Here is a 72,089-nt window from a genome sequence, read left to right as displayed (position 1 = left end):
AGCCCATGCACCATGCTCCAGTCCAGGCTTTTCCTTTTGAAATAAGCTTTACCCCAAGTAGACTGTGAGTGAGAAATGGGCTCGTCAACATAGGCTGCCACCACTGCATCTAAAAGAGTGTGTCTGATAAACAGTGTTGCTTATGACCCATGAACAGAGAGGGACCTTCTGAAATTCAGCAAAGGCAGGCGCAGGTCCTGCTCCTGGGGAGGAACAACCCCCTGAGCTCTTGGACAGCAGCTCTGTGCAGAAGGACCTGGGGGTCCTGGTGGAAAGCAAGCTGTCCATGACCAGCAGTGGCCAAGAAGGTCAACGGGATCCTGGGGTGCATTTGGAACAGCATTGCCAGCAGGTTGAGGGAAATGATCCTGCCTCTCTACTCAGCCCTGGTGAGGCACATCTGGAGTGTCCAGCTCTGGGCTCCTCAGGACAAGAGAGACATGCAGTGGAGGACAACAAAGATGATTAAAGGACTGGGGCATCTCACCAATAGCTTTGTGAGAGTATAATTTTAGTGGTTTCCATTTCTGTTCATGATTTACACATCCATCTGTTTTACCAGATAAACCCTCACACAAGAGACATATGAAAAATTCTAAGGTCTTGATTATTTAGCCAGATTATTCCAGTAATTGTGATATACTGTGGAACATCACAGCATTCAAAAGTCATGTCACAAGGAGTTCCTTTGCACCCTTACATGAAAGAGCATTGTACCATAAAATATTATAAAACATGTAAGAAGCTTCAGATGTCCTGACACCTACTTGACCCAAACTCTGTGTCCTTATTTATGACTGCCTGATTTCTTTTTGAGTCAGTAAGATTTTTCAGTGATTTCTGTAAGATTTGGAAGGAGAGAGAAATATAAAGATATACATTGGACTGAAATCATAGATCTTCTGCAGGCTGTGAACCCTTTTTGAAAATAGGAGAACCTCCATATTTGTGTTTTAGTGTCCTTGAAAGGGTGCAGATTTTTTAGCTAGTTGCAGAGCTGGCTTCAGTCCAAAAAGAAGAAAGAATCCTGTGGCAAACGAGTGGTGAATTAACACTCTTTACCACCCGCTTTTGCAGGATAAACACAAAATATCTTTCCCAGGGGATCTTCTGAGATTAAGATTTCCACCCTCTGGCTCTGACTTTCTTTCTCCAGTTTGGAGATTGTAGGGAAGGTCACCCCCTTCCTATACACCTTATGCCTCATCCATATGGAAAACCTAGTTCCCTCTATTATCTCTACAGTCTTTCAAAAACATAACTCCCAGCATCCCCTATGTTTTTGCTGCATAGTTTTTTGTTTGGAGGGAAGGAGGATGATGAAAGGAAGAGCAGGGATATTTCACATACAGCCCAGTTATTTATGCAGAGCCCTATCCACAGTGGGGTATCTGTTGGCACCTTTTATCATGTCAGCAGAACCATTGGTAGTCTAAGAGAGAGGAAGAAAAAACAAGAGCAGTAAAACTAGGAAATGTCATTCATAAAATTTCCTTTTCATGTGGATGCTGCCTTATAGGATATTTCAATCCCCTCAAAATCAATCTGAGAACTATTCAAAATAATAAAAGAATATGGCTCAATTTCTGGCTATAAGATAAATGACATGAAAGAAAAGTTCTGAGTCTAAGTGGAAGAAACAGAGACAGTATTGGTACCCTGGATATATTTGAACAGAAACAAAAAGGAGTGAGGTATATAGTTATCTCTCATGGATTGATTTTTACAGGAATTGAAGGGATCAAGTAATAAAATATTTACCTGAAGCAGTTTTTCTTAGCAGACAAAAGAGAGATAATTGAAATAAAAGTTCTTGAAATAAAGTTCTCTTCCAGTATTTTTCACTATCATTCCTCAAGAAACAGAAGGAATGGGTGGATAACTACATACCAAAATTCACATGAACCACAAATTGTGGAATAAATACTATGCAGATCTAGCGTGCAAAGATGAAATTGCTGATGATGATCCACTTTATAATGGATATAGTTAAACATAATAAGATCAAAAATTTATACATCAGAAAATTAGCCGAACTAGTTTAGCTATATCATTTACTGGTCAATTAAATTTGGAAAAATCACAATGCATTTACTGAGTAGAGGATAAAAGAAGCTAGTATTTTTCCTCATTGTTAATGTCACCTGCATGAATGACATCTGATTTCACAAATCATGTAAGAAGCAAATGGATATCAAAAGCAAAAAGTGTAACTATATAACCAAACCCAGAGGCTGTTCCAAAATTTACCAGGTAGAAATGCCTAATGGGTCTTTAAACCTTGCCCAAGTGATTGCAGGAGGGCTTGCCCTCCCCAAGAGGGCTGAGTGGTTCCATCACTAAGATTTGCAGCAAGACACTGGAGGAGTGACTCACTGCAGAGTGAGCCCCCATTCCTCCCTTTGAGTCCTCCTCCCCATTTGAGTCTCCTTTCTCCTCCTTCTGTCCTGCCTACAGCCCAGAGTCACCTTTAGTGTTCTACACAAGGCAGGTGGCCCCAGCTGCTCCACCAGCTCTGTCACCTGAGACAGGAGAACAGCACCCCCAGCTGAGCAGAGAGCCTCTTCTGGGAGAGCCCTGAAGCCAAACCTGAAGGAAAAGCACAGCAAGTGTAAGGATGCAGCATAATTAAAAATGGCAGGATTCGGTGTACCATGTTTGTTTGACAAAATTGAACAAACAGAACATCAATGGGCATAAATTAATAAAAGATATGTCATGGGTTTTCATCCATAAATACATGTGGCTCAAGTCCCTTTATATATCATCCCCAGATTCCTCAAAGAGCCTTTTGCATCCTAAATATATACAATAACAGCTGAAAGGAGTTTAAAGACAGGTTAAGAGTTACTCCAAGGAGAAGGATGCAAAAGGAAATAATGAGGTAAACAGGCTCAACTTAAAGTTTAAAAGTAGGTATTTTTGAATGTTCTTCTTTATAGAACTATCTGGCAGCATGGATATCATGAGGTTACTGTGGAGAAAAGAAATGAACCATCAAATCTCTCCAGATTGCCAGAAGCAAACAACACTTAGCACTATTGTCAGTACAGTTTCTCCCTTGCGGCTTGAACAATGCTTGAAAATTATGATTAGATACAATTGAAACAGTCAGTGTACACAATGAAAGGCATGAGAGAAGGCATTGCTAGGAAAAAGCTAATTAATGAATTTTCTAACAGTGAGGTAGCCTACAATAGGTAGCCTTCAAAGTGCATTTAAGAGGAATATGACCTTTTTCTCTAACATGGACAAAAAATTTTGACATATATTTTGAGATGTATTAGTGACAGCTGTGAGTGCAGGATATATTGAATCCTTTAATTGGTGAGGAGAGAAAAACAATTCATAAATGACTTTGACTGAAGGGACTTCCTTGAATCTTGAGTCCAAAAAGAGGCTGGTTGTAAACTTCAGCCCGTGTTTGACATTAACCAAGGTGACTTTGGTTCATCCACGTGCAAGCCAATTTAGCAGCTACTGTTCCTTACTAACGTCCTCTAAATCTCCAAAGCAAAGACAGAAGACACGGCTTTTTTCATGTATTTTTCAATGCATGCTAGAGATATGTGCTATGAAAGGATAAAAAAGGAACTAGAATGTCTTCTCTTTTTCCTTACCATATTAACCAAGAAATTATCTGGGAAAATAATGAATAAGCTAATTAAAAAGTATACCACACACATATTTAGTTAATGGTTTCCAAGGTATGTTTGGCTAAAACTATAGAATTCCCAGTGTATAATACACTCCTATTCCCTATATAGCGCTTACTTTTCTGCTAGTTACATGGAAAATAGTTCCTGTTGACATAAATTCTAACTATTGTCAGTTGAAATAAGAAATTAAGATAGAAAATATTTCTATTTCTTGCCATCTTTTTTTTTTAATTATGCATACAAAATTTTAAAACTGTATTGTTTCCTGAAACATGAACAATCACTAAGCGATTAGTGAGATTTAATACTTTTATTTTTCATAGGCAAGTTAAGAACATCTTAATTTTATCCCAGCCATTGTGGTTGTCTTTTCCAAAAGGGGTATTTGAGAATATTATCTGATAAGAGAGCCTGTATTTGAATGGCTAAGTATAAGATTTCACTATAAATGGAAACTGTGGAAATAAAACTATAAGCGAAGACCCTGTGAGGAATCCTTTCTTGGCTTCTCATCACTTCTTCCAGTTACTGTGTGATGATTTCTGTTCCAAATTCAAACAGAGAGAAGTTAAGTCAAACAAGACTGCATTATATTTTTCTTGCCCCTAAAATCACAGTATATTTTCAACAAATGAGTTATTTTAGACTCATATGAACTACCAACACTTTCAGAACAATGTAGTGTGCATTTCAGTGTAGCAGGCAGCATATGTTCTGTCTCACAGAATGGCAGCTACCTCTGCAGACTGCCAAGTCCCATAAATTTAATGGTGCAGCCTACAGAAAGCAGGATCCTAATGGTTATATATATATATATAGACAGAAATTCATGGTGCTAGAAAGGCCCATTCAATCATCTAGTTGGACTTCCTATATATTGAGGGGCTCTTAAATTTCACAGTGTAGCCCAGTCTGCAGGAATAAATACATAGCTAGTCATCTTTATCATCCATGGCAGTTTGGAATGAGCTTCATAAGCCAGAGCAGCAGAGCCTGCAGTGTGCACAGGCAGGACTGCCACAGCTCCTAGGACAGAAGGACAGGGTCAACCAGAATGGATGCTTCCCTCTAAACCTGAGCCTTCAAGCCACTTTCTGTCACACCTTTGCTGCTCTCACATAAAAGTCTGCATGTGGTGGGCCTGCAGCCATGAGAATGTACAGACAGACTAGCTTCCTCTGCAGCCCAGCAACATGCAGCACTTGAAGGCAGAAGTCTTGGGGTGAAAATAGAGTCAGGTGCTATAGAAAGAGAAAGTAAGACGGCAGGTCTATGTTTCTGATGGTGTTATTTTTGGGGATTCTGAGGGCCCTCATTAAGCCTAAGGTTACCACTGGTGTCTGCACAGGCTGAAATTCGTGTGTGCCAATCACAGCAAACAGTAAGGCAAGCAGTGTCAACACGGAAGACTTCAGAGAAAACACCTGACTTGAAGGTCAACAGCTCCACAGTGTAAATTCTAGTGTGGGCACAGAAAACCTGCCAGGTTTAGAGTATAACCAAGAAACCTACAGTCTTTTGAAGCTGACTTGGGGATGGACCACAGATAAGTATTGAAAGAATTTGTGGTCATGGTTTTATGTGTGTGCCTGAGGGGATAAGGATGCCTTTCCCAAAGATCACAACATGCAGCAATTCATTAGGAATGCACAGACTCAAAGACATTGAGCTGCTTTACCTTTTCTACTAATCTATATTGCAGAAATGGGACTTAGCAGGATGAGACATGGACACCTGATTTAAAATGCAGTAGAAACTCACTTTGAAATACTATACTTTGATGTGTGACACCTCTAACATAGGAACAGACTAAGATTTGCTGAACTCAGCCTCCCATGCTGTTTTTGATTGTAGGCATAACTGGCCTGTTCTGATTTATACAACTCTCCCTACCAAGAAAAGTACCTGTATACTTGACTCAGAGACAAGCTATCAATGCATAGGTGTCCCTATATTAAATACATTTGCTATATGCTGTTTTCTGCCTCTACAATGCCTTTTTCTTCATATTTTGCATTCATTTCCCTCTTTCATTAAGCATGCTTTCCAGGTAGTTGGTTAAGTTAATGTATTTGCACTTGGCTCGTGCATTAATCTCTACAAACTACATGACATTTTGCATACTGCACACCTTGTCATAAATTATTGCTTGTAGTATGCATAACCCTGTATTTCCAGCCACCATAAATAAAGGTAAACCAATGCCTCAGCCACTGCTGCCTCACAAAATAGCGTTGACAGAAGGAAGGCATTCACAAATAGAGGAATAATGAAGATTTCTTTTCAATCTAATGGGCATTAGGGAAAATATTTTAAAGTTCAGCAAGTAGTTGGGATTTTAATATATAAGTTTACCAACCCAACTCCTATAGCTGGCCACGAATTCTAAGAAGGATAAGAAAATGTCACTGTGCTATGAGATAAGGAGTCACTTAATCTTCCCTGTCTTATTCCTTCCTTTGTTCAGTTTTCTTTTATTAACGCAAGAACAACAGGTTTCTGTAGGTTTGGAAGTATTCTTATTTATCTCTCTTTGCTGAAGTTCAGTTCTGTAGTTGAAAAACTAACTAGCTGGGGGTTCACACAGTGTCTGTCACTCCTTGCAAACCGCAGCAGCGAAATGAAACAAAACAAGGAGCTTTTAATACATGCAGTGAGGAAAGTTAGACAGACTTTCCCTACCCTTCAAACTGGAGGCACAGCACACCACTCCCTGGATACAGATTACCCCAGCCTCACTGATCCTCCCTCTGGAGTTGTGGGATCTCAGAGTTTGTCCTCATCAGGAGGATAAATTTTCTAGAATCACATCATGTTCCTGTGGAAAAATTAAATTACTCAACAAAAGGTATTTTCTGGCTAATTTCAAACCCCTCCATCATCAAGCAAACAAGAAAATTGAATTAATCCTGACATTTTTTTATTCAGGCATACAGTAGTAAAAGGCAAGAGTTGCAAGCAAAGCCATAAAGTCTTCCAGACAACAACAAAAGCCTTTTTTTCTCATCATAGCTGCAATAAGATCTGAAATATTCTTAACATTCAAATGGTTCCTCTCCTGTCTGATTTCCTGTGTGCTACACTTGCACCACTGTCTGAAGGTTGCTGTTTCTGTTTCCCATTTTTCTGAATTCCCACAAAAAGGTAGAATGATGTAGCTCTTGTAAAAAAGTGCAGCTCTGAGCCCAGAGATGCTCAGGTGGAAGTTTTAAGTGTTTGCTGGGAGTGGTGCTCGAAGCTTTCACCGTGGAATCAAGTTGTAGTAACAGTAACAAAAACCTGTTCAACACATTAGGTAGTAAAAGAAGGTCATGGGAGATCTGCAGTTTTGGATGTAAGTTTGCTGATGTTCACATCCACTGTATATTGTTAAGCCTTTTGTTGTTTGTTTTTTTTTTAATACGAGGAACACATCTGCAAGGCAGGTGTAGTAGTGTAGAGTGACACTGCTAAGTTTAATACTCCAGCAGTGAAAGTCTAGTCCAAAAAATAAAGAGGAGTCAGTCCTTCCTAGGGGCAGAAGACTTCTTGCCAAGTTGGAGAATGCTGCTTACCTGCTGTGACCTCCTTGATGTCTGCTCTGTATTTTCCTGCATTCTTTGTGATACATTGATCTGCCATGCTGCCAAGGTGTGGGATAAATTTGGGATGCCCTTGCTTCTCACCAGTATTGAAGCATGGTTTTTTTTTACACTTGCTTTCCTGAAGGAATGCCTGTCCCCAGCAAAGACCTACTTCCTCCCTTTCTGGGTTCAGCTTTGGAATACAATCAAAACTTTGTTTGATTCTGTGGATTCTCCCACATAAAGTTCTTTTTATCTCAGAAGTCAATTATATCAGTTAATCATAAAGAATCTGGCAATATTATGTGATGTATGTGGGGGGCAATATATAAATGTCAAATCTTGTTGCTGCAGGCTAGAAGGGAAATGCTGTTAATGAAATATGTTTTAGGAACTGAAAAGGCCAGAGCATTTCTAGGCTGGAGTTTATCAGCAACTGAAGTGCTCCTATCCCTGAAATTCAGGTAACACACAGGCTTAAATCAGAGTTATGCCATTTGCAATTATTTTCAAACAAATTCATGTGCCTTCAGAGATAACATTTAAAGAAAACAAATACTTAGACAATAAACAACTCTCTGTTTTTCAAATGTTTGGAATGGCAAAAATCTTCTATTGCAAAGACACCAATAAGGCATTAATAAATTAAATTAAGAAATTAAGAGGTTTTATAAATTAAGAGGTTTTATATTACCATGAAAAAAAATACATTATTTCTTTGTTATTGTTCAAGGCGTTATTTGTTAAGGAACAACATTTTAAAGGGAGAGGATAGAAGGCTTGACTTCAAGCTGGGATGAATTTCTGTTATGTTGATAATGTCAAAGTCCCCATTCTTGACAGAAGTCTGGTGAACACCCAGGAGAGCTGGTTACTGGCAAATCCCTCCCCATTTGAATTTCCTTCCCCTCTATACTTCTGAATTTCATCTAATTCATGATGATTCTATTTTCAAGGGAAAGCATTGGCCTCTGAGAGGCCCTTTTTTACATATTAAACACTTCCCAGCATTGCCACCAGTAAATTTCACTATCAGACACATTCTTTTGTATTAGATATTAATTAAAGAAAAAAAAATGGGATCATCATGTAGTAGGCAAGGAATCTGGCAGAGAGATCAAAAACACTGGGTTTACAGCCAACAAAGTAAAACCTAATTTTTTTTCAGTAGCAACAACAATGTTGAACATGAGGGCAAAAGCATGATTGCTCCTGGAACTGAGAATCTCAAAATAACAGCTTCTGGGGAAGAAAGAAACCCCCAGTGGTCACAGTAAAGTGAACCAGAAACACTTAATCCCAGAACAGCAAGAAACAAAACAGATTGAGTCACAAGCTGAGCAGTAAGGATTTTTAATAAATTTTCAATTTGGAAAATATCATATGACTGCAAACAGAAAGATAATACCTTTATGGAAGGGGTAAAAAATTACCACATGCTACGGCTGCTTCACTACTCTGACCTCAATAGCACACTACAACAGATTTTTGAAGTAAGAGGGGGAGAAATGAGGTCTGCATTTTCTTTAATAGGAACTTGTTTTCAAGATAATAGGTTAATATGACTGGACAAAACATCTGTCATAGAACAGCATGGAAAATGTGGAAATATACTTTAAATATCTTGCAGCTCTCCTATACTGCTGAAGATGCCCAGACCACCCAAAACAAGTAGCTTCCACTGAGAAGTAATAAAACATGAAAAGGAAGTTCCCCAAAGACAATGAGATCTCAGATGGGGTTTGCTACAAAACACATTGCTCAGTGATTGCAGGGTAGTAGAGAAGAATAAAGTGAGATAATCAGGATATCAGAGCCATTGTCTCCACTAACCATTTTCTAGCCCGTGTCACTCCCTATGAGGACAAACTGGGTTTAGTTTCTGGGCAGGCTGGACAATTGTATTTCCATGGTCCTGTCTAAACTCTGTGTTTTTGCTTCTAGAGGAGCTTATATCACATCTGAAACCCACACAATTAATCCCTTCTATGGTGCACTTCATGGAGGCAGGACTTATTTCAACATGTAAATGTGATGTTCACACTTTTTCCATGTGCTGCTCCTGCAGAAGAGAAAACAAATGATGTACTATGGAGTTGGTTGCTTGTTACCATCAAACCTTGACCAAGTAAAATATTATCATGGTAGGAAAGTAAAGCTATACCATCTCTGAACTAGTGATGAGCATTAAATATCACAATCTCTGTAACTTTCAGTACTCCACAGTGTCTGCCTTTACTATCTATAGCTACTACATTTCTCTTCAGCATCTTTCTCTTGCTGAAATACTTCTAGCTGCTCAGTGGAAATAAATCTACACACACCAATGAAGCCTTGCTGAGACTCCCAGGGACTTAAGGCCTCCACTGCAAAAATAACACTTGTACAGGCTTTTAAAAAAGATTGGCAGAAGGTGATGCAGAAGATCACCATGCCATTAATGCCAAGTGGCAAAGGCACAAATATTTTAGAGCAACTGGCAAATGCTTGGCACTTGTTTGAGATTAGCAAACAGATATTTCACTTACATGAGAGAAAACAAGCAAAAGCCAGCAAGACTTTTTTAAAGGATCTTAAAATCCTTCTTCCTAAATTACAAATGTTTAGCTTAGCTATTTCTCTGCACTTCATGGATGACAATTTTCACAGAGGGATTTTCATTTTCTAACTAGTAGTGTTTGAATTTGTTTCTGTCATTTTCAAACTCGATTTAAAACCAAAACAGAAAGATGAAGGTAAACTAAATCTCTGAGGGAAACAGGGTGGTGCATTTCTTTGCCTTGTGACTGCAGGCAGCTGGGCCAAGGGCTCCTAAAGAAATTTCACTGCATTGTTAATCTCCAGCAGTGTGGGTAGTAAAGCAAAGAGCACAGAAAATCACACAAAGCAGTACAACCCCGACACACTATTGACAGGTGTTGGGCAAGTGGGGACCTGGCAGAGGCTGATAGGAAGAAATGAAATGAAATAAAAAAAGGACTGGGTATGGGAGCTATCATAGCATTTCTGAGGCAGGGAACATGGTGAGTCACAAGAATCTTCACCAGCAACACAGAGAGGGTGGGTAATAGGATTGAAAAATTAGGAACTGTGTCAGTCTGGCCCAGGGAGTCACGGGCACAGGCAGCAGGTCTGGTTCACGTGTACAGGTTGAATTGGGACCTTTACAGTTACAGCTGAATCACTCAAGGACAACACATTTTGAGAAAATTCATTACCATAGCCATTTCTTCTTATTTCTGTCTAATATTGACAGTAGAAATAATAATCATAATATATGGGCTGTGTTACACATTTGAAAAATAATTGCATGGCATTTAAGTTTCCTCCCCCAATACATTTCTGAAGGTCTCCAACTTGGTTTTTGGAAGCAGAGAGAGGCAAGACATACCAAAATCCTGACTAGCAGTTGTTGGCCAATTTCCACTCTAATGTTTCCACTACCACTTAAGCTATCCCTCTTGTGAATAAATAAAAAAGACACTGAATTGTATGACTCTTGACTTTCATCCTGAAAATGTACACCTAAAAAGGTCTTTGACACTGAAAAAATGCACCATTCATTTCTCTGCTATTGCTGCACCAATTACATCAACATATTTTCAGTGGTTTAGGTGGTTTTTATTTACAGTAACCTTAACAGCAACATGGTGCAATTATTTGTTTTATTCCTAATATTTTGGTTTTGCTGGTCTTTGTGAATATGTGTGGCTCACAAAAATCAACCTATACCAACCAGTTTGAATGCACTTGTGTCCCAAGAATTGAATCTAAGCAGTTGGCTGTACATGGCTTACTTGGAGTGCTTGCTCCCACACTTTGACATTTGCTTTTTTAAATTTCAGTTTAAAGTTATTTCTGATAGAATTAGGAGAAGAGAACAAAGCACAATGTTGCTTGTTAGCTGGAATAACCTGTATTTTCCTTCTAGCTCTATAAGAAGGCATCTTGGCATCCTGCAGCTTTGTTTTTCCTCTTGGCCTCTCCCACTCAGAAAGCAAGAAAGGAATGTGGAAATAGTCTGGGGATACCTGCTGACTTCATTGCTCCTGCCATCAAGATCTAGAGTTGAATCCAGACTTTTTTAGGAGAATTAGAATAACCAGGCAGTGGCTCATGCCATGTCTACATCTAAAAAGCCGAAACAACAGAAGGAGAAAAAAACTCCTTCAGCTTGTGTTGGTGGGATGGAAACCAGATTAGCCATGACAGGCACAGTGAAAGATTTGTCTGCCAGGGCACAGAGATCATTAAAAGTAGAGGAACACCAGGGAAGACTGTGGCTTGGGAACTGAGTTGCTAGAGCTGCAACAACACACCAAATGCAGGACAAATGTGAAAGACGGCAGCCCCGGGGACCTGAAATACTCAGCAGTGTTGCCTTTGTAATGCAAGTACTCTCCTACTCCGTCTGCCTCTGAAGGGCCCTCCTGTCAGGCTGAACAGAGAAGAAAGCCAGAGGTACATGAATCCTTGGCTGCTCTGCTGCAGTGATCACTGAAGAGTTCAGCCAAACCACACAGGCTCTCAGGGGTTTGTGCTAAGAGCCATCCACGGCCACTGAAGCCAGGAACTCACATGTGCCTGGAATTTCTCCAGCTAAGGAAAAGTTTCCTTCCACTTCTTTGACAACATTTAGGAAATCTTATATTTAGGCTAAAGATGTTTTTCAAAGAGAGAGTTCATGGCTAGCTTGTTTAAACAGTAAAGCCTACTTTTGAAAGCAAGAAGCCTTCTGTTTCCGATTTCTCTGCGAGCGTGATGGGCAGAGGGTTTTATTATCCTAAGTGCCCCTCGAAGGCAGGTGTACTTGGCTTTTGGAACGAAACTAAATTGTTACATCTTTTTCCAATACCAGCTGCATTATTTCTGCAAAACTTAAACTGCATCTCTGTGCCTAGGATGCATGCAAATATTACAGAAGTGATAAAAAGAAAGGAAGAAAAATTCTTTTTCCTATACCTTACCCTTTATTTTACCCGAAAACACAATCAGTGCTACCATGTATGAGTATGATATTCCCTGGGTAAAGCAGCACTCTACTGCATCTATCTATTTATTGCACAGTAAATGAATATGGGTTGGTGAGTGCCACATGAGAGCTGCTCAGGAGCGGCGCAACATTGCCACCATGTGCTCTACCCTGAGAACTGGTTTTGTGGAGTCAATACACTTACCCTCCTTTCTGAGTTATTTTAGAGAAAAAGTTAAAAAAAAAAATTAAGGGTAAGTAAGGAATTTCTCCTCATCAATTTTTTTTGTTTTACTGTGGATTTAGGCACTGGAAAACTATGTCTGGAGCATTGGCCATCAGCCACCAGTCTCTTTACAGAGTCATCCAGCAGCCAGCACATCTGGGAGTCTCCTGTTGGTCTGTTGTTCTCCTGGGGCACACGACTTGCATTAGGAATTAACGATCCCAAGCTTAAGTGGAAAATTCAAGACTGAAATAGATCAGAAGGGAGTGTTTTTTTCTAAAAATACCATAGTTCTTTAATATTTTTGCTGAAACTGCCAAGCAGCATCTTTCCTAGAGTAATCCAATGAAAATCACATTCTAGTTACACTGGGAACGATTAGCCATACATGACTGCCTCTCAGGATCACTGACATTTTCAATCACCTTTGACACAACCTTGTTCTTTTTCAGAGGGACTAGGTCTTGAGTAAGCGTGATGCTGATCTCAGCACTAACAGAATTCACAGTCTTTGCCTTTCAACAAGGCTAGAATGTATTTTTTTTCCTCTTGATGAAAAAGGCTTAACACTAAACATAGACCCTTAGTGCAATCAAGCCACAGTAGAGTGAAGGCATGCTATCTTTTTGGTATTTTTCACTTGGGAGAACTGGACAAACACATAAATGTATAGCGTCTGCAATGGTAGGATAGGCAAATTTAAATACCAAAGAAAAAATAAGATTTTTTTGTTTCATAATCTCAGTTGATGTGGAGGTGGAGGGCTACATTGAACCATTCATGCCACAGCTGGAAAAAGCCAATATGTGATTGTATCAGCAGCGTGGATACATTTACTGACTACACATAGTCAATTAAGCTTGACCACCACGTCCAAGGTCACTGAAGCCACAGTCCTCAGCTGGTCCAGAGGATGGGCAGCAAACCTGCTGGAACCAGGAAGGGGCAGGTACTGAGCTGTCCCTTTCACCCTGAGGAGACACCCAGTGAGCCACGAGCAAATTTGAAATGCATCCTCGAGGAAGTGAATCCTTACTGAATTAACTGGCACAAATTGCACCTCTCTACCTAATGCCAGGCACTATGTCATGCAGCCATAGTGGTTCCTGGCTTTGCCATCCTGGTCAACACTAAATATTTTTATTGGTACACAAGACTAGAAAGTGCATCTGGCAGCACTCCTTGCTTACTGTTGTTTTCCAGCCCAATTCTATTACAATTCAAAATGTTAATTATGAAATCTAAGGCTTCTAATTAAAATAAATCTCTAAATAATGAAGAATTCACTAAATCAGAACTTACCAGTCCCATGGTACAGTGCTCCCAGCCACAATTCTGCACCTCTGAAATTAATTTCTAGTACAGATGCTCCTTCACAATGCTGCTAGAAATCTTCATATCCCATCTCAAGTCTTTCCATAACCATAGTTACTAGCTTCCTTTTATAAACAAATCCCTCATCAGCTGGCCCTTCTCTAAGAACAAAGATCAGAGAGCATGCAATGACAGTACTGTTCCTCTTTTGTGCAGCTTTTTATTTTTCATTGTTTATGGCCTTGAGGCATTAGAAAAATTTGTGATAATATTTTCTCTGAGTTTAGACAGTTATGAGTTAATTCATGAGACATTCTCTAGTGACAGAGTCTTTCCTTTATAACTCAGCTCTTGGACATTTGGTTCTACAGCTCACCAGAAAAGACCTAGCCCACCTCAGCATAAAAAGCAGGATGCAGGCAAATACATTTCCAGCAGACAAAATCCATCAGGGAATGTGATGTGACCCAGTTGTACTAGCCCAGCAAGACAAGAATGTGTCCAATATCAAACAGACACATAAGGAAGATTCCTAATGTTATTTTCTTTCAAAAATATAAAATAACATCATTACAAGAATGTGCATGATTTGCAAAAAAAAAAAAAAATCAACGATGTTATTTTGTGTCATATTTGGAATATTTAAATTAAAATTGTCACTTAAAAATCATATTCTCAGCAAACACAAAAAATGGGGGTTTTTTCAGCTTGAAGCAAAAATTGGTTAGTGCAGCAACTACTCTAGATGCTACTACAAATTTGCTATCAGTTGTTCTTAGCTGCACATGATTTTGAGGATTGTGTCAGTACAAGGCTAACAGACAATCATTTCCACTCCTCATTTCAGTCCAAGACAAAAAATACATCTGAAGCCTGAATATTGCCAAAGCAGGGTCTGTCTTAGGGCTTGAGGGTTTGGTTTCAGCCTCCAGTGGGGGTACAGGCTCTGAACTTTCGCTGACTCTTCACTGAAATGGGATTTTTGTTTACTCCATTCAGCCCCTCTCCTACATAAAAGGGCCTAATATTTTTTTTGTCACACGCTCTGCGATGAATGGATAATTGCATCAACCCAGCAAGAGCATGACTCACTAAGTGAGCAATATCCATTTTCAACAGGGCAAAAAATATCAGCGTAGACCCACTTAATTGTTCCATGATACAATTTAGTACTGCTAGAGCATGTATTAAATTAATTAAAATACTTTCCTTCCCATCAAAGGTATAATCAAGGCAATTTGCTTCCAAACATAATCAGAAAACTATGCAAGGAAAGCTTTGCAATATGAGCTATTTTTTCATGTGGAAATTTAATTGATTTTCTATAATGCTTTCCCTTTGGGATTTAAATGAAGCTTTACAAAAGTTGTTGCTCTTTTATGTGTAATCGGTGCACTTGAACTTTTAGAGCTTACCTGAAACTAGGCTAGCAAAGTACTTCTTTTCTCCCCTTCTTCTGAGAGATTGTATCAACAATCTTTGGAAAAAAAAATTGCCTAGAGGTCACAGAAAACTCCAGAGCACTTAAAACAATTAACATTATAACAGAGAAACTTTACTGTGAGGTAACAATCAGTTTCCTCTCCTGGTGAATTCATCAGCAAATAACTTTCTGAATCTTAATAACATAGGGTGGTTTGAAGAAACACACATTTTTGTTTCCTCAGTACTCAGCACAAGAGGAAAAATTCTATCTGGAAAGGAAAGGTTGGGGAAGGTGAACTGAAAAGCAAAACTGAACACTGTAACACCAAGTAGTAATCAATCCAGATGTTGGTATTCTCCCCTAGTCATTCCTTCAGGGAGGGCAGGGTGAGGCAGGATTACATGGAGGCTTTTTGAAACAGAAAATAAATAAAAACTCCATGCTCCTCTGGGGAGTGTCTTGGTAAGCTGCAGCTCCGTGGAAATGTCCTAGAGAATTGGCAGCATTATAGAAGAGCCCAAGTGAAAAAGACAGGGAGTACCCATGTGTTTGCTCTGTTGATTCTGATAGAGCTAGAGTGGGAGTATCAAGAGGAATTTGTAATAACCAAAAGACAATTTTGAAGCTGACGGACCTGAGTTTTGCTCTGAATTATTTCAACCAGCAGCACCACCCTGATTTGGGAAGAAAAAATGCTTCACAAAAATACCAGCTTACCCCAATAGGCATCCAGTCAAATTTACAGATGGTCAGCCAAAGGGTTTCAACAGCTTCTGGAACTCTCAATATGGAGAAGATTCCCTTTTCCTACTGAAAAAAGTAGCAATGCCATGGCTTGTTCTCTGTACCCTATATTATACTGAGTGCTGTATAGTAGCAGCTGAGACCAATAAAGGCAAGGAGAGAAAACAGTAAAAGAAGAATGCCCTGCAAATATAGATCTGACAGACATTTTGGATTCTGGAAAAAAATAAAAAACTTCACTTATTCCAAAGTAAGATAAAATGTGATTTACTTCAGTAAAGAGCTCGAGGCTGAGCCATGCAGTCATGAACTAAAGATTACATAGAGACACAGGTTTTCACAAAGCCCTGATGGGGTTGTGATCCAACATTCCACTTCCAAATTCTAATCTAAGTGGCCTTTTTAAGAACATAAATAAAAAGGCCATCTCCTATCTTATTGTGCAATTGCAATGCAGTGAGACTGTTCAAAAAAAGCAGAATATTTAAATAATATATCATTGCTCATTTTTGCAAATGCTGGCAGTGATGCTTCACAAATGGGCTGCCAGCCTTTGTACAAATCAAGAGTTGGTAGAGATGCTCCGGAACTAAAACGATCAGACTGCACCTGATTCATTGAACTGAACCATCCTTTTTCCATTACAGGAATTGGAACTCAAGACAAAACAACCTTAACAAGCAAAATTCTTCAAACCTCAACCATTCATTCTCATGCACCTTAATCTTAGAGGAAAAATATTAATGAAATCCAGCTCCTGTCTGATGCGCCACTGTGTCCCTATAGCATATTCTCCAATATCTACTTCCAGTTTTCTTTTAATTGACCTTAGCAAAACAGCTCCATCAACCTCTCTTTACGGTATTTGCAGAGTCTAGTGAATGTGAATTTCAGCATGATGTTTTTCCTAAATTTAACATTACTTAATTTTATTTCATTCATAATTTCATCACTTCAGAGCAGTAAAGTCATGATTGTATTTAGTATCATCTTTGAATGATGTCCTTGATCTGTTGATTCTGGAGCAGTGAGTCAAAAGTATCAAAAGAATATACATTTCAAAAATTAAATTTTGGGAAATATAGGATTACAAGCAATGCCAGATAAACACACATTTGCACACTTGTGAGCAGAGCCCAATCCTGTCAGTTCGGAAATGGTATCAGTTGCCAGGACCTTGTAAAACATGCCCCGCAATGCATGTAACCCTATAACCCTTGAAACATCAGCCAGCTGAATTTGGTTAGCTTGCTTGCCAGCACCTTCATACAGGGGGCTTGGGGTTGCAGTGGGGAGGGGTGTCATTCAACTGGCTTTTGACAACCAAGCTTCTCACACACATTGCAAAAGAATCAAAAGCAAAATATCAAGCATCGCATTCAGAGCACAAGCAACGTTTGGCTGCTCAGCCAACCCCTCTTCCCACTACATCTCTTCTCCCTGCTGTCAGCAGAGGGATATCCACTGGGCTGTTGGGTGTACAGTTTACATCACTAATGTTCATGAATGGGGAATAAATCCGTGGAATTCAGGCAATGTGTCACAACCCGAAGCAAAGAGCCTTAAACGGATCACAATTTTGTTGTGGGAAATGTTGCTCAGCTAATGAAAGCTGTCAGTATTTTTGGCAGTCTGGATTTTGAAATATGTTAGTTAACAGAATCCTTGGTGAGCAGAGGAGACGAAGTGTAAGCAGCTGATTTAAACAAAGGCAATTTGGAATTAAATTTTCATTCAATAAGTAAGCTGACCATTATTTGTATTTTCCTGATTATTTGACAGCTATGCAAATGCTAAGCATGAGCATGAAATGCTAACCATGCTTTGATGTTTCCTGGCCCACATACCAGCCTTCCATCTTTTTTACTTTAAAATTTTATCCAGCAGGAAAGTAGCTCATTGGATTAATGTAGTGTCAACTTCTGGAAAGCTAGTAGCAAAACTGACATAGGAAAGACAAAATCAAATATAAGGAAAAGAGGATGAAAAATGCACTCCAGCATTTCTATCTCAAACACCAAATGTACAATCTGTAGCAAATTCAAATGGCAGAATCAAGATTTTAGGTATTCAGTAGAATTTTTCCTCTTGCTAAGTTTTTCTGAGGAGCATAAGCAACATTGTAAATGACACTTGCTTCTTTCTACGAAACAGGCACATCATATTGCACCTTTCAAGTTTTTATACACCTGGACATAAAAGCAGATGGATTCAAGAAAACAGAGCTTACTTGCTACAAGTTCACACCTGCTCTCCAGAAACTGCCACAAGAATCCTCAGCCACAACAGCCACAGAACAAACTTTGTTGTAACATATGATAGAATGAGGCTAAAGCCTTAATTTATGGTGTCAGCACTGCCACAAAATATACCGAAGAATCTCACACAAATTTTAATCTCATTTTAATGGCTCAAGAGATAATGGTTGCATATCCACATGAATTACAAAATTATTACACTAATTTTTCAGTTGGGCATTCAAAGGCTTTCAAGAATTGCATGAAGTCAACAGAATATTTTAGTATGGTTCACTCTCCAGGAAAAATAACATTTTTTGTTTAATTCTACTATCTTTAGAGTCCTTTTATCCACTATCTTCATACAGAGTGCATTATGCCAATTTTCACATTTCATTGTTTTTTTTTATATAGGCAGGTCCCTTACTGCTTAGGGTTTTTTAGTCCAGATCAGTACTATGTGGTTGCTAGAGAAATGTTTGATTAGTGATTTTTAAAGTTAAGCATCTACTCCCCCAAAGTTTGGGAATATTCAGATCAAAGAGAGCTTTGAATACATATAGAGAGAGAGTTTCTACAATCTGAAATTCAGTGTGAAGTTAGATTCAGGAATGCTGTTCAGATCTATCTTTCCTCATTCTTTTGGAATGTTTATGTGGAGAGATGTACTGAACAAGATACCAGAGAGTACATAAAATTATAGATCATAAATCAGGAGAACTTTATTATCTGTCCTTTTTGGAAGTGCTGTAAATGAGACAAATATTTCTGCATTTTCATAAGGCATTAAAATTGATTTTCATTTTAACTGTGGGGCACTGCAATTGCAAATAAAGCAGCTTGTCTATAAAAATGACAGTACCTTTTAGCATTTGCTGTTCTTCTTAGAAACTTGTCACGGACAAGCACCAAAACCATTTTCAGTCTAATTTGAGGTATTTCACAGCCCATACACCTGCAACGATGGCTCACAGTATCTTGCCAGCAAAACACAAGGTGCCACCTCCAACAGCCAGCAATCACAAACTTACCAAACTCCTCGTCTTTTGAGATGTTCTACAACTTAACACCATGGGAGAGAAAACCGTCTGCCTTGGTTTCCCAAGGGATGCGCAGACATTCAGCACCTGGGAGAGCTGCGTGCGCTCGGGATGGGCAAAGGCAGCCGGCTCCCAGCGAGAGGAGCCCGGGACAGATGTGGCCCTCGGGCCCAGCTGTGCTAACTGACAGCTGCCACAAGAAAGCGCTGCGCGGTGGGAATGCCCTGGGCTGGCAGCAGCGCTTGGCTCTGCGGGCAAGGAGCCGCTTCCTGAGGCCAGCAGAACCCTGAGCAGGAGCTCAGCCCCACTCAGCGCTTGGGAAGGCAGGGGCTGAGCTGCAGCCTGGGATGGAGGGCAGCGAGCTGCCTGCTCAGCACGGCCCAGAAAGGGAACGGAGCCCAAGGAATCTCTGCGCCAAGCCTCGTCCTCAGGAGCAGCACGTTCAGCGCTGCAGTAACAGAAATCTCCGCTGAGCAGAGAATAGCCACACCTGGCTGAAGTGTGCACCGAGCCCCAGCACAGGGCTGCGGCCGCAGGGTAAACGGCTTCGGTCCGAGTCACTGAACTGTCTCGCAGGCTCCTTGCAGGGCTGTGAACGCTCAGACCCTGGTGGGACCGAGCTCCTGCTGAGACTCCCAAGGAAAGTTCAAGGTAGAGGACAACAGGATTTAAATCAGCCTGCTATCCAAGCAGACATTTTTACACCAAATGTGTGTTTACCCACACTATGATGTAAATGAAGTTGCTGAGCAACCAGGAATTTGGTCCTATTTTTATTTCTGCATTTAGAGTAGCATCACTAACTGAGAGTCTACCTTTATAAGAAAGTGCATGTTTTCACAAAGGACATCAGATATTTTAAAAGCAATTCCAAGATAAAGCAAAGCCCACTTCCAATCAATATGCAGAGGGGGGAAAAACACATTAATGGAGATCAGAATCTTTAGTAGTTAGGTGTATAAACAAGTTTCATGGTTTGCACAGGACTTGAAAATATATGTGATATTTTTGTTAAAGCAAAAAGCAATGTTTTAGGCATACAAAACTACAAAAACTTCAAAAGAACCTGTGTAGTATTTAAGTTACAAGATATGCTTTTTACATTTCATTTGCATTGGCTCTTCATTTAAATCTTTTCCCATAATGATAATGGGTCATATACATAACTATATATTCAGTGAAGTTAAATCAGGAATTGATTTGGCTCCATGTTCTTTCAGCTAAGACTGTAAATACCAGACTCCTGTCTGCTCTGTATGAATACAAATGGCCTCAGTGGAGTTTTGCCAGTTTATAGCAGCAGAAAATGAAGGCCAGAGGATCAGTCTTTTCCATAAGAGCAGAGATTTGTTTCCACACCATCTTCTTCATAAGATTCTGAATTATCTGACGGTACTCTCCATATTAAAATTATTTTCCTTCAGTGGCATTGTGTGTACACAAGTGTATACCAGGATACCTCTAGGCATTAATAGAAATATACCCATAACTGTCTGAGTCAGATTTGCCTGCATATCTTTTCATTTCTTCAGTCTTTATCTCATTCTTCCACAACCATTATCTCAACAAGTAATTACTGTTCCCTTTACAGTCATGAGATGTAAACATTAACCCTTAACATTAGCAATATTCAAGCTTTCACCTCAGCCAGACAAGGAAACAACTCTTCAGTTTCTGTCCCCAGTGGAAGAACTATTTTACTCCTCATAAAACTCAAAGAGCTCCTAAAACAAATAGTCCCTCCCCATAACTGAGGATACATCAAGACTGTGGAGAGAAACACTCCGTATCCTTATGGCAACACCGAAGGCAGTCACAAGTTCCACACAGATAAAGCACACTGACTGATAAGGATGCACATCTCTGCTGCACTTCAGACATCAATGAAATCATTAATACAAAGGGACTGGGGAGATACATCACACAGTCTTCACTTCCCATGGGTTCACTCAGGGTCAGAGATTTTGCAGTTCAAAATCATTGTCAGTGCGGCAGGGAGAAAGCTGTTCCCTACTGCAGCAGCCCCTAAGTCAATCCCAAGTAGCACTCCAAATTTCCTGCTCCATGTGAGACTTTTACCTTTAATTCTTTGGGAAAACGGGAAAAATGTTTAGAAAAGGCCATAAATAGAAAAGATTAATGTCCCTTCCCAACCCCTGCTGAAAATATTAAATATTAAACAGAATACAAGCTACAAGAGGAAAAGATATATATTATTCAGACTTCAAACCCCCTCACAAACACTAAAACAATTCCAGGTAACTAACTCCATGAGCAAGTATAAAATTTAACATGCACATAAAGTATGTTCTTAAAAATGACAACCTGGTAATGGCTAAGAGGAAAATATGCCTCCTCTGTGAAAGGTAATCAAATGAAAGGTACGAGCCAAAAACAACCACAGGGGCAGGCCAATAAAATGTCATGTACAGAAAATAGCCTATATTGCCTAATCTTCACTGTGATATTCATGCCTGTTATCAAAGAGTAAAAATCTAACTCATGAGTGGTGTAAATGCAAGTGAATTATTCCCATTTCTCTGTGTAAGATGAATGTCACAAAAGAGTTCCAATTTTGTTGGGTATTCTGCAGCAAAGTGTTTCTTTATATCAAAGGAAACCATATAATGACTATACTGAATGACACTTATGGAGCATAGTAGGCACCCTGAACATTTGGTAAGAATCATCTGCTTATGAGAGAAGGAACTGAATGGCTGGATGTATCCCTAACGTACAGTGAAAAATTGATAATGAAATGAATAGAAAAGGCACTTAAGAGATTCCAGAGCTGATGTGGCCTGAAGAATATTACGAACCCCTCGACAAGTTTTCTCATCGACTCTGCAGGCAATAGGATTCCCACAGGACTGATCTCTAGTTTCTGTGACTCATGCGTTTCTAAAACACCACACAGAAGAAGCACCTAATTCACCATTCCACAAAGCCACAAATGTTCACCTCTACGGCTGATTCTTTGTCTGCAGGATAGCAAACCCTGTACAGAGAGGTCTCTCAGACAGAAGGCTCCTTACTTTATCTTTGCTATACATACATATGTTAATGAGGTTGTCTCCCTTATTTTTCTGTTGAGGCTTTCAAAGGCTGACCTTGCTATCACTATGCAGCACTTCTCCATTTCTTTCTCCCAGATTTGTTATGGAGCTCTTCCAGAACTTACTTCTTATCCTTCTGATTTATACACATTATCTGTATCCTTCAGAAGAAGATGAATTAATAATAAGATCTGTTCAGAAATTTTTAACTTTAAGGTTTCAGTGGAAAACTCCAGTTGGATCTAAATCATTTAATTTAAAATACCTTGGGTCCAACAAACCTTTATCGAATTAAAATAAATTCACATTTTAAAAAAGTTTCAGAAAACCCAGCAGAATCTCCTACACAGCCAATTACATTTTAAAAAACATTTTACCTACAGCACAGGCATTTTTTTGAGTGTGGGTATTAAAAAAAATTCTCATTGCCTTCTACCAGCAAGGTCCTATACAAACCAGTTTTTCTATATGACCTACCTGTAATTTTGTATCAGTCTCCTTAAATACCTTCTGAGAACTCTTTCTTTTCTGGTGGTGTTTTTTTTTTTTTTTTGGAATCTCATTCTTAAATTATATCCCCTAATCAAGGTAAATACCATTCCTCAAAACCAATGCTACTCAGATTTCAGTGGAGCATGATTATGGTTTACAAGATCACTAATCCAGAAAATCTCCTTTGAAACATCAGAAGACCTTTCTTTGCTTTTATAAATTACTGACAATGAAGCAGCCAACCAGCCACAGAAAATTCATCCACAGCCTTTACTCAAACCTATGGTTTGGTGCCCTGTCAGTCTGCTCAGGCACTCTTCCCATATTTATCATGCTAATCACCCACTTCAGAAATAATAGAGAGAGGTCAAGGACAAAATGTTGGTCAGCAAACTTCAGTGAATGCAGAAAATGACCAAAAATTCAATGCAGCATTGTGATGTTAAACCAAGCCTCAAAGGCAAAGCTACAGTTACTGAAAACAAAGGATTCTGAACTCTTCAGAGAAGGAGTACATACTACCTTGTGTCAGAGGTGCACACGCTTCTCTCCCACCCATACAGCTGACCTTTACTCAACTCCAGCTTGCCGTATTTCAGTGATGCAGAGTGCAAGCTATAAGCTATTATTTGGAATCATCTTCTGTGAAAAAATCTAAAATCTGACAGCCTTTCAATGTCAAGTCCTTTAATGGATGAGATAGCTATTTTCTCCTCTGTGTGGAAGATGGGGGGGTAGTTGGAGCAGTTACTGTTTTAATTTTAGGAGTTGTACCACATCAGTTTTGATCAACACAAAAAGTTTGTCGGAAACAGGAATATTTATTTTTTGCAGAACTGAAGTAACTCAAAAGACAGAGAAAAAAACATATTTCCAGATTTATTCACTCATATGTATCTATACATTTAGAGAGTTCATAGACTGATTTGTCAGCTGTTAAAAAGCTCTTAACTGCATTACTGAAAGGGAAAAGGCAGCTTTAGGACCAGCTTTGTACTACTCAGGAACCGAATCAGTATCGGATATAAGCAAGAGTAGCCACGATGGCTATTTCAGCTATTCTGAAATCCACCAGCTTGTTTTACTCCTATGGAGAAGTGACTCCAGCACACCCACCCTGAGCCAGTACAGGATCCAAGGCACCTTGACAGAAAAATGACAAATCTCAGGGATGCCATTTACTGGCCACTCAGATAAGAACACTAAATAAGGGTTCAACGAGGAGCTACATCCATGCCATAAAAAGGTCATTCACACAGCCCTGCACAGAACACCTTTGACTCAGTCTTCAGCTTGTGCTGATCTGACATCTGTACCCGTTTTCTCTTCAGACAACTCTATAATGGCCTTCAGCTCAGCTTCAGAGAACTTAGGGGTCAGTGCCACATTGTCATAATCAAATTCTTCATCAAGTGAGAATGGTTGAACATCATCGCCCAGTAGCTGTAATGAGGAAAAACAGATACATAAATAATATTACTGCAAGTGATAATAAGGAAGCTCAAAATATAAACTTCTAATTAATATTTAATTAAACTATTTTTTCTGACTCTAACACTCTCAGCTGATTAAGCTCTTTTTAAGTAAAAGAATAAATTCAATTATTCAATTTGACCTAATTTAAGCCATTTAATGTGCCCCATTTGTACTGTACTGTATCTGAATGAATATCATTAACTAATTTTGCTCAAGGCAAGGAATCTAAAAAACTCCCTTGCACACATCTATTATATTCCTGCTGCTTGTAGCAGCAAGGCTGTGGGGATATGGACATGTTATATGCAGCTATGTTAAATTTCAAAGACAAATTCCATATTGCCAAAATTTGGGTTAGTATTGCATAAAGCTGCAGCATACATGCATCTGATACTAATGTAACATGCTTCCCAGAACACAGCTGCTGTGAAGGAAAGGCCTGCAATGAGCAAAATGACACATAATCGATTTTCAGACTCCAATAATTTTTTTGTCTCCATCTCAAAGACATGGAATTGGCTAGTTTGCATTTCTTGCATGATGAACATAAGAATCTTACTGCATTTGCCAATATGTGCTTTGTTGACATACTGTATTGCATTTCTGCATTGCTTCGGGTTGATATATCTTGGAATAAACACCCTGCCTATAAAATAAAACAATGAAAACAAATAACTATGGCAGGCTCCATGCTGATAAGAAACTGCAAGGGGCCACGACAAGAAAGGTTTATGCTAAGCAGTTACATAAAATGAATTCCAGGGCAACACAGGAGACACATCTTCAATATTAAAACTGTGTAGGAATGTTCCCTATCCCTTGAGAAGCTAATATAAATTGTCTAGAAATGTGTTTCAAAGATTTAAGTACTTCAGCACCAAATCAGCAAAATGTTTAAACACATGGTTATTTTTTCAAGCTTTTGACAAGTCCTCAATTAATCCCATGACTACTGATGTATATGAAATTAAGAATACATGTACTTGCTGAAAAGCAGGAAGAACACTCAGCATCCTATGATCACTGCTCAGTTTAGAAGGCACTATCCTGCACAATTTGATGTGACATTTTGGTAAGAAGAAGCATTGACAGAGTTCATGCCATCTAGTAAGTCAGAGAATTGGTAGCTGGATTCCTCTCTGGTGGCCAAGTACTTGATAGACATGGCAGAAAGCATCTGTGTAGTATCTACATCCTTTATTAAGAAACTGTAATTTGCATGAATCATCAGGAAATAGTTTTTCTGGGGTTATATAATTCTATTAATCATCTATATTGCTCAGTTTTCTAGGGATCTGTCTTACATGCTGGAGCTGCCATGATGAGTAGACCATGAGAGATGAGTAGACCATGCGGATTTATAAATGGGAAAAACTTTGTAGATAGAGTTGGTCTAGAAAAAACTATTCATTCTGCACACAAAAATTATCTTTCTTGTGTCCATAGACTACTTCAGGTAAACCATCATTAACTTTTATAAATAGCCCACATGAAAGATGTTAACAGGAGATAAAGTTTGCACACAAACGCTCATTCCCATTAGAGATAAAGCCACCTCCTTGACCTCCTCAGCATATTTATGTTCATTTCCATCTTTTCCACAGGCAGAGCCTTGTAGAATTCCATGTCAGTAAGAATAACAGCAACTGTGTAACAAATGGCAGCAGCAACCAGGGTTCTACTACCTGTCTCCCATTTGCAGAAATCCAAAGCATTCTTCTAAACTACAATGCAAGGCACGAATATTTTTCAGTTATTTTGGTTGTAACAATATTTTTTACAACATGTGCTGGTTTTGTCTGGAGTAGAATTAATTTCCTTCACAGTGGCTGGTACAGGGCTGTGTTTTGGATCTGTGCTGAGCACAGGGCTGATAGCACAGAGATGTTTTTGTTATTGCTGAGCAGGGCTCACACAGAGCCAAGGCCTTTTCTGCTTCTTGTGCAGCCACGGTGGTGAGGGAGCTGGGGCTGCAGGGGAGGAGACACAGCTGGCACAGGTGACCCCAGCTGACCAAAGGGATATTCCACACCACATGTGTGTGGAATCATCAGTGCATAAAGTGGGAGGAAGAAGGAGAAAAGGGGAGTTTGGAATTATGTCCTTTGTCTTCCCAAGGGACTGTCACGTGTGGTGGGGCCCTGCTCTCCTGGAGGTGGCTGAGCATCTGCCCCTGGGAAGCAAGGAATTAACTCCTTCGTTTTCTTTGCTTGTGTGTGAGGCTTTTACTTTCCCTATTAAACTGTCTTTATCTCAACCCATGAGTTTTCCAGTTTACCCGTGTGATTCTCTCCCAGTCCTGCTGCTGGACAGCAAGTGAGTGGCTGTGGGGCTTGGTGTCTGCCCAGGGTTAAACCATGACACACATCTAAGGCAACTGAGCTAAGAAGAGTTCAAACTACAGTAAGCCTTTATAGGCATTTTACAAAAGCAAATCTATTTTCCTCTGCCAAGAGAGTTACAGAAAGCATACACACATCCACTCTGACCTTGTCTTGGTATTCATGTCATTCCAGGACCATTTTATGCAGACACAGCACAATTGTGGAAAACTTTTGTTTACAAAACTCGACCCCACAGAGCTAACTGAAATAAGATGCCAAAATAAAACATACCCCACTTCACTCTGTTAACGATTTCTCTGTTACCCACTCATTGCACATTTGAAAAGTTTATTCACACTGCATATTTATCAGTGTGCTTCATCTCTCAAATGAATACTCAAAGCATTAGGGATTCCTTTTTCTCTTCTTCTTCCAAGAAGCCATTGACTTCAAACTTCCATGAAGACAAGCAATCTAAAACTTATATCCTGCAAATTGCAATTTTGTTCTATGTCAAAAGGAAGACATTTTACGATAGAACACTGAATTCTCTGAGCTGATCAAGTTATTATCTTGTTATTTTTGCCTAAGGAACTGAGAGAAATATGTGAATTTCAGGTGTCTAATTCAACATCTAATTGAAATCTTTTTGAGAGCTCTCTGGGAATAGAATCCTGCTCTATTAGAAAACTGCCAGTTTGCTTAAGATTGCTTCTGTGATTTACTCTCTGAAGAAAAAAATCACTTTCATTTACAGTTCCTGCATGTCCAAATTAAAGGAAGGAAAGAATGTAATATTCATATTAACAACTGAAATATTTTGCTAGAGGTTGTTTTACCAAGTAATATTGTAAATAAAATACCTTGAAGTTGACATTTTCAGAAGTCTATTAATAATTGGCAACTCAGTTCTTTTATTATCTGTGGGGAGTTAAACTTAGCTGAACAGCTTGGCTCTGTCCCTCTAAAACTTGTATTTCTGTGTAATTATGGCACTCTATGATTCACTTGTTCAAATTATGTAAAGCTTGCACGTACACTCACCAGTGATTTCACTGCATGCTCTAGGGAAGACTTACTAGTTCACTAACAATAAATAAATAAAAAAAGAAGTGGGGGGAAGGCATATAGGCTATGATCTCATATAAGCTTAGTATATCCTGGAGTACCTGGGAGAAAAAAAAGCTTGGGGCACTGGACTAGAAGTCAATAAATCTTGGCCAATTTTCCATTTCTGCTTCATCATTCTGGACAAGTCATTCAATCTCTGTGTCTTTACTGGCCTCTGAGAAGATATAACTCTTCCATCTTCTTTGACTTAGTCAATCCTGTCTTTAAGTTCTTTGGTGTTCCTGCTGCATTTATGCATAGCACATAGCAGAAACCTCAGCTGAGGCCGAGCAGTAAAACTTTAACCAAAGGAACTCAGTGGAAGTTGTATTTTAGGGGATAAATGCTGTCATGCCACAGATTAAGATAAAATGACAGACATGCTAAGTACTTTTTTGAATGCTCAAACTACAGACAAATAAAGGAGAAGGGCAGATTTCCTCTTTCCTAATCCCAGCCCTGCAAAAATTAGGTTTCTAGGCTAAGGTAGTCAATTAGCCAAAAACAGTCCAGCCCAAGCTTGTGGATGGAGATATATTACATTTTACAACAAATTCCTACAGCAAGTGGGATTAATCACTTTCTGGAGTTGCTTATTTCTGCCTCTTGGTGACTGGAGGACTAAAACTATATTTAAAGCTGAAGTTAGGTGAGATGAATGGCACTTTGAATGCATGATTGTAGCAAGTGGATGAAGACTAAGCAACTGCACCCATGTGTATGCAGAGAAGGAAATAAGAACGAATAAAGACACAAGGAAGCAGAAATTAAGACATAAAAATAGTATGATATATTATATGAAAAAATACATTGAGTAGAAATAAAGGTGAAAATAAATTTCTGGGTGGGGGAGGGAAATGTTCTGTGACAATGTACTTCAAAGATAGAATGAATGCTGGTTCAATTTGCAGTGGCCTGTGGGAGGTCATGTATGCTCCACTGTCAATACTGAAATCCTGAAATACATTTATGTCTAAAGGGAGGAAAGAAAGATGAAGCAACGCTGGTGGACAATACAAATAATTTGCTGTGTCATTCACTAAGCCACTTCCTAACACCTTTTGACAGAAAAACATTTTCAGGGAGACAAGTTGTTCTTTAACAATTATCCAAGTTATAAAGTGGGTCTTAGCAGAGCTTCTTTTCTTAAACTTTCCCTAGCAATATGCTGAGAGATACACAATTTACCCTAAAGTGCCTCACAAGTGTTTCCATAGCATAGACATTTCTCATCCTTCTATTTTTCATACAGAATGGCCTTCCATTCTCTAAGAAAACCAATTAGGCAGCCACATTATGTTGCCCTTCCCTAACAGATTTGTTTTGATGGACAGAGAACAGTCTCATTTTAAAGCAGAGATGTCTCGAGGGAAAATCTTTTTCTCTTTCTAAACTAGTCCTGCCATAAGCAATGCAAGCCTTAATTTTCAAGGCAATGACAATTTGAAGCACTGAGGGACTCTGAAATGGACCTGTTCAGTCTTGACAGTTCTAAAAATCAGGCCACAGTTATATTATCTAAATGAAGGCAAAAATATGTTTATAATTTAGGGGAAAGGTTGCCTTCATTTTAAGTAGCCTGGCACCAACTAAATGGTTGTGGAAATTGTCTTTCTTCTTGAAAAATGCAGCAACGCATGGCCAATGTAATAATACTCAGTTTCTTTCATAACCCAAATTTCCCTCAAATGGAAATGAATTTTGCATGCAGTCGGATCTTTATCTATTTTTCATGAACTATAGTTTAAAGAATCATATGCAGTCCTTTATGAACACTGCAGGCTGCTACAACCCTCCTTCTTCTCGACAGAAGTTATGAAATGAGAAAGCTATAAAGCCTCATTCTAGTTTTTTGGGTGTTATTTTGTGTCCAATGGATATATCTAAAGGCAAAACCTTGAATTATGTCAATCCTTAGGGAAAAGAGTGGGTATTTTTATTCACAGAATGGTAGGTATTAAAGCTTGAAAGGTCATTTTAGAACATCTACTTTTTCCCAAAGCAGACTTGTTCCTTATAGTAAAGAGTTTATTGCAAGGAACTAAACACAACTGAGCCCAGGAAAGGAGGCACCATATGCAGTGCTGTAACACCAAGCCTTCATTGGTCACGCGTCATTTATAAACTTGATTTAAGCCTCACGGGAACATCAATAAGCATTTGAAACTATCAAAACTGGCCCACTTTAGCTGGAAGCTAACTTCAGCTTCTATTGCAATGATCAGGCAGGGGAAAAGAGCAGTGAGGAATTCTCTGCAATAGAAACACCCCCAAAGTTAATGCTCACGCTGACTATTTGGATAGGAAGCTTAATGACTTAAAATAAGCCTGTGAGCAATCCACACCTTCTGTTGCAGTTTGAGAAGAACTGAATTTCTGAAGGAAGACAGCAATTCTAAATTAAAGTTTGCACTGACTGTGTCTGATTAAAAGGCTCAGAGGCCAGAAAGCAAACCTCTCCCCACCAGACTCTGACAATGCAGTTTCTCAGCAGCATCTTGCTACCACTCATTTTCAAGGAACCAGATCTTAATTATGACCACAATATATTCTAAAATCTCTTTTCTTCTTTTAAATGTCATATTAAAGGGATCATTCCCTACCTCCCTGCTGCAAAAAATGGCTCCTATATTAAGCCAATGAGTATGCCATAAGATCGTGAGATCACTGGAAAATTAAATGGTCCATCATTCTACATAAGCAGGGGTAGCTAAAAGGCTTAAAGGGCAAAGGCTTACTTGAATATTCTGTGAGTTACACAAATTAAATATTAAAAAGCCCACATACCACTTGAAGTATTGAAGTGCATATTTTGAAAATATAAGATTATATAGTAGCAGTGTGCAAAATAAAATAGAGTGTTTATTTCAATTCTTAACATATTAAAGAATTCATTATTCACTTAAAAATTAATAATACGACTTTTTAACTCACAGCAGTTTCACATACTACATCTATATCCCTCTGTTCTTGTGGAAATAACAGTAGAACACAAAAGGAAAAATAAAAATACCCCAAAGTCTGAATGAATAGATCTGACCTCATACCTCTTGGGCTTTGCTGTCTGATGGCTGGGGAACTGACCAGGCTCTGAATTTTGGCTGAATAGGCTTATCAAAGAAGGGTGTACAGCAAGTCACTGTCTCTTCCACCTCTCCTGGAAGAACTAATGACCCTGCTGAATAAAAAAAGAGTCAACATTAACCTTCCATTCTATGCATAAATCAGCAAAATCCTGCTAAAATCCTGTAGTGCTCAGACATGGGCAGTAGCTTGTTAGTCAGAGTGTGATGTAGTTATTGTTGCATAAGCTATCATTAAAACAGAGCCACGCAGTCCTGAGCTAAAATCTAGGTAGTAATACTGAACTAAGGAAAAATTAAACTTGTCTGAAAACAGATGGGTAGCTCTTCTTTCTTAAGGGTGCTGAATTAAAATCAGGATGCAGATGCTCTTAAACTCAGAGAGCACCTGGTATTATATTCCTTTCTTTCAGAACAAAGATGGAAGGTCCTCAGCAGAGACATCTGCAGTAGAAGTTATAAAACACCTCGTCTGCCACTGATGAGCTGAGCAGGGTCATTCATTTCTCTTTAGCTAGAGCTTCCACTTGTACATTGGGCATAAAGAATCATTATAAAGCATCTTATTATGACTCTCACAGAACATTAAGTAAAAATACCTGGTAGAACTACTAATATTCCCCACTGCAGTGCCAGATGACTCTCTTGTCTAAGGGTATGTCACAGATGTTTGCTTCTCCCTGAGCTTTCCAAAAAGAGGTACTTGAGCGGACTTCCCCCTACATGGGATGGAGTGAGACGTAACCTTTCTATACAGGCAGGACTTCTTCCACAGTTCACAAATGAACAGCTTTTCTGAATCACTTTTCTTTTACAAACTTCAGCAAAACATTCATACCAGGACCAGCGGATTTGCATTCTGTGACAGATCAGAAGGATATGCCTTAGGTTCAGAAATATCTTCTAACATGAATCAATCTCAGCTCTGCCACAGCACAGATGTGTCCATGGTGTCTCAGTAATGTTTTTATGAAAGAACTTAAGGGGACCATATGTCTTGCAATTTAGTCAAAGGATTATGTAAATCTACCTACTATTTTTTTCAGCTGATACACAAGTTCCTTTACAGTTTTATACTACATTTACATTTATCTTGTAATCTCAGAATCAATTTTCAAAGCTCTGCTTAAATGTTACTTAATGGAAGCAACAAGAGAGTACATAGATCCAGGGTGAAATGGATGAAGTGTCTACTTATCTCTACCTGCACAATTTTACCACAGTAGTAGAGTTACAGACCTCTCATTCCCCTGTGAACCTGCATTTGGAAATAAAGATTTCCTAGGTAGGTCTCCATAAAAATTCTATGATCAAATTCTTCATTCAGTTTTCTTCTGGGAATAGTGCACTATTTAAAAGCCAGCAGGGCTTCGAATTGCAAAGTAGAATGCTCTTTTAAAAAGAGTGGAATTAATTCCCTTGGGTATTTAATTTCTGGATTTTTGTCTCTTGTTTCATTATAAGTGGGTTTGTTTTCATCCCTATTCTCTTGGTTGTTTATGTTTATCTCCAGCCATGTAAGTGCTTTCAGTCCTTGCTCTCAGCATAGCATCTTTCTGAAAAGGACAGGACAATCCACAGGTATCTAGGCTATGTCTACACATGCTCTGCAGCTGCTTTTTTCATCATTTGGGTCAAAAGTATTTATAGGACAGAAGGAAATGTGAATGCTCACTTAAAGACAATGGCATCTTCTACTATTTTTTCAAACTGGTAACCCAGCTCTATACCCTTACTAAAGTAAGGGAAGTCTGGACACTAGGAGGTTTTTATCACTTACTGATATAAACACTGATTATTTCTGCACTAAGAGCTTCTCCCCCTCAACAGACCAATCTGTAGAGAGAAGATGAGGAGGAAGCACTGTTATGCAACAGCCTGGCAATGGCTCAGAAAGATAACTCTTAAGAATTAGGACAACAGAAGGAAATTTATTTTTGCTTTTAGCAAGAAGTGCTTGTCATACTCAGAATGTCAATTCCACTTTTTAAGGCTTGTTAGTAATGCAAACAATGTTTCAAATTCCCTTCAATCACCCCGTAAGAATGTAATCAACCTTTGTTTGCCAGTAGACAGGCCAGAAATGAGCTTTGTCTCTCTCTATCCTGGCTGTGTGACAGCATACAAAAGTCTAATTGGTAAATGCTGCTTTCCCTGATAATGTTTAATAAAGAAACCCCTTCAGAGAGAAAAAATTAGAGAGTTTTGACAGTCGTCCTTCTCAGTGGGAGCACCCAAAGGAACTCCAGGCCATTGTAAGTTCTAGCCAGTACCTCACAGCTTGTTTAAACTGCTGCTACAGCACTACTGGATGATGATCCTAATTAAGCTGCTAATTATGTTCTCTGTGGAGGTGATTAATTAGCAACAGGAAAGCCTTGGATACTGCCAACGGCACCATATATAGAGATAACTGAACAGGCAGTGATACCAAAAAAACTGAGAAGACATTTTGAAATGCTCCTCTCATACCATGAAGAATCAACTCCCTGGATGATGGCTGACAATTTTACTGAAGTCCAGCATACTTTATTAACAGCATATTTGGAAAGTGAACAATAGTCTTCAGTCCCTCCCTACCACATCCCAGAAAGTGATTACTTAATCTGTCAACACTGCTGAGTTGGAGTTTTTTGCTTATTGTGTACCATAGACATCAATTGTGAGTACAGAAAAAAATAATCTACTGGCACAAGTCTGCTTTTAACTTTCAAGAGGGAGGAAGTTCAAAGTTTTGTCTATAACTTTACTGTAGCCAAATGATGCCCAGCTATATATACACTGACAGCTATATATACCCTGACACAGGTTTTACCACTTTCAGACACTACACTTCACAAAAATGCTGTTGATGGGGAGTTGAGAAGAGAGTGATAACAAAAAAAGCTTAAAAGCTAAATTTTGCAGTCTCCTCTAATTCTCATGCTTCAGGCTGTTAGTCCCAAAGAGCTGCCTAGTGTGAAATCATCTCAAGGCAGTGTTAAATGGATTGCAGAGACTGGAGAAGAAAAACAAGAAAGAGATTCACCAGCTGGGGGGGAGCCCCATACTTCAAAAAAGTACCACCTCATTTAACTGAATCCTCTTTCTCAACATGATTTTTCTGGATGTAAGGACAGGCTCAAAATATAAATGGAGAGGCAGAGATTATGAAAAATAACAGATGCTGATATAATTTGCCAAAAAATTATTGAAATAATCAATAGTTATGCTTGGCCTCAGCTTCAAAGTAACTGAGTCAATCAGGTTCTCCTCAGCCTCTGCAGGGTTACAGACAACTGGGACCTTGAAAAGACAAGTTTGCAGCACTTCAGTGCTCCAAGCTGGATTAGGATGAGACAATTATATCCTTGCCTATGAAGCCTCACCCACACATTTAATTAGTCCTGTTTTAATTTTCTCTTGTATTTAAACAATAGCACTCTCAAGATCTCCAGATGTTCTGTAACACACTTGCTACTTTATTCAAATATTGCATATTATTACTAAGATATCCTCCAAGCCCTGCAGCAATAAATTTGTAAGCAGTCCTGGAAAGTCCTGTTGCCAAACATAGGCACTAGGCAGCATCCATCCATCCCTGGAGAAAACCTGATCATCTCTATTGTTGCCTAAGCTCCTTACAGTTTGAGATTAAATTCAGGGAGAAAGAGTGATTCCAGCACACCATGCCCATGCTGTCTCTACACGATGCATTAAGGCTGTGGTTTAGGGCAGCAATTTCACTTTGCCAATCATGGTTTATGGTGCCAAAGTCCCTCAAAGCAAAGCACTGTTTCAAGCTTTCAGCCCAGTGCTGTCAAACAAAAGCAGATACAAGGAATTTGCATACTGGCCAAATGTGTGGGCTGCTTTTCCTACTCCCAAGAAGCAGTCACATTCATTCACACCTTAAAAGACACTGAACTTGCCAGGTAAATTGGTTAAAAAAAAAAAAAAAAAAAACAACCAAAAAACTTCACTAGAATGACTCTTCCAGGACATCTGCCAAACAGCACTGGTTAGATGGGATGTTTTAATATCTATTTTCTATCGTGCTTCTCACTCATACTGTCAGCTTTAAGCCAGTTTCCCTTAAGTGTGAATATTTACTGTATTAATGTACAGTTGCTAACCCAGCTAACTGATCTGCCCTTTAAAGCTAAATGAAGCACAGAGATATTGAACTGTTGCTAATAACAAGGAGAGATAAAGGCTTTTTGCAATTTCTAGCAAGGTATGGCATTTTTTACTGGGTAAAATAAGCTATGATATTTTTAAGCTTGTTTTGACAATATGAAGTCTTAAATCAATCATTTGTTCTGACATAAGGTGGCAGCATTTAAAAAGGTCAGCAACAGAATGTCTAATTTGTGTCACAATTTGCCTCATTTATAAACTAACTGGAATTCTACGGAATTAATCTTTCATTACGGTATTCACTAGTGATATTATTCTAGACTACTTTAACATTACAAGCAATAGAAGTGACATGATTTTATATTTTAAATTACATTTTGTTGCTATGGTTTCTACAGGACGAAGATTTTACCTCTCTTACTATGAAGCTATTGAGTGGATTTTGACGTGTAAGACAACTATCAAACCATAAGTGCTATTTTCTGCACTTAGGAGTCAAGGAAATTTTTTAGCCTGACTCAACAGCTATCTTCAAAGACCAGGGTTTCCCAGGTATAAATTTGGATGTTGTTCACTTTCCCTGCAGCATTTAGAAGGAACAATTAATTTCTGGCTAGGCAGTGTTTCAATGTTATAAAATGCAATCTAAAAGCCTAACGTTGTCAGTGAGCGTTGCTGATACAGTCTCAATCTTCACGGAGGCAGTCTGCCTCAAATGAAGCATGTTTTACCAGGGTTTTCCATATGCATGTGATTAACATTTACTCTTGGACACAAACAAATACACAGAAATGACCCAAAAGATGGAGAGAGGCAAGGTCTGTCACAGTACTGAATGCACTAAGTTTAAGCAGAGCTCTTTTTCCTCACTGTTCTGCTTGGTATTTTAGCATTGGGCTTAATTCTCATCAACCAATTTGTGGCCTGTTTGGAACTACAGATACCTAACAATACTTTAATGAACTGGCTATAAGCATTTCTCTTTTCATTATAACACAAGTGAAATATGGGTTTGTGCTTCCACCAGTAAACTCCAGGGGCTTTTTAATAGATAATGCCAGAATTTAAGAGATAAACATAGAACAATGCCCTACAAAGGGAAAAATGGGCACATATGAACACTGCACTCAAAAGAAATCTTCGACATCTGTACCTGATCAGGGACTGCTGTTTTACTCCCTCCTTTCTGAAAGGTTAGAGAAAGAAAAATTGCCGTAAACCTGACTTATGTTGGTTTATTATTTTCTTGTGAGGTACTGGAAGTCTCTAAGCCCTCGGACTTCACAGCAATTCAGGACACTCAGAAAGGAAAGACTTATCAAAACTTCACTGTTAAGAGTAGAGAGACCAATCAAGTGGCAATAACTAAGAAACCAAGCATCGAAGCCCAGCAGCTTCTGGCTGTGACCTCAGGCAAATCCCTTAATCTGTGTGGCGTGGTTTCCTTGTACAGTCACAGGTACAGATGAGGAAAATGAATTTAAATGTTAAAAGGTTGTCACTTCTGGTTGTAGGACCTATGATAGACAACTAACTATAGACAGAAGGACCTATGATGGACAACTAACTATAGACATTAGCATTCCATTTACTTTTTGGAGGTAGGACAGTTAAAATTATTATAGATGCACAGAAGAGTTCAACACAACTCAAAATGCTCCTAATTGGAATTTTTAAAGAAGTTCACTGTGAATTCAGAATTAGTCTAATCTGTTTCAAGCCCAGGATGAAATTGTTTTAATAGGTAGGGACAGCATTTTCATTAAATATTTCCACTTTACAGCACTGTCTCTTAGCACCCACATTACTTTACAAAAAAAACTTTTGTAATGACAGTAATTTCAATACAAAATAGAAATGCATGAACATGGAGAGATGTTGCGAACAAGAAGCCCTATGCACTTCTAGAAGCTTTTGAAAAAAAAAAAAAAACTTCACCAGGACAAAGTAAAATAAATATTCCTCTAAATTTATTATTTCATTACCTCTTAGAGTGGGGCAATTAGCACTTCAGTGTGGGAAATTGGGGCAATGTGGGGAATTTTCTAGCAGTAGAAGAAATGAGCAAGATCATCTCTTTTAGGGGACAGGCAGTTTTTTAATCAATGTTCACACACTTGCATTCAAAGACAGAAAACAATGGTGAATACTAAGGGGGGGAACCTACCACTGCATGTCTCTTCATCTGTGTCTACATCTTCCAAGTGTAAGTACTTGTCCACCTGCCATAAAAACCCAAATCAGAAAACAGACAAAAATATATAAATTCCATTCCTTATAGTACAATCTAGAGCAAAGCAAAAATGCATTAAATTGTCTACTTCTCTTCTCCATTTTCCCCTGCATTTTTCCAAGAAAGCATATGAGTTTTCTTTGAAATGTGTAACCCAAAGGAAGTACTTTTAGGTATAGTCAAAGATTTGCTGCCAAAATTGCCACGTATCAACTTAAGTGATAGAAAGGAAGCTCAAGCTGTACAGTAACTTTCCCAGGAACTTAGTGGGAAGATGGAGAAGTAAAATATTTTCATAGGAAAATGATGCATGATAAGTTACTATGCAATTTTGCAAGCTCATTTCCTATGGCACAAAGAGAATACATGCTGTAGGCAAACTAACGCTTGATCCTTCTGTTTTGACACTAATGGTGAATTGATTAGGGGAAAAAAAACCTAAGAATTATTACATTTCTAGTATTTCACCTGGGGCTTTACTGTTTTCTCAGGCTAATGTCCCTTGAACAATCTAAACTATTTAAAACATACCCAAAGACAAGACATTTCTCATTTCAGGTATCATTCTGAATAGATGCACAGAGTGAGAATGAAAGGTTTCTCCCAGCCTAGCTGCAAATAGTGTTACCATGGAGGACTGACTACATGCCCTGGCTTTTCTTCTGTGTTTCCATGAAGTAATTAAAGGTGCTCTCAGGAAATTTTTTCCAACCTGGTTTGAAAACAGTCTCAAGACTTACATAACCTTTACACTTAAAAAGTACACACTCACTAACATCAGAAAAAATTTTGGACTGGTCTCCTTCTTCTTCCCCACAGATGGGAAATACATCAGCAAATTGCAAATAATTTGTAAATTAATACACAAAATATCAGTCATGTTCTTCTCATAATCCCCACTTTGAAGAAAACCTCACCTTCACTCTTTCAGACAGACTGAGATTATTTCCATCAGAGACACCAGCTGCTGAGCTCTCACTCATCACTGCCTGTAAATAGACGGGCAGAAATATTTACATGCATGAAACAGAATCAAAACCACAACCAAACCTCCTACTGATTTATACATAGTTCACAGAATCATAGAATAGGTAAGGTTGGAAGGCACCACTGCAGGTCACCTTAAACAAGAAGGCTCCCCTAGAACACATTACTCAGCTTTACAGACATTGTGCATAGAAATTTTTAAGAAGTGAATGGAATGCTCCTGAAAATAGAACAGGTACAGGTAATTCTCTGAAAACCTACATGGGACCAGACTGAATCAATTGGAACAACAGTGCAGGTAATCATAGCATGCCTAAAAAGCAGCATTTAGAACAGTAGCACTGTTTTCAACAGCAGTGTTTTCCCCATTTTCCTTTCTCAGGGCAGGCTTAAAGGTTACAATGGTCAACTTAATGCCTTACAGCCCCTTCCTGCTACTACACTGCAATTTTTCTGCTGCATTCTATTATTAATATCTTTGTTTCTTAAACTGGTAATGTAACAAAAATGTGCAGGCATGTCTGAAGCTTTTTCTTCTTTAGAAACAAAAACATACATCAAGGTTTATGGAAGTTCCATTACATACAGGATAACAGAAGTTGTACATTGCTTTATGTGGCAGAAAGACAATTCAATGTGGCTAAAGTAAGAGACACAAAGACAAATTATACCAATGAGGAAACAATACTTCTTAGGAAAAAAATGGCAAAAAATGTTGTCATTATTATTACACAATCAACTGACAGAACATAATTGTTTTAAAAGCCTCTTGATTCTACCACAAAGACATGTCCTAGCAAGGAGAAAAGTGGCAGCTAGTCTTCTGAGGCCTGGCAGGCCCATCATTTGAAATCACTTCAATGTGCTGCTCTGTGTATTTCACAAAAGGACCTGCTACTTTTTTTTTAATAAAGTTTAATGAAGAGCAATTTTGAGTACAGACTAGATCACAGCCTAATTATTTTGCTATTCAGGCAGGAAAGCATAAGTTGACTCTGATTTCCATATCCCTCCATTCCAGATGATGTCTGTTGTTTTCTTGTCCCCATACATTAAATCCCTAATCCCTTATGTTTCAGAAAATCAAAAAGGCTCTGGCCTGCCTATTGTTTACTTCAGGCAGTAACATAGCTTCAGGAACACAGAACACTGTACTTCCTAAAATCTACAAGAAACAAAATCAATCTGTCCATGCTGGCGGCATCCATACTCTCAGGATTTTTTTTTTCCTTTTTGCCAACCTCTGCCACAAACTGCAGTCTCCAGTGAGAGCATTACTTAGCTCATTGCAGGGTGCCTTATTTTTTAATCAGATTATGGCAGCTCTTCAGCAGGGCAAATGCCACTGCCAAACACAGCCTCTGCAGGTGCCTCTCTAAGCATTTAACACTTAGGTAGTATTTTAAATATTTGCCTCACATAGGATAAATACCACTAGCCTCTAACATTTGGACAGTGTATCTCTCCATATTTTCATCTGTTTAAATGTGGTGCTTGTCCACATGGACAAATGTTAACTCATTACCTCATTCTCATTTGGCATCTGGGGTGGAAATGACACCCACATTTCTTTGCTTCTTTCAGGTGAGCCATCCTGTTTATTTCTGTTTGGTAATTCAGAAGTAGAACATTTCTTTCTTAAGGAGTCCACTTTATTTCCCTGAATTGTCCTTCCCTCTTTCTCTGCAAGCAGAATCACACCAGATTAGATAACATAATTTATTATCCAAGAAAAAGAAAAGCATGTATTTAATTACATTTAATATTGACTTTTTTACACGTTCACTTTTCCTCTCATGAAAGCTCCATGTATTTTAAGTATAAAATAAAACTTTAGCATAATACCAGACTTTACCATAAAACTGAATATGCAGTTTGAACTTCAATTGCACAGAGTCCTACCTATTCCTCAATACTGAACAATTCATTACCACAAAAGCTTATGCAAGATACAGAAAACTTCATAAAATCAGCCAAGAATATAAATACCCCAAAAAGCAAGACAGTAAGGTCACACCTTACTGCATCTAGAAGCTGATCATTATGTGCATGGAAGTATGGCTTTCCAAATCCACACTGAATAGTTGTTTTTTTTCCTTCAACCTGGCAAAAATAAAAGGAATCACAGCCAAAATAAAAATGCAGTACTTTTTATTTTCAAAGTCCCATTATCAAATACGGAGCAGTTATAGGTCAATCAATTAAAATGAACTTCACACCACATGTTCTTAATGAAAAATAAATGCTCATTTAATTAAGCTTTTTGGGTTTAGTTTGAAAAATTTACTTTGCAACAATAAGAAACACTGCACTGCATTTCTAAAGCATAATTATGTATTATAAGCATTGAAGTAACTCTTGTGGAGAGTTTTAATGATGCCTTTGGGGTTGCTACATTGAGCCATACAGCAAAGAATTATTAATCCCCTGGGACAGCTCTGTGCTGCAGTTACTGTGACACACAGAAAGGGCTGGCAGGCTGGGCATAACCTGAAGTCCACACATACGAGAGTCAGGGTTCATAGAAAGCAAACTGCACCACACCAGAGCAATCTAGCAAACAGGTTTCAACGCTCAGATAACAGATGGATCCTCTGAATAATTCCTAAATCCCCAGCCTCTATAACATCTTGCTTCTCCCTGCTTCTTTTGCAAGTACTTTCCTAAAACAGTATTTGGATACAGCAGTACATATGAGCCATCACGTTTTCCAACATACTCTCTTTTTAAGCCATGGAAATGAAGTAGTATTAGACATGAAACTCTCTTTTAAATTCTTGACTGGTAAAATGGTCATCTACTATTTGAAGATAATTTTACTGTCACCCTATTTACAGAAAGAACTAGATGGCTAGCCCAAAAAACTTCAATCTTTTTTTACTTTAGCAGTAAAACAGGATGGGCTTCCTGCTTTATCCTAAGAACTAGCAAGTTTATCTTAAAGACTGATAAGCCACAAAGGAATATTAATGTATTTTGGGGCAAACGGGTATTGGCAAATTATGCAGCTGAACATCTGCAGACCAGCAGAGTACCAACAGGGCGTGAGGACCAACCCAGGGTCCTCCCTGTGCACATCAGGAGCATTTCTGTATGAGAAATGACAGAAAGATTCTGGAAGCCATACAATTTTCTCACCAGACCAAGAGAGACAAAAGAAATAATCCCAGGAATGATCAGATTTAATTCATAGATTTAATTCACAATTCATAGAGCCAAGAGACTCTGAGGAAACATGACATTCCTGCAGTAGCCCATGCTTTTCTTGCATACCACTGTGGTCATTCTTCTAGGCTATAAATCAGATCATCCTTCTCAAAAACACAGGTTCTGAGTTCTCCAGAGAAAATAATACCACTTTTAGCATCAAAAGACCTACAACCCATAGTTGGACAGTTATGATTAGGCACACATATGAGCTGACAAACTTGCTCTACTAGGTTCTGTATTTTCTGGACACCTGAGCTATTGTCACAGCTAAAAAGCTAGATAGATTAAACGAGCTAGTAAGAAATCAAGTGCATTCAGAGTATTTATGTGCCATTTACCAACCCCAGACTACAGAAGCACTATCCCTTTTCCTAAGAGATCAGTCATAAATTTTTGACAGAAACCTTTTTCAGGTTAAGACCATTGCAAAGTTATTGGGTTAGAGAATATTAAACAATACATTTGATGAAACATTCAGCACTGCAATGTGATGCTAGATTCATGACTCCTTGTGAAGAAAAATTCAGAAGAAAAATGTCTAAGCAACCCAAAGCAGTTGTTAAATGCAATTCTGTGGACAGAGTACCTGCTATGCAACTGTGTGCATAATGAGGCCATGCCATGTAAGTGAAAGGGGGACAGGTGATTCAAACATTATGTTGTCAGCCTTGAGCACAGTCCCTCAGGACCAGTAAGAGCCAACTTCAGCTGCCCAAAGCAACTCCTGACACCTACAGCCTCCCAATGCATGCACCACATAACTGGCCTCTTTGAAGCAGTAACTGTAATGAACTTTAAAATATTATTTAAAAAACCATACAAAAGTTGTTTTGAAGTTAAAGAAACTACAATCTGAAGACAAGCATCACAGGTGCATTTCTTTGATAGTGTTCCGAATTTCAACCATTTCCGTTCTTACTTTTTGAAGAGAAGGGGAAGAAGGAAGGATGGCATTCAAGCCAGCAAGAGGATCACTCTGCCTTTCCCCTGACTAAGTGATAATTGACTCATTATTCACAGTCACAGCTCTCAACCTGCCAAGATCCTGTTGTAGAACACTGGCCTTCACAATATGTGATAAAAATCAAAAATAAGGGATACAAACACAACAAAATGTAGCAGAGGAAGAAAGCTGAAATGATATAAAGATTCACATATTTATTCTGCAGACAGATTCTGTCTCACTTTTTAGTCATTTCACTGTCAGTATCTTAAAAATGAAATAACAAGCCAACTTAGATCTCTAGAAAAGTACATCTGAGTCTCTCAAGAGCAGTATCCATCATAATTGTGTGTCACTATGAGTATGGTGCAGACTTCAGAAACATGTTTCAATCAAAAAGGATATCCAACTTGATAAATTTTTTTCTCTCCTGCTATCTATCCTCTATATTGCCTAAAATTCTCTTTGTCTTCCAATCTGGATGGAATTTTTTGAGAATGTCTAGTGATTACCCACATATTTCAAAGAATAATGGAGTCACTTATCACAAAACCAGAGAAGAGAGCTACCTGTATTATCAGGAAAAACTTACTGTCAGTGAAATCTCTCAGATGACATAGTAGCCCCAGAAGAATGATAAAATTCTCATGGTCTGAAGCATTTCAAAGCCAGACCAGATAGAGCAATCAATAACATAGTACAGAATACACTGGACAAAACAATTCAAACAGGTACTTCCTACTTTTTTCAAATGGATTAATTAATTTCAAAAACAAAAACTTGCTGAGATTTAGAAACAGGCCCCTTTAACTGTAAAACAGCAACAACAACAACAAAAAAACTCAAACAGCAAAGCTACTATTTTAGTTCCAATTTACTTTTTTGTCCTCAAATCCTGGACTGAGGGCCAGCAGAAGGCCTATGAATTCCTTAAATCTCTTCCAAGGTATGCTCTGATGGAAAGCCTGGAATTCAAATATTACAGTGACTTTCTACAGGACTCCTGAACAGAAAAACAAAAAAAACAATTTTACTCACAGTACTATAATAACTGTCTTGAGTAGAGATAACAAATACAAGTGTCATGTTCATTCACTTTCTCCATTCTTCAAACACACCATCAGCAAACATTTTAAAACAAGAAAAAAAGGCTGCCATTGAAATGTTTCCATAAAATACCACTTTGACATGTTCACAAGGTGGTAACACCCTATACAACTACCTATATTTAGCTATTTGTAACTATGTACAGCACTGCATTTGTTTACCCTAAATTACAAGCTGTAAGAGGAAACCAAGAAATTTAAAGGCTAAAAATCCAGTTTGCTGAGAAGATAATTTTTAGAACCTTTTCTTAATTTTTGTTAACTCAATCAAAGCAGCTCCCACATTTTCTGCAGTAACCCTATGACACAGGAACCCTACCAAAATTTGCAGCCTCCCTATGCTTATATATTGTCCTGCAGGGAACAGAACACAGTGTTTTAAAGTTTCTTAACCTAAAAAAGCCATTCTGATTTATGTTAACCAGATACCTTTCTGTTTCCATGTAATTTTATGTATTAATTGCTGTATATCAATGCAGTTTGACCAACCTTTCAACACAAGAATTAACCCATATAGTATGTACCTGGAGGATTTCAGTACTTGAGTCTAAAATTAAGAGCAATTCAGGTGTAACTCAGTCACCTAAACTTTGTCATGTAGTTTAAGAGTAGTTTAAGTCATGCTTTAAGAGTCTAAGGGCTTAGCCTCCTGATGCCACCCAAAAAGGCAGGGGATGTTTTGCAGATATTGTACCATATCTCCCCACACTCAGCATCTGCAGTGTCTATCCCATTGCTATCTGAATTCATGTAAGGTCCATTCCAATCTCACTCCATCAAAATCTGCACTATTTCAATGGCAGTGATCTCACAGTAGTACTGAGCAAGCAGAACTCCTTTATAGCAAAGAACTTGCCTAAAACATTTACCTCAGTGTGCAAATTAATATTTGTAACACAAAAATTCAGCTGGTGCAGCCTTTTCCCCTAACGTCTTTGATCTTATCCTGATTAAATGACAAACAATCAGCACAAAGTATTGTCGAGCCTTTTTTTCTTCCCCCTTCAGAAAAGGTCAGGTTCTATTATATTGAGTAATATGGGCTTGATTTTTTAATTTAAATTTACCCATTTCTTAAGGAAACTCCTGTATTATTTCCTCAGCCAGGATAAATACCTATTCTGTGGACTGGGACAAGTAATTTCAGTGGGACTAACTCTAACCTAAAAGGGTAAACTCTTAAGTCCTGATAGTTACTTTTGACTGCAATTTTTTGATACTTATTGTAGTATGTTTAAAAGTAAGTCAGGAAAGGGCTTTTTTATGTGTTCCTTCAGGGGAAAGATGAATGACTTCTACTATCAAGTATATTTCAGCCACTCTCACATACCTGCTCTAGATAATGCACAGCAATACTTCTCTAACACCAACTGAGCTCTTAATTTCCAAAAATTTAGCTGTTTTTTTATTGCATCAGTATCTCTTCCTTTGTACTTAATGGAACATATGTGTTCTGGTTTTATGTAGTGTTTATCTGAATCAATATCTATGTCTCTGTTGTGCTTTTGATAGTCTCAGTGTTAGAAAAAGGGCAGTATTTTCTGTTTATTCCTCATTCACCCCATCTGATCATTTAAAAATTCATATGATTCTTTCACAGCTCAGCAGTATTGTTGCTGGATACCTTCTCCATTTGAATACTAATGCTGTCAGTTAAATAACAAGGCAAACGTGCACTACACCATTTCAGTAGCTTGTACAAGCAAAATCCTTTCTTTCAACAGATATACAAGAACTCTAGTCTCCTTTCTGAGTTTGGGTTATACTAAGCCATACTTTGAACCTTTGGAGTTTATTTCTTAAATACCTGGTGGGTTTTTTTTACAAAGAAACCACAAATTTCTTTAAAGATCTCCTCAGCACAAGGAAACTACATTAAATACATATGTTGGGAGCACTTTAAAAGAACATGTGATAGATCAGGGCAGGATCAATCTTGAGGGCTTTCTATGTGCTTGCATCCTAGAAGAATTCAGAGGCAAGCACATAAGTGCTGTAGGAAACAAGCAAATTGTACATAGCATCTGACATCTTCACACAAAGTATTCCCTTCTTAACAAATAATTTTAAAAAAGATGACAGCAGGTGGGAACAAAATAAAATGTCAGAAGGCCCAAGAGTTTTGAAAATACTGGAATTTGGACATTAAAATCACAACATTAAGGCATCCCTAAAAGGCCTGACTAATTTTTTTAAGGCAAATGCCTACTTTCTTGAAATTAGGCATTTCTGTTTCATTTTATACTGAACACTGAAAAGTACCCAATTCTACAAAGAGTTCAGCACTAAATTGGAAGTGAGGTCACCTGACTTCTGACTGTCCTGTTGAGCCACTGATACACAGCTCTGATCTCTGACATTATTTGCTCAGTGTTGTTACCACGTGTTTCCATATGGGCTTCCTCAGCTCACTGCAGTCCATGAATCTAAGCCAACAGCTGCATTTAGTGCACTTTGACGCTTTCTAGACAAGGTGATGAGGTACAGCAGAATTCACTCTGTGTTACTGCTTTTCATATTACCAGAATTCAATCACTGCCAATATGTCACTATAAGATAGAACCTCTACCAAAGTATCAACAGCAAAATTACTAAATATTTCCCTATGTTCTGAAAAATCTCAGTTACCCAAGAGAATGAAAACACTTTTTCTTTTTAAATCTGAAATACTCTTCAGAAATTGTTTAGTAATAAAGGCATCACAGAAAACAAAGAATTGCTATTAGGGAAGCACTACTATTCAAGGGCTGTTCAAGTTTCCAGGAGTCTGAGTGCCTCTGTACTTATCTGGTGCTGCCACTGAGCTACTGTGCAAATGCACAAGTCATTTCTCTTCTTTTGGCCTATTTTTTCCTGTCTATACAATTGAGATAAAGTATCTTGCAGAGCAAATACCAGGACAACAAATATCCATAAAACAGATCAGTTATTATTATTTCAAAAATAATCTATTAAGTTTGCATTTCTATGTCTGGTATTTTTTCTACATTTAGGGGCTCTGTATGGTATTTGATTTTATACTATATTGAATAAAGGCTACACAGAGATAGCTACTGAATTTATGATCAATAGGAAACTGCAAATTTTGTCTCCCAGCCAATTCTATCAAATGATCCAGCACAACACATCAATAAAAAGCTCTGAATTGACGCTGTTTCCCTATTTCATGCCCTGTTTAAGTTCCCTGGGGATGACAGATTAATTTAATTCGTTTTACTGAACTGTCTAGTTGCTTTTATTGGCAAATCTACTCATAGGTTGAAATTTCTCTTGGGGTTAGCATTGTCCTACTGGTCCATTTTTAAAATAAAAGTGGATTCACTGTCACTTCTCATACAGTTCTCTGCTATGCTTTCTGCTGTGAAGACTGACATTTGTAAAGTGCCCCCACTGACACTTATATGGGAAGTTTAAAGTTGCTGTTTTTGCTAAATGTGGTTAATGTAAAAAGGAAGCAGACAGCTACAGTCAAATGGACTGTGAACTGAATACCTTGCCCAGCTTTCACTAGGGAATTAATTTAATCTGAGCACAACACAGAATATGGCCCTGGCATACCACCTGTAAGCACAAAAGTGATCAGTCACTTCCAAACTTCCTCCACTTGACAGTTTGTTCAGCACAGAAGCATCAAAACAACAGCACCAAGGCTAAGAAGTTTCAATCCAAGCTGTGGCTTGCTTAGATGGGTCCAATCAAGGTCCCTGGACTTCAACACACTGCCAGGGAGTGGGAGTGTATGAAATACAGCAAAATTAACAGCAGGAATGGAATTCATTTAATCCTCGTGGTCAAAAGCCCAGAACCGTGGAAAAAATGCAAATCCTAACTTGGATATGGGTAAGAATTTTGTTCATGGCAGCATTTTCCTATCCAGCTAAATGATCCCTAATCCCATATTTTTAGAAGTATGAGAGGAGCAATTTAGAATCTAGATTAAAATTCTGAAGCTTGGACCATTTGGGGGTTTTTCTGTATTTTTTTGTCAAATGAGATATTTTATGCTCCAGTGAATTTCCCATTCTTCCTCTGAGTTTTAAAATATGAGCAGATGCTGCCTTCTGATTTTGAGCATCAGAGCTCTGCACAGATTCCAAACACTCTCCCTAAGATTTGAAAGAGGCTTTTGTCCTCTGTGGCAATTTTTACAAAAGCGGAGTTGGATGGATTTCCATGAGATTCCAAAGTTTTTCTAGAAAGCATGTAGTTTTGAACACACCACTCAGAAATCACACACACATCTGCAGAAATCTGTACCATACACTCCTTTGTAAATTCAGCTCTTCTGAGGCTCCTTTAACTGCAAAGCTTTACAGCAAGGATGAAAGATTTCATCCTTCTGGACTCATGCTCTAATTTACTAAATTACATTCCCATGGGTTCACCAGCCCTTTCACCCATATATTCATCTTGTTAATATTATCCCTAAGACAAAAAACACACTTTGGATGCTCTAAATAGGAAAAGTAAAGAGACTAACTAGAATCTTAACCTAGCCCTCAAATGCCCATCCATTACAGAACCAATAAAAAAGGTTTTAAAAAAAATCTATTTACGGAGGAAGTCCTCCTATAATTTTAAAATTTTACTTATTTAAGCTATATAGGTCATGTTCTGTTGGAGCAGTATGTTTTATATGCAGAGGTCAGGGTTTTAAAAATATAATCACGTATGTTTATCCATTTTCCATCAGATTTGTAGATGTGAATAAATAGTCTTACTGTAGGATTTACTTGTCAATTAGTCTATGAACTCTCATTTTCTCACTGCACCAAACACATTTTAAAAAACAGAACCACTGGGATTTTTAGGAATACTAAAATCAGGAAGATTAAAATTCCATATCAAAGCAGTAGTTTTATGGTCCAGCTAAGTTATAACATATCTCTGTGCTAGTTAAACCAAACACACACCATGAAACCAATTACACAGAATTTAGAAGGACTTATTTTGACTCCAGATCTTGTTCTATGTGAACTAAGAGAGTATCTTTCCAAATAGCACAAGGAAGAAGAGTAGTAGTCATAGGTAATATCACATATTCAGGTACAATAAAAAGACAAGATTCTAATAATGTGATTTTCTTGATTAGGATATTAGCAATTCTCAAAAAGCCAAACTGAAGTCAGGAACGTAAAAATTCATTAATCCTGTTTCCCACATTCATAAGAATGAAACTATACTCTCAACAGAAGGTCCTAATGTGTTCACGGGGGGTCACTCCAGGCTATTTATAGCCACAAAAAGTTCTTTTCAGCCAGGCCAGAAGGATGCTTGGGTCTTTAAACTCCAGATATATTTACAGCTTCGCTGTGTGTAAATTTAACATATGAATAAAAAAATTAAAAATCACAAGGGTATCAGATTCTTACGAGATGCTTTCAAGATTAACCTAGAAACTTCAGCTGAAAATATGCTTGCAATGCCAACTGCAGACCTAGTATAAATTCATGCACAAGTGAAAATCACCTTCTGCAAATATGTTACTCTGTGAAATCAATGGGATCCAATTAGTTTTGTGTGTTTTCTGTTTCCAATGTTATGACAGACAAAAATCTATCAGATGACAATGAATGTTTTATGCTTTAAGTAGAAGTTTTGCAGGTCACTAGTTTATCATGCAAACCAGCAGGCTGGGTACTTCTAAAGAAAAATGAAAGTGGGAGGAAAACAAGTTGAGCTGTTCAGTTCATACCATCATAAGAACGTGCATTTCTAAGCATTTGATTCAGGTAAAGCTCTACCTTTTATATGATTTTAGTGGCAAATGCCTACAGTGACAGTGGAAGTGACTGAAATACACGCTGAGGCTTTTTGCAAGTAGCATCATGATATGCAGCATGCTTCTATGATAGGAGCTATCCCCAGTGTATCAATCATACATAAGAAGACCAGAACCGGATTTTCAATCCTCTTATCTCATTCCCCAGTGTCTCCTTTCTCTTCTATATTTTATAGGCAGGAGAGACAGAAAGTTGCCACAAGATTACTCCTGTGGCAACTTCAGCTCCCCCACTGGTTTTCTGCTCAATGCTTGTGACTGACACTTAGTTCTGCCTGAAGGATAAGGACAGGACAGACTTCTGAGTACCAATCAATGGGGCATGCCACATGCTGTAATTGAAAAATACAGTGCTTCTGCAATAGTACGAGGACATCACTTTTAGTGCAAAGCAGTGGTAAAGAGAATTGTGAGTAATATGTAGCTTGCACTTTTATTTTTAGTGCACAAATCTGAACATGGTTAAAAAATGTGAACCTGAGCTACAAAATTGGAATTCTTTAACTCAGCAATGCTCAGATCAAGGTTAAGCTCCACTTTTTATTTCATTGGCAGAGCACGAGATCTTTTCAGCCTAATCATCTGTCTGATGTCCTGCTGTACCTTCATCCAAGTTACCTGTTAGCTTGGCACAGGATGGGTCAGGTTGGAACCGACCACAGTGGGCCACCTGGTCCAACCTCCCTGCTTAAGCAGGGCCATCCCAGAGCACCTTGCACAGGATTGTATCCAGAGAGATCTTGAGTCTCTCCACTGAGGGAGACTCCACACCCTCTCTGGGCAGCCTGTTCCAGTGCTCGGTCACCTGCACAGTAATGTTCTTCCTCATGTTCAGGTGGAACTTCTGTGCATCAGTTTCTGCCCATTGCCCCTTGTCCTATTGCTTGGCACCACTGAGAAAGGCCTGGCTCCATCCTCTGACACCCTCCTGTCACACACCTGTAGACATTGATAAGGTCCCCTCTCATTCATCTCTTCTCAAGGCTGACCAGGCCAGACTGCCTCAGCCTTTCCTCCTAAATGAGATGCTCCAGCTCCTTACTAATCTCTGTAGCCCTCTGCAGGACCTGCTCCAGGAGCTCCAAGTCTCTCTTGTCCTGAGGAGCCCAGAACTGAACACTCCAGATGTGCCTCACCAGGGCTGAGTAGAGAGGCAGGATCATTTCCCTCAACCTGCTGGCAGTGCTGTTCCAAATGCACCCCAGGATCCCATTGGCCTTCTTGGCCACTGCTGGTCATGGACAGCTTGTTTTCCACCAGGACCCCCAGGTCCTTCTGCACAGAGCTGCTGTCCAAGAGCTCAGGGGGTTGTTCCTCCCCAGGAGCAGGACCTGCGCCTGCCTTTGCTGAATTTCAGAAGGTCCCTCTCTAAGCGTCTCTCCAGCCTGTCGAGGCCCTTCTGAAGGGCTGCACAACACCCTGGGCTATGGGCCCCTCCTCCTGGCTTTGTGTCTGCAGGGAACTTGCTGAGAAGGCCTCTGCCCTTCATCCAAGTCACTGATGAATTAGGTAAATCAGGGCCCAGTATTGAGTCCTGGGGACACCACCAGTGGCAGGGCTCCAAACAGGCCCTGTGCTGCTGATCATGACCCTCAGGGATCTGCCACTCAGCCGGTTCTCAACCCACCTTACTGTCCACTAATCCAGCTCACAATTCCTGAGTTTGCCTATGAGGATGTTGTGAAGGACAGTGTTGTAAGCCTTGCTGAAATCAATTTAGACAACATCCACATCCCTCCAGGTAACTGTCTCATCACAGAATGCAATCACTTTTTAGAAGGCACACACACAGGCACAGCACAGTCATCTAGTGTCAGCAAAGCCACAGAAGTACCCAAATTGCACACTCCTAATCTCAGGCCATCTCACACTATTAAGTACTTTCCTTAGGCTCTTCTTTTATGGAGACTTCTCAAGCAAAACAATGCAAGATGTACTTAGGAAACATCTATTCTTCCAGAAAGTGCACGTTCCCCACACCTCCCTAAAGCAAGCATAAATGGCTAACCACCTGTAGAGACACAGCAGCCAGGGAAACAATCTGTGGAAAGCTGTCTTTAGGGTTCCCACTGCTGAGTGGAAAAACAGAAGCATCACAAGGATTTGCCTAAAGTCACAAAGCAGGTGAGTAGAACGACAACACTAAATACCACTGCTTGTCTTTTTATCTTTCCTTCTGTCTGTGGTATCTAACAGGAGATTTGGGAAATTACATACCTTTCAAAAGATATGTGAATGTATTTAGAAACTCCTCATATGACTGCTCATGGCTATTTATAAATTGATCAAGGATGCTGTTCTTTAACAGGTGTTCTCCCATGATCATCCACACCTTTAGAGTCGAATAGGTCTATCTGGTCTTGTAGGCTGCTCCTGCAATAGAAAGAAAAGAGCTATATATACCTGCAGGCAGAAAACAAACCAACAGAAAAGTCCCTAGTTCACATAGATGGGCAGTAAGTGCATTTTTTCTTCTCTCCTTGTGTAGTTCTATCTTGTCAGTGGAACTTTACTCAACATTTCTCCCAAAATTCACATGGACATATAAATTTTAAGTACAAAGGGAGGAATTGTGATCATTTATGCTTGACATTTATGACCTTGGGTAAAATGGGCCACAGAAGAGCCGGCTTTTCCTAGAGTTGTTCATTCCCTTAAGTTGTTCAATCTTTCAAAGTTTCTGCCTTCTTTGCAGAAACCAGGACACCCTCATCAGCATGTTGTATTTAACAACCAGGACACAGCTGTACATTCAAATTTTGGACTGAACTCATCACCTTCAGGTACACTGCCCACTGTACCACCAAAGCCACAAACTCAGATTTTGGACCACACGTTAAATCACAATGACACATGTGTTTGTTTGTGTGTGTGTGTGTGTATGCTGAGGCAGCACACAGGACAGGGAGAGCATGCTGGAGCCAGACAGCCATGCAGGAATGTGAGGATCACTCTTGAGATGGGAATGAGCTGAAGGAAGGGAGCTCCACTCTCCAGTCACAGAGCAACAGCTTTGCAGCCCACCTTCATCACTTAACCAGACTCTACAGGTCCTGAACAGCCCTCAGTGAAGCATGCTGAAGTTAACCCTGCTCCTAACTCATAAAATCGGTGTAAATGCATTTTAACAGCTGCATGATGCTAAACACTCACCCATATTGCTTATTTTTCATACACATAGGTCCACACTAATAGAACCACTTTGTCCATACACAAAATGATGGATTTACATGTGTTCCTCTGTCTCCTCTCCTGATTTACCACCACACTAAGAAGTGGATTTTGGGAATGAGAGCCTAATTTTTCAGCAAAACTTCTATGATACTAAGGAAAGGCTGCCAACCTGATACTGAAGTTAAATAAGATTGAAAAAGAATTGTTTGGAGACCAGAAAGAAAATAAAGCATGACTTCTAACATAAAGCTCCAATTTTGTTGCATTGCCTGCTTCCAAGGAAGACTAATGTTCTGAAGATATCAAAATACACACACACCCACATGACCTAAAGTTTAAGTCTTCTAATGTTTTACAAAAATACAACCATGTGGACTGACAGTCTCTCTGTGGACTGACAAAGAAGAATATAACTCATCAGACTCTCAAAGTTGTTTATGTGTATTACAGGGCTTTGAGAGGCTAGCAGTGCCTTCTATTCCTCACTATGGTTATTAAAATCATTACTTGAACTAGTGCTATGATTTGTAAGGCTACTGTAAAAGGAAATATATATATATATCTAATCAAGAAAAAGCTAATAACTTTGTTCTTCTTTGAAGTCTGGTGTCTAGGATCTCCAGCTCCCTTACAAACACTAACAAAATAAATTTAAAAACATTCCCATAAGGAAGAGAAAACAAATACTATTCCCAATAACAGATTAAAAAAACGAGTCACCAGGAATTTAAATTATTTAAAAACAAGTTAGTGGAGGGCTGACAGCCAAGCTTACATTAATTCACTCCAAAATGCTCTAGGAAACTAGAAAATTAATATGCATTTTGGGGGCATAATCATATCCTTAACCATCTGCATGACAGCTTTCTCTGTGAAAACCATGCTCTACAGCCACCACATCAACAGCCTGAGATTCAGCACCCAGACCAGGTGGGACCAAAAATCATGTATTTCAATTCTTACTCTGCTGTGCAGCTTCTACTTCCTACAGAACGTGGGAAACTTCACTTCAGATATTCCCTTGCACAGCTTTTATTGAGGTCTACAGAATCATCTCCTCATGGAGAGGAAAAACCAGCCAGGTCCTAATGAAAGCCTAGGTTCTGTCAGAAAAACAGCCACTCTCTCAGACAACAGAGGAGAGACTGGCAGACAGAACTACCTGTTCCCTGTTTGCAATCATTTTCCAGAACTGCTCGGTGCTGTAGCACGGCCCTAAATAACAGCAAGTGCAGATGATGGTATGTGGGGAATATCTACTATCCCTGAAACTGAACATGTGCTTAGGATGGATGGTACAAGAAGGGTGTTCAAAAATTTATCTCAACCCATCAAGGCTTTGGTATTTTTTTCATTTTCATTCCACTTTGTTTTCTGCTGCTTCCCACCTACTTTATTCCAGAGTCTCTCTTAATAATCACCACACTGTGTCAACCACAGAAAAGTTTTGTGAGGTGAACAGCTGAAACCAGGCTGACCAGAAGACTCTCACCTTTGCTAAGGAGCTAACCAGTAGATTCTACATAATTAAAAGGCTTCAGCAAACACCCAATTCACAGCCTCAAGGCAATGACTTCTTTAAACTACCCTGAAAAAATGAAAGAATACACAGTAATGGATTGGAATTCTCCACCATTTAAAAAGTTGATACAATGACACTTCAAGTAATGAAATTACTGCATTGTTCTGGTAAAGAACGATACTACTAAAACCAAAAACTTATCTTTTTTTCCCCAAAGGAATCAAACTAACTTGGAAGTGTCAAGGAAAGCAAAGCAAGGATCCTTTCCTTGTGCTGGCTTTGAATACTTTTAGACTCAACTATCAGTAAGTGAGGCATTCAAGCAGCAACTATGCTTTCTTATTTTTGCATTTCACTCCTGCTCATCCATCCAAATGACTTTAATGAGGTTTCTTGAGGCAATCACTCATTAAGCCTGATCATCAGCAGATTGTGCAAAATCAATTTTATTTCTCAAAACACAGTCTTCTTCTGAGCAGTTTAAGACAAATCAGAAATCTCTGCATTGAATCAAAGAGGCAGGCCAAGTGAGTATTAGCATGATTTCAATTATACAGCGATTAATTCTATTAAACAACACAAAATGTGGTGGAATATAAACTTCCTGGTTTATGTTGCACTTTTAAGTGCTTTATGTTTGTTTAAAATACAATAGAGGCAATGAAAGAAAAATCAAAATTTTGAATTTTTTAAAGGAAAGAGCAGTAAAGCAAATTGTCTCTACAAACACAATAAAATTTTATGTAATTTAATTTTTCACGGAAAAAAAAAACAACTTCACTAGCACTTCTGGCATAGGTTCAAGTCAGGTTTTCACACTATGGATTTGCTCTCCTAGAAATCATTCTCAATTTTAAAAAATTGCTGATTAATAAGTGGGGTTTTTTTTAATAGTTCACCCATAATATTTCAGGAAAAATATCCACTAGGTACACCTGTTATCAAGATTTTATAATTATGTCTGCAAAAATCAGATTGAACATAAATACACTATTTTTAAATCTTATACTCTGTTACCACGGGACAATGCCCCATCTTTTTTCCCTACAGAGCTATCACAGTAACTACACCTTTAACAAAATTGTTGCAGCAATGAAGAATGAGGTAGCAGTGCTGCAAAAAGAATGAGATTTTAGCAGACAAGTGCACTCAGAATCAATTTAAGTCTATCTAGGTTCTGGCTGCTCCCAAAAAGGACACCTCCTCTTCACCTCCTGGTCTACCCATCTCTTGGGCAGACAAAATAAACCACCAATACAAAACCGGAGAGTAAACAGAGCAACTGCATTTATTATTCTGTTTTAAAGACGTATTTTCCAATCTGCCTTTCAGCTGTACCATCATGATTGCCTATACAAGGGGACAGTGGGACTGGGCAGTGTGAGCAAGGGAAGGATGCAGGATGGCCCTTTTGGCAGCTTGTCAAAGTTGCTTATGCAATCCTGAAAGCACAGTCTCATCAGAAACACCCTCACAAACGGCCCAGAAAGCTGTGCCTCCTCCATGCTGCAAAAGCAGATGTCAGCAGGGCACTCCTACACCCACCGTGCTGAGCTGGAGCCTGCAGCGCAGCTCATCAGCCCCCATGGTGCAAAGTGGCAGGCAAAGCTGCAACTCCAGCCTGCCCTTAACAAATGCTTGTTAGCTATGCACCATGGTTGCTGCCTTAACAAACGTCCCAGGATGGTGCTTTAAAAGTAGGCCAGGTGAAAGGTGTGATTCTGGGAATTCCTGCTCAAGAAAGACATAAAACATTTTGAGTCAAGCAGTTATCTATTTTCCTGCAGGCAGAAAACTGCCTCCTTCTTGGCTAGACATCTGCAAATGTACACTTGCAGAAGAAAGCCTTCCCTGCTCTACTGTCCTGCCCTACTTTTCTCCCTCCTCCTCCCTGCTACCACCACCTGTGGGGAGTCAAAGCTCCAGGAGCAAACACAGAGGCACCAAGTTCTGGCCACAAGCAGGTGCAGGTCAACCCAGCTGGAGAAAAAAATTAAAAGTTACAAAGGACAAAAACTTTCAGATGACGTTCCTTCCAACATCTCTCAGTTCAATGTGATCTGCACAGCTAATCCTGTTAAAATCAACTGGATGTTTGCCATTTCCTTCAGCAGGAGGCCTTAAGGGCACACACTTAATGCATCAGCAATTTGTGGGGATGGGAGCTGCATCTGCTTGCCTGAGTGCATTACTAAGCCTGAGAGCTGACCTCTAGATGGACAAAAACATGTGCCTCTATGCCCAGCTCATATGAGCTTTTAAAGGATATATCAATGGGCTTTAATTGCAAGCAAGCATATTGATCCTTTTGGATTTCTAGTCCCATACATGAGCAGATTTTTTTTATGAATTTCCAATGGCTTCAAGAGTACCACTCCCTTTAAAGACAACCTGGAGGCCCACGGCAAGGGTAACATTTCGTCCAAACTGCAGCAGCCACTGCCTCCTGGAATGTGATTGTCCAGGGTCTGACTGTTAAAGCACAGCTGGATTCAATCAGATATTTTAGATAAGCCCTCCAAATAAAGCCCTCTCCTTCACAAGTTAAATACTGTTTACTGTCAGTTTTAGATGAGACAGAAAATTGAAGACTAAAGGATGCTGGACTCCCTGTGCCCTTTTTTACAGGTTTCAGCCTGTGGGTCCTGGCTATGTATCCAGCACATTTGCATTCTGGCTGGCAAAACCTACACAAATGAGTAAGGCAGCCTTCCCTTCCCCTGCTGAGCTGGAGTGCATTACTGCAACCCACAGGAAGCCAGCTACATTTCAGCTCAGAGATGACTGTGTTTTACTGGCAGAAAATATGCTGAAAAGCCTGGAAATATCTCAATGCAATTTGGAATGATTTGGGGTGAAGAAGATGCAAACAATATATTATTTTAAGAAATTAATTGTAGAAGAAGAAAACCAAGTAAAATAAAACATTTCTGTAACAGTGAGCAATCTGCTGAAAACATACTAGCTCTGTCCATGTTATTGAAATAGAAATTGTGAAAGAAAGCCTATTTATTCCTTTTCACATGGGTTCTCTGCCAGCGAAATTCAGGATGGAAGTCCAAGATCTTACTGCTATGACCAGGACAGTTTTCAGCACAATTTCCCTATCCTGTAGATACATTATTCTGGAGCTAATTGCTGCAGCTTCTCCAAAGTACTTTGTCATTGACAGTTAGAGACCAGCTTGGACAGACCATGTCCTCATCCAAACAGGTGACATGCTGTAGCCAAGAAAATTTCATTTCTCCATCTTCTCAACTACAGTAATTGGAAAAGGAATTTCTAAAGATAAGGCAGTCAACTGCTAGAAAAATTCTAAAATGAATGTAAAATATTAAAGTGACACAACTGGGGACTAGATTTTCCACTTAAATTTTTGTTTAGTTTTGGTTTTTTGGGTTTTTTTTTTGCCAGCAGATTTTTGACCACAGACCCAAACAAGGATCAAAATACATCAAACACTTAGATAAAAAACTGTTGAGTATTATCTAGGCCCTACTGAAAATACAAATAAATGTGATCTGAAAGCCCTTAACTTTGGGGGAAGTTCTTCAGCATTCAACTCTGCACTACAGTCCCCTTTTATCTTTGTTTCAGAAGAAAAGGCCCATATGGATGCTACAGGGCACAGTGCCTTAGCACTCATATTTCAGATGAGAAACATCACCACATCCTATCTGCATTACAGTTATTCAGTGTCTCAAGACAATTTTCGCAAACATTTGGTGTGTTTGCTTTGCTGTACTAATCAAATTCCATTTCAAGTTCCTTCTATTTCTATTCTCACAGCAGTTTCAAATGGGAGTTGAGATATTTCTAAAATACTGTGCAGCAGATGTTGTAACTCAGGAGTGGGTGAAGTAGGGCCAGGAAAACAAAAGCAGGAAGCTATGAAAAGTAAATTGTTTTCCAGGTTTTTCTGTTTATTTGTTGTGCTGTGTTATGCAAGTGGCTTATCCTCTGTGCCCCAGCACTGCTAGCTGTTGAAAGGATATGTTCCCAGTGGATTTCCCAGAGTTTCATTATTTATTTGGTGTTGGAGAAAAGCACTGTGAAACAGATGAAAAATGCCACAGAAGGGTGCAAAGTTTTATTAGTCTTTCAAGGTCTGATCAGAAGGCCACCAAAAGAGAAAAAAAAGACATTTCTAATTACTTCAGTTGGACTTGAGTTGGACTTTTTAGTCAGCCTTCACTCAGTGAACTGCATGCATTTGTCATTTCTTTTGCTCTGTTTCAATGTCATTGCCCACTTGCAGCAGAGCACTCCTGAGGAAAGCAGTATGCCAATCAACAAGAGCTGTTTTCTTTTACTACCTACTGAAATTATTTTTTAACTCAAAATTTATTTTAAATTGCATTTTAAAATAGCACTGAAGAATTCTGAAGATGATCACAAGGCTGGTAAGTGTAACAGCGTAAAAAAACTCAACCCTAAAGAAGCGTACGCTGCAGATATTTACAACCTAAGAGGCACCTGCTGTCACTCTAAACTTCCACAGCAAAGAGTTAAAGCTTCTGGAGGCTGGTGGGTTTCTTGTTGTGCCATCTGAAGAGAAGAGAGGGAAGGAAACAAACCAGTCACAGCCAGTTAGCCACAGTAGATCGAGTTCTCAGGAGCACATCTGCAAATTAAGCAGATAGAATCCCCTCCATCAGGCTGTCTCTCCATGCCACGAGCCCCCTGGGCTGTCACAGAAGATTCCTCACATTGCTCACATTTGAATCCCAATTACACAGAAAGATTACGGAGGACGCAAAAAACTGCTATCAGCCAGGTACGTCTAAATTACTGCTCTGCCCAAAGCAAACTTGGTTGATACACTTAGAAAATGTTTTGAGAAATACTATATGAAAAATTTCCTTCCTTAAGCTTCTTTATGGAGGACTTCAAACTTCTGTGGGTGTCTAGATATGATTTTGATTGTGGACAATTTGGAAACAGCACTTGCTTTTCAGGGGTATGCTTTTCCATTTTGAAAATGAAAAAACATAGGTCACAAAAAAAATATAGTACTGCAAAATCAATTTATTTCTATAGTAGGTATCTATGTTTACACCAAAACAACTAATTAATGGTCAGCAATGGGTGTTTACCAGCTAAGAATCCTCCTGCATTTCATTTTCTCAGTGTCCAATCAGAACAGCTCAAATATCTTATTTTTGTATAAATGAAAAAAGGTTCTTTGTGTTTGCTACAGTTCATAAGATCAACTCATTAGTCATTCATTATTTTGCAGCATTCAAATTACTGTGAAATTACTATAAATAATACTTTCAATGCTGAAAAATATGAGATGTCATACTAAACAGCAGCACTGATTAGTCATTGTTCTCCTGATTAGAATGTTTTTATGGCCTAACTAACTAACAGGTAACAGGGAAAGCACATAGGTGAACAAACCATTTCTGCATAGGGTCAAAGAGGACAATAACTAATAAACACAGGCTGTGAGGGACTCAGTGCCTAAACACTGTCATCTAGTGACATTTCATAAACCCAGGATTTACTAGGATCTAGGACACAGAACAATGGCAGACTTGCTTCCATAGAAGAAGCCAGAAGACAAGGAAAACTATCCAAAGGTATATGAAATGTCAGTTGCTGTTCAGGTCACTCAAGCTACCCCTTGCCTCTAAAAGATGCTCATCCTGTACTCCTCTGTGAGCACCTGATAGGGTTTCTGAAATGGTACATCACCCAAAATTGTAACTATGTCCATCTATTTCCATCATAAGTGCATTTCAAATTACATTAGCTAGTGTTTTTAAAAAACACCTTTAGTCTTCATCTGATCCTTCTATACATGTATCACCCAATGCATCCATCAAAATCTGACTTCCTTATAATCTCTTCTTGCCATATAAACAACCCTGAAAAACCTGCTAAAAATACTGTTTGATTTTAAAATAAACACAGGGAGAATATTTTTTTTTCTTTCTGTTAGCTTAGTTTCTAGCTCAGGTCTCTACTGCTTCCCAAAGAGGGGGCTTATAAAAGTAATGCTGAGATTCTCATTTATTTGTATAATCCTTACAGGTTAATCTTCTGTAAAAACACCAAATGGGAAGCATTACTCAAGTCATGATAACTGGCAATTGTTTATGCAACTCCCCCCTTCTCTTCTTATTTGTCTTTACTCCTTGTAGTGTCTCTTCCTCAGTATCCTGAGTTGCACCACAACAAAGGCATTTGTCTGTTTCCCTCTGCATTAGCTGCATTGCCAATCCAACTCCAGTTTTGAGCATAAAACCACAAAAAAGCATTTTAAACTTTTTGTTTATAAGGTTAGATCTTTTGGGTTCCCCAAAGCTGTTCAGGGTGAGATAAGCCATGGCCCAAAGGAACCAGTGGTATTGGAAGGTTAGAGTTGGAGGTCAGCATAGCCAAAGAGCAACCACACTGCATTGACCCACTGTAATTAGCAGGAAAATACATGGAAAGTCAAAGCAATTCCAGCTAGTGACTAAGGAGCTACTTCTGTCCAAAAATCTCAGAAAAACATTATTCCCTTCATTACATACTGAACTGTTTGCTTATGTAAAGTTCAAGAAATATTATGAGATGACAAGGAAGTGTCTTTAAGTGTTCTTAACCGGTATGTTCTCTATGTCTATCAATCAAATAATTTTCACTGATCTTTTCTCCACTCTGTATCTGCAGACTCTTCAGATAGTGAAGTCTTCAGAAGTGAGTGCTGCTCAGTATCTAGGAAATCGTTTGTGACATTGTGGACACTAATAATTGCCCTATTTGGAGATACTTTAAGTATATGTAAAAATGTAAGATGCATACCAATATGTCAATTAAATTGTTCGCCACTTTTAATACTCTCGTTAGACTTCAAATATAAACCAGCAGTCAAATGTAGAACAGGAGAGGTAGATGATAAAGAACTCTAATTTTCTCATATAGAACAGAAATTTTCTTATGGCATCTTCAGTATGGAAGACATTTTACTTTTCTAAAGATCCTGTAAAACCAAAGAAGCTAAGTAACCAGGCAATATGAAAGAAGAGACAAATGACATCTATTCAAGTAAACCTAACTTAGTGCAAGCTCCTCTGATGATGCCATTTTTGAATGCTTGTAAGAAACAAGCAGCAGATTCCTGTTTAGCATATCACCTGAAGGTAAATAAATTCATAAGTCTTTCTTCATGCATAATAAGGACACAACCTGCTGTGTATACCGACATGCTCAGAAAAGGGTTCACTAATTTAATTAACTTATAACTGAACTTCACCCACAGTGCAGTACTTCTGAAAAGAAATCTAAATGTAGAAAAAACTAACACCTTCAGGGCAGGGGCATTAGGCGAGCTAGCGAACAGAACTCAACCATGATCTTTGGATGATTCCACAAGGTAAGACAGCCATTCCATGGATTGTTTTTCAAACTGACCCAGTAATGGCTATGCCTACCCTGTCTGTGTGCTCTGGCTTGAAAACATCTCACCTTTGAAAAATATTCCATGGCAGATCCCTATTTTAGCTCAGCAGCTCGCATACCAGTTTGCAGGCAGGCAGTGCAGCAGTATGATACAACACGGCAATTGATGCAGTCAGTGTCATCAGTTCCCATAGTTTTACAGCAACTCTTCCTCTACACAATGCTGCTCAGATCCCCCCAGGTTTTGACATCACATAACTAGAAGATATCAATCCTTCCTTAAAAAAGAAACCCTATGTGTCTTGTTTTTGTTGTCACACCAAAATGAAAAGCAGCAAGGAAAATACTAATCCTAAAGCTTTCAAAAAAAAAAAAAAAAGAGGAATTACATTTTAAAATACAGGATTTAGTAGTTTTTTTCTAATATTTCATTCACGCCTTTAAATTCTGGGGATTTGGCAAAGACTGGAACAGAGAACTTGGGACATTTACTAAAGAGGATCAGTCTGCTGTCACCAAAGGACGCTGCCAATGAATCAGCCAGTTATTTCCCTCCCTGGTGTCTGCGCTCTCCAGAACTCTTTCACGGTCAATATCCAGGCTGATTACATAAACTCCTTTCAGTCTTCAAACAAACAGCTTTATGAGAGTAGAAGACACCCCTTGAACCCTACTCATGAAAGCATGAGCAAGGCGCACAGATGAGAGACAGAGGATTCGCGCCCCCTGAAGCCCCGCGGCCGCGGGACTCGCAAGCCCGAGACCCCGCCTGGGCTGTTCGGCACAAGCTGAGATTCACCTCGGGCCCTGCCGCCTCAGCCGGCCCTGCATGGCTGCAAAGACAGCGGGCACCTCCCCCTTCTAAATGCAATCAACAAATCCTGACGTTTTCCTTGTAAACAAAGCGTGTAATCTCAAATTTCTGTGCACGTCCTCCAGCCCGCTGGCTGCAGGGCCCTGGAGCGGGCTCCCGGCTCGGAGCCTCCTGCCGCTCCGGGCGAGCCGGAGCCCCGCCGGACGAGGCTCCCGCACTCGGGGCCGCTGGCCTGCGGCAGCCCGGAGGCTCCAGCCCGGCATCCCCGGCCGCCTCGGGGCGACCAACGGGCAGGAAATCCCGGCTTGCGGCATCTCCGGCGCCGCTCCCTCCGCCCCGGGCGCGCCGGGACCGAGCCCCGCCGCCAGCAGAGCAACCCCGGCCCCGGCCCCGCGGCCGCACTCACCGCCGCCGGCTCTCTGAGCCCCCCGGTCCCGATTCCCCACGGCCGGGACAAGGAAGCGGCGGCCGGGCCGGGCCGGGCCGGGCCAGGCACCCAGCGAGAACTACCGGCCCCAGCAGCCCGCGGGCCCGCGTTCCCGTGGGAGCGGCCGCGCCCGCCCCGGGAAGCCGGCCCAGCGCGGCCTCCGGCCGGGCCGTGTGCGGGCTCCGTGTGCCAGCCGCCCACGGTGTGCACAAAATCCCCAAAATAATGCGGAAATGGTGCACATCTCGTGCTCAGTTCGTGTCTTGAGACGCAGAAAAGCATGCCTTTGTGAGTTTCAGAGAATGAACGGCAGCGCAACTTCCATAGGATTTATTCAAGTTGTGTTAAATAATTATGAGAGGATCTAATTACAATAATTGTGATAGGATCTAATTGATCTTTTTGTTTTCGTTTTTTTATTTTCTCAGCCACGGTATGGCCCAGTCAACAGACAGAATGTCGCTGCAGATGGTATCCACTGTCAGTAACTCATCCTTGCTTCAGCCAGGCTTCTCTCTCCTGAATTTTGATGGGCATGTTTTCTTTTTTGGTCAAAAAGGATGGCCAAAGAGATCCTGCCCCACTGGTGTATTCCTTCTCGATATAAAGCAGAATGAGCTCAAAATGAAACCTGTCTTCTTCTCCAAAGACTCATGTTACCTTCCCCCTCTCCGCTACCCTGCTCTTTGCACACTCATGAGTGATGCAAGGGCTGATGACTACCAGTATATCATCCATGGTGGTAAAACACCTAACAATGACCTTTCTGATAAGATTTACTTTATAAGTTTGGTAAGCAAAACTAGCAAGAAAATGACGTTCCAATGCGTTGAGAAAGACCTGGGTGGAGATGTGCCTGAAGCTAGATATGGGCATACAATTAACGTAGTTCACAGCCGAGGAAAAAGCATGAGTGTTCTCTTTGGTGGGAGGTCATATACTCCTCTTGCACAGAGAACCACTGAAACATGGAACAGTGTAGTTGACTGTTTGCCATCTGTGTTTCTCATTGATTTTGAGTTTGGATGCTGTACATCATACATGCTTCCAGAGCTTCAAGATGGACTTTCTTTCCATGTTTCAATTGCCAGAGAGGATACAATCTACATCTTGGGAGGCCACTCACTTCAAAATAACACCAGGCCCCCCAACTTGTACAAGCTAAAAATTGATCTGCCCCTGGGCAGCCCGGCAGTGACCTGCACCATCCTGCCAGGGGGGATATCAGTGTCAAGTGCTATAGTGACCCAGATCAGTGACAATGAATTTGTCCTTGTCGGTGGCTACCTCTCAGACAACCAGAAACGGCTGGCATGTAACACCATACTTCTGGAAGATAGTAAGATAGAGATTGCTGAAAGTGTGGGTCCAGAGTGGACACCAGATATAAAACACTGCAGGATGTGGTTTGGCTGTGATATGGGTAAAGGGTCTGTTTTGCTAGGCATTCCAGGGGCCAACAAACAAATAATCCCAGATGCAAACTACTTCTACATTTTGAGATGCAAAGGAGCAGAAGAGGACAAGGAAGAAGAACTGATAACGCAAACTTGCAGTCAGACATCAAGTGAAGACCCTGGAGACTCCACTCCATTTGAAGATTCGGAGGAGTTCTATTTTAGTGCTGAAGCCAATAGCTTTGATGCTGATGGTGCTGATACTTACAATGAAGATGATGAAGAAGATGAATCAGAAACAGGCTACTGGATCACCTGCTGTGCCGGTTGCAATATTGACATCAACACCTGGGTCCCTTTCTATTCGACAGAGCTCAACAAGCCTGCAATGATCCTGTGCTCCAGTGGGGCTGGCCACTGGGTCCACGCACAGTGTATGGATCTCTCAGAGACCATGCTTCTACGTCTCTCGGAAGCAAACGTCAAGTATTTCTGCAACAAGCACATTGACCTTAATAAAGGGCTACAAACTCCTCAAAAGGTGATGTGCCTGAAAAAGCCACCCATGAAACCATTGCGCAAAAAGAAAACCATGAAGTTATCAACATCAGCGAAAAAGTCCTTTCTTCGGAGACTCTTTGAATAGATTCACACTGCTGATTTGTATTCACTGGGAGGAAATGAAATCACACGCAAAGGCAACAATGGTTGAAGCAACGTGGGTTATTGGAGCTTGAAGAGATCTTCTTATTTCAGTTATCTTAATGTTTTTGTTAAATTTCAAAGCACGTGAATTTTTTCTCTCTCATATGTGTATTTTTGTAATACCCAGACAGGGACCCCATCTTAGAGGGCACTGTACAAATGCACAGCCAGACACTGGTAAACTGTGTGCTGAACTTTATGCTATAATTTACTCCCCAGTAAGTTTCATGGAACTGATGGTGGGGTAAGACATTGTCCCACGTAGTCAGTGCTGTTACTATCTGTCCATTAAGAACATTATATTGCCTGTTCTAATTTTTTATCTTAGTCAGTAGTTCTAGAAATATTTGACCTAATTCATAGCTGCATTACTCTAGTTTTATGTTGGTGTAATGAAATAAAATGAGACTAATTATTCTGGTTTTAAACAAAAGTAGTGGTTTTAAGTCCCTTGTGTCAGGAATAATGAAATATTCAGATACTGAGGGTCAGTTTTCTTCAGGGACTTCCACTATGGAAAGCTTACATATGGAGCATTTAATTCTGGATAATTAATTTTTTATTTTGAGAGTTAGGGAATGATTATATGTCAGTTTTGGCTACAGCTGAGGAATATCATCTCACAGTAAAAATTTAATAGCTTTTTTAAAACTACTGTGATCATCAACTGCTCTTTGTATTTTTAAAATTTAGTAAGACAATAAAGTTTATAATGAAAACTACTGTGTTTTTTTCATGTATTCATGGGTAAATCAAATACTGTAAATCCTAAAGTTTACAAAAGGACAGCATGTATGCTTGGGAGGTCCATATAAGGCCTGATTAGGGGTCTAGCTTGACAGCCTCCCCATGCTGTGAGCTCCCATTGACTTCAGAAGAAATTCCTTCTGATGAACAGGACTTTTATCATTTACTCCAGGTCCTCCACTACCCATTTCTTTTTCTGCTTTCCCAGGGTGGCTGTGTAGAGTGTGAAAGCTTAGAAGTGCAAACTGTAGCTCAGAGGGATTCATTGAGGCAGTGGAGCATTGAGAGGGTAGAAACAAATGCAGTTGGTTTCTCAAAACATGAGGAGAAGGTTGGACTCGGATTGGAAAGGACAGTGTCAAGGTTGAATTGCCCAAGAGTTTACTAAGATTTTTGTGGATTCTTTTATTGGCTATTTGTGAAGCCTCATCATTCTTGCCGTTATTTTTTATTTTTGTTACTGCTCTAAACAGCTTTTCAGAAAATCAATACCAGCAGCTCAACATTTGTGAGCCAACAATAATAGCTCAGTATTCATAGTCCAACTCTCATGCTGGATTCCTGAATAAAAAAGAAAAACAGGAGCAGCTGTCAGCTATTTGATCACTATGTGCAGACCCTGAGCAGCCATTCCTTTACAAAGCAGTGTGTGAAGCACAGTATTCCTGTCAACACAGATGTGTCTGCACAGTACTCGCCTTAAAACCTTACCACCCCAAGTGAACAGCAAAGAAGAGTAAAGGGCAACCATACAAAGTTTTCATTTACAAACTTTTCATGTGCTGAGGGAGCTTAAAGTTTGGATTGAGCTTCTAAAGGGGAGGTATATCACCCTGACTGCCCTCTCTACAGCCTAGAAATGGGTGTAAATTCATAGATTTCAATGCCAGCTTCCCATTTTCTTTGTCATGTTACTTTATGTAAGCTCAGAATATATAGTGCTATATGTTTTTCCAAAGAGTAAGTTAATATCGTGTTCATGTAAAGTCCCTTCAAACTGATGAAATTAAATAGTCAGTGTCCCCTTTTGTAGGTTAGTCATAGGTCTTGGAGAGCTGAATTATCATTAAAATATATCTTCATCATGCACTTATTTCCATCAACCAAAAAAATCTGCACCTACATTAAAGCTACATCATCTCAACACCAACAGAAAGGGACGATATACTCACACAGCAAAACTCCCCCCTTGGCACTTTGCCATTTTGCAACAACAAAGGGATCCCCACAGCCTGAGGTAGAGCCTTGTGGCTCAGGCACTGGTGGTGTGCTTGCAGCATGTTGGGAGTAACTCTGAATTTCCAGAACCGACTTCTGCAGCTGCAGTGACTCCCTGAATCCCTGGGAGCACAAGCACACAATGTGGTCGCTTCCAGTTCTTACCTGAGCTGTTGTTCTTTACTTAACACTGTGGCTATGAAAAAAGCAATTCACAGTCAGACTTTATGTTTTACCTCACTGGGCCCATAACATAAGTGTACTGTGTATTTGAGCTGGTTTTTTTTTAAATGTATGGTTTATTTGAGTAGGAGGGGAAAATTGCTTGGTTAAAGCATGTCCCAGCTTCACGGTGCAAGGCTATACAAGCAGCATTAAATCACATCTCAGAGACTGTAGCTAGTGCAGGAAAAAGAAATTGTAAGTAAACCAGAAAATATTTGGAAGGACTTGAACATAAAGAGATATACAAACTTCAGCCTGTGAAGAAGACACTTGACATAGCATTCAAGACTGCAGAAAGCACCTAATTTCCTGAGTCAGGTACTTCAAAAGCATTCATTGTCTTCAAAACCAGCTAATCAATACAAGATGTTTCTTGCTCAGGCAGGTTAGAATTAACAGATAAGATGAAGTAGATTTAAGTGCAGAAGTAAATCTCTATTGTATCTGCATCCAATTGACCTGAGTGTTTTGTAACCACAGTAAGCAACATTATGGTTCCCAGACACATTTTAGTAACACTATATTGCTATTATCAGCTTCCATGAGAAGAATATATGGATTTTACTGCTATTGAAAGGTGCTTGGACCTTGAAGTACCTGATTAATTTACAGAAAAAGCACAGCACAAACTTTACTGGTAGCACTAAAGCATGTGCTGTAGTTCAGAGTGACTCATTGCGCCAATGGACCTTTGAAAGGAGTGGGAGCCAAAAGCAAAAAGAAAATATTCAGATTGAAAAGGAATTTCTTAAGTTATTTACTGCTGGACCCTATGTATTAAAGACAGAAGGATTGGCTTACTTCTTTTTCATGATTGGTGGCTTCAGCTCCCTCTATATTTTATTTCCTACCCTATTCCATTTCAAACATGACTAACTTTTGGGAAAGGCTTGAGCCTTTGAAAATCAAACTCCAATTTGTTCTCTCTACTTTGAAAACTGTGGCACTGTAGAGCACATTTTTACTTTGGAAAAAAAGCAAGAGGATAACCTTATAAACTCTCCAGTTTCTCAATACATAAACATGTACAGGAAGAATTGGGCTCTGGTCATTCCACAGATGTGCAGGACCTCCTTTGTAGAGGTGGTAGTTAGTTGTCCACTTGCTCAGAATGCTCATCTCCAGAGGAGGAGTATTAAAAACGCACCTCTAGACCTCTCTCCTGATGCTGCTAGAAAAGCTGCTGATTAAATTCTCTCTAATGTGTCTTTTTGTATCATGGACAATATTAAGCTTGATGGAAAAGGTACAAAAGCTCCTTAAACACTTAAGGAAACACTTAGTAGCTGCAGCTGGTCAGCTGTTTGACCATTACACCATATTCAGTCCCCTAAAGCAGCATTCTGAAGGGCTGTGACAGGCCTCCTTATTCTTCATCTTATCTCCACAGGAGTACATGGAAAGTAAAATTCAGTCAGTTATTACAGATTTAGGAGTTAAGGACTGTCTGAGGTTTAGGTTTTTGCTTTATATGGGCTCTGGTTTTTTCAAACCAACTTTTTGGTTTTTTTTTACTTGAGGCCAGATGAAAAAGCTGAGTTGATATAAAGTCCAGATATTAGATCTCTGGTTATCTGATTACACAGGAAATCATGTAGCTTAATTTGCTTGTCATTGGTTCCATTCAAACCAGCTGGTTCACATAAATCTCTTAACCTGTAGATATCATTGTAAGGAAGAAAGAAAGATTTTTTCTGAAGTAGAATAAAGCTGAGCTACAAATAATGGACTAAAAGGTAGATTGGAACTAATCTTTACAGCTTAACCTCTAGTGAGGAACCAAACTTTGTTGCAAAAGATACTTAATGTATTAGCGTGGTGATAACAGTGCAAGGCTGATTTTACATAAAATCTGGGATGGTATTTGTAAATGAACCAAAAGACACTTACAGACTAAATAAAACTGGTTTTATATCAGTTTATTGTTCTATCAAAAAGCTGCCTGTGAGGAAGGGTGCTGGAAGGACTGCTGAGATTCACAGTGTAATCTTCATTTGTGTTACATTAGTGACTTCCAGAAGAGGGCTGGAATTACAGCTGCCTCTGGGTATTAGAACAGCCTAACTGTGAAAAGCATCCACATTTTAAATGAAAACTAAGACTACCACTAGGAAATTATGTGGATCGTTGAAAAACTGTAAGAAATAAAAAGTCAGAAACTTAAATAGCTATAAGACTTTTATTTTAAATTGGTTTAATGAAATAAGAAACTGTAATACAGTAAGAAAAAGTAAAATTATGAAACAAAGTGAAACAAAGCAAATAACTCAGCATAGTCAGAAATTAGGATCTTGTAAATATCTAGAGTTTGTTTCTGAGCTACCTGATTAAAAATCAAAGCTAATTTGTGTAAAGACAATATAGTTATTCCTGTGAGGAAGAAAAACATGTGATTGCAGAATCATGGCTTCTAATATAGTTCCCATCATTTATAACATGGCAATTCACAATACCAAACCCTGGAAGAAAACAAAACCAAACAAAACCAAACAAAACAAGATACATAATGTGATTGTCTGAAAATTACAGTCAATACAATTTCAGAACAAGGTGGTAATTATTTACTGAAGGATTTGTACCAGTAAAAAACAGAATGTGAAGGTTTGAAAGAGTACCATGAATAGAAGCTTCTCCATGTTTCCAAAGCCTCTTAAAAGTCAGAAGGTTTGACAACAGGCTGCATAACCAAATGCTGCACCTGTCTGCAGTCAGGATTTGTTGGCCTTCCTGCATGGCTGTGTGCATGCAGCATCATTATTTCAGCTCTGTTTACAAAAGCTTCACTTGCAGGTACCTACCCTTTCAGTGTTTGTTCTAATGAGCTCAAAATTCTCAACTGATTTACAGAAAGATGTCAACAATGGGGAAATAGAAGATTAAACTAGATTCAAATCTGAAAAAACAGAAAAAGGGGAAAAAAAAGTAGTACCTCTCTGTGTCAGCTGTCCTGCCCAGAGTTGGTAGAGTGTGAAATGTGACTTTATAGCTTAAAATATATCACAAAAGAGTATTGCCACATGGCACTGCATTCCTCTGTCCCCACTCACATTTTGTTCACTTTGATGAGTTACCCCAGGATGTAAGGCTTGTCTTGTGTGTGCAAGGATCAAACTTACTCAGCCCTTTCACAGACAGTGAGACCAATCACTTGCTGTTATCAGCAGTCTGTTAAATTGAATTTGGAATTTGACCATGTTTCAGTTATAGTCACTGAAATTACGTGTGCAAAATTAACAAAGTCTGGTCCCTCACTCCATGACACAAATGTGTATCGGTAACAATGCATTGCTGTGGATGACTTTGGATTACTTGAAACCCAGTCCTGTGCAAAAGGCAATGAACACTATATACACCACTTAAATGGAGTGAAAATCACCATGAGATGAGTCAAGATTTTTAAACAAGCCCCTAATTCATTCAGGCAAACTCAAGGATACAACATAAGGTAAAACAGCTGTCCCAAATATACATACAGAGAAAAAAGAAAAGTGTGCAACTATTTGTATAATAAAATATATGCTGACCAAATATGAAAACTATATCTGCAAAACTACAACTGGTAGAGAATGTTCTTTATACCTGCTATTTATACTCCCTAGGAAACAGGTCTATTTGTGGTCTGAATTTATTAGTAAAGAATGATAGTTATGCAAAACTATTTTTATGATATATAGGAAATACTTATGTTCAAAGAAATTTTTAAAAAATTAATCTAGAAATGAACACTTAGGAAGTGCAGATATACATGATACATCATACAAAAAAGTTCTGTAGCCCTCATGACTGCTTAGGAAAAAGACACCATTTCCAACTGCAGATTTTGACATTGTGTTAAACTATGTTTAAAGAAATCATGTTAAACTAAAATCCTAAATAAGACTATTTTTAAAATAGTGATTTAATTACTTGAAACCAAAAGAAAGGCATAATTAGAATAGCATTAATATTTGTACTAATTACTAGCTCTTAATTCTATTTTTTAATTGTCCATAATGGTAAATGCCAGACCCTTAAAGAAATGAACAACATGAACAAGATACTACAAAACAAACCTCAGACCATTAATTCTTTTAAATTCATTGTTCACTTACACTTAGAAACCAACTTCTGCCACATCAAAATGAAAACAAAAAGTGGATTCCTTTAGATCTGTGCTTTGATTGCTTCCGCATTTAATCTTGTTTCAGAAACATGACTGCAAACACAGTAACACCCTAGCCACAGATGCAGATCTGAAAGGCTGGATGATTTGGAGGCATTTCAGGTACTTCAGTATGTTTCATGAATATGTCAGTGAATTAAAGTCATAATTTTATGAATTATGAATATACTAAATATCACTTCAGAAAGACAAATACCAACTAAACACTGCTGTAATAGTGAAAAATATGGCATGCAGAAGTTTCAAGAGAGTTTATTGCTTTTTAACTAGTCATGAAAGCACTATCTTTGAGGTTAATAAATATTATCCCTCTTTTACAGATTTGGAAAATGAGGCAGTGCATGTGGTATATCCCAGGTGAGAAAGAGTTTGGTACCAGAATCAGCTGGAGTACAGCAGCAACAGTCAGGGAAATACCCTGCTGGCATGATCAAGGTAATAACCATCTCCTGAGAAATGGAACTGCTGTGACTAAAGTCACTTGGTGAAACTGTGCACCTTCTGGTATTTATGAGGATTTACTGGTGACTTCAGTGAGGCCAGGAATTCATTCAATAAAACTGTACAAATGCAAATTGTACTATATACTGAAGTTACCATAGAAGTCTAAAATGCTCATGAAGCAACAAGCTACACAGCAGAGCTTGAATGTACTTTATATAATGAGATAACCACAAGGTACTGTAAATCCTGATTTAGGAGCACAAGTTTGCTTTTCAAAGTAAACAGGCTATGATAAAAATATGTTCTAAAAACTTCAGCTACCTTTCCTATATCTTCATGTAGTAAATTAGCATATGATACCATCATCTGCTCCTAATATTGTTAAATAATAATATTTCTAGAGTATGTGACATCAAAGTTTGCATCTTTAGTAAGTATTTTCTACAAAAATAACTGAACTTTATCCAAAACAATTATCCAACTGCCTCACTGATGAATCTTTACTAATAAAACCCAAAGAACCATCAAGAAAATAATCAAGCCCTCTTAAAAAGTAAATAGCAAAATATTCAACGAAATGCAAACAAAACAAACAGCAATGCTCCTTTGCAGCAACTCCACACAACTCTCTGTCACAACTCTCCACAATTATATTCCCTCCCAACTAAAACTTGCTATAAAACCTTGTTTACTTTGATTTTTATCCCTTAGAAACAATATGACCAGAACAAAACAAAGACTTCTTTGTGATTTTTTTCCG

At 39.1% G+C, this 72,089-nt stretch overlaps 2 protein-coding genes across 5 annotated transcripts; one reads left to right on the top strand and one right to left on the bottom strand.

Annotated features, from left to right (window-relative positions):
• Positions 1-23,530: 23,530 nt before the first annotated feature.
• On the bottom strand, positions 23,531-62,552 carry IFTAP (intraflagellar transport associated protein). Of its 4 annotated transcripts, none has more exons than XM_059849262.1 (8): positions 62,411-62,551; positions 53,769-53,864; positions 51,320-51,475; positions 39,587-39,744; positions 37,992-38,063; positions 37,009-37,063; positions 30,687-30,817; positions 23,531-24,172 (listed from the first exon to the last, which is right to left on the bottom strand). In XM_059849262.1, exons 3-8 carry the CDS (start codon positions 51,426-51,428, stop codon positions 24,011-24,013), a joined length of 687 nt encoding a protein of 228 aa, XP_059705245.1. In that variant the 5' UTR covers positions 51,429-51,475; positions 53,769-53,864; positions 62,411-62,551; the 3' UTR covers positions 23,531-24,010. The 4 variants fall into 4 exon arrangements, with proteins under 4 accessions (XP_059705245.1, XP_059705246.1, XP_059705244.1 ...); XM_059849263.1 differs by lacking the exon at positions 53,769-53,864 and adding an exon at positions 61,257-61,448 and having other exon boundaries at positions 62,411-62,538; XM_059849261.1 differs by lacking the exon at positions 53,769-53,864 and having other exon boundaries at positions 62,411-62,552.
• A 36-nt stretch (positions 62,553-62,588) lies between these two features.
• On the top strand, positions 62,589-65,227 carry RAG2 (recombination activating 2). The gene is made up of 2 exons (XM_059849259.1): positions 62,589-62,719; positions 62,860-65,227. The coding sequence occupies exons 1-2, from the start codon at positions 62,712-62,714 to the stop codon at positions 64,472-64,474; spliced, it is 1,623 nt and encodes a 540-aa protein (XP_059705242.1). The 5' UTR covers positions 62,589-62,711; the 3' UTR covers positions 64,475-65,227.
• Positions 65,228-72,089: the final 6,862 nt, after the last annotated feature.

This window comes from Haemorhous mexicanus, chromosome 6 (assembly GCF_027477595.1).
Source record: "Haemorhous mexicanus isolate bHaeMex1 chromosome 6, bHaeMex1.pri, whole genome shotgun sequence".
NCBI classification, from domain to species: Eukaryota; Metazoa; Chordata; class Aves; order Passeriformes; family Fringillidae; genus Haemorhous; species Haemorhous mexicanus.
The sequence above is the reverse complement of the archived record's forward strand: the minus strand, read 5'-3'. Positions and strand labels throughout refer to the sequence as shown.

Bases quoted from the DNA above. Each gene is read 5' to 3' on its own strand.
- IFTAP (XM_059849261.1), bottom strand. From the start codon at position 51,428: ATGATCATGGGAGAACACCTGTTAAAGAACAGCATCCTTGATCAATTT. The intron at 39,745-51,319 runs GTATGTAATTTC...TTCTGCTTGCAG, and splicing joins ATTCACATATCTTTTGAAAG to AGAAAGAGGGAAGGACAATT. The intron at 30,818-37,008 runs GTAGGTTCCCCC...TTTTTTATTCAG, and splicing joins AGATGAAGAGACATGCAGTG to CAGGGTCATTAGTTCTTCCA.